Source organism: Castanea sativa, chromosome 9 (assembly GCF_040712315.1).
Source record: "Castanea sativa cultivar Marrone di Chiusa Pesio chromosome 9, ASM4071231v1".
Classification (NCBI taxonomy): Eukaryota; Viridiplantae; Streptophyta; class Magnoliopsida; order Fagales; family Fagaceae; genus Castanea; species Castanea sativa.
This window is the reverse complement of record NC_134021.1, coordinates 38,964,367-39,026,034: the sequence shown is the minus strand read 5'-3', so window position 1 is coordinate 39,026,034 and position 61,668 is coordinate 38,964,367. Positions and strand designations below refer to the sequence as shown.

The 61,668-nt window shown below is 37.0% G+C and overlaps 6 protein-coding genes across 9 annotated transcripts; 5 read left to right on the top strand and 1 right to left on the bottom strand.

Moving 5' to 3' along the window:
• The first annotated feature begins 12,471 nt into the window (after nucleotides 1–12,471).
• On the top strand, nucleotides 12,472–14,063 carry LOC142610064 (F-box/kelch-repeat protein At3g06240-like). The gene has a single exon (XM_075781775.1). The coding sequence runs from the start codon at nucleotides 12,520–12,522 to the stop codon at nucleotides 13,690–13,692; it is 1,173 nt and encodes a 390-aa protein (XP_075637890.1). The 5' UTR covers nucleotides 12,472–12,519; the 3' UTR covers nucleotides 13,693–14,063.
• Nucleotides 14,064–20,372: 6,309 nt separating this feature from the next.
• On the top strand, nucleotides 20,373–28,994 carry LOC142611059 (uncharacterized). Of its 4 annotated transcripts, none has more exons than XM_075783081.1 (4): nucleotides 20,373–20,521; nucleotides 23,901–24,123; nucleotides 24,910–25,009; nucleotides 28,783–28,994. In XM_075783081.1, the coding sequence occupies exons 2-4, from the start codon at nucleotides 23,995–23,997 to the stop codon at nucleotides 28,890–28,892; spliced, it is 339 nt and encodes a 112-aa protein (XP_075639196.1). In that variant the 5' UTR covers nucleotides 20,373–20,521; nucleotides 23,901–23,994; the 3' UTR covers nucleotides 28,893–28,994. The 4 variants fall into 4 exon arrangements, with proteins under 4 accessions (XP_075639196.1, XP_075639195.1, XP_075639198.1 ...); XM_075783080.1 differs by having other exon boundaries at nucleotides 20,379–20,521; nucleotides 24,032–24,123; XM_075783083.1 differs by lacking the exon at nucleotides 28,783–28,994 and adding an exon at nucleotides 28,511–28,666 and having other exon boundaries at nucleotides 20,379–20,521; nucleotides 24,032–24,123.
• A 9,080-nt stretch (nucleotides 28,995–38,074) lies between these two features.
• Nucleotides 38,075–38,695, bottom strand: LOC142609194 (uncharacterized). The gene has a single exon (XM_075780806.1). The coding sequence runs from the start codon at nucleotides 38,693–38,695 to the stop codon at nucleotides 38,075–38,077; it is 621 nt and encodes a 206-aa protein (XP_075636921.1).
• An 8,198-nt stretch (nucleotides 38,696–46,893) lies between these two features.
• On the top strand, nucleotides 46,894–48,132 carry LOC142609193 (F-box/kelch-repeat protein At3g23880-like). The gene has a single exon (XM_075780805.1). It carries the CDS (start codon nucleotides 46,894–46,896, stop codon nucleotides 48,130–48,132), a length of 1,239 nt encoding a protein of 412 aa, XP_075636920.1.
• Nucleotides 48,133–52,382: 4,250 nt separating this feature from the next.
• Nucleotides 52,383–55,701, top strand: LOC142609192 (uncharacterized). Its single transcript, XM_075780804.1, has 3 exons — nucleotides 52,383–52,703; nucleotides 52,861–53,227; nucleotides 55,511–55,701. Exons 1-3 carry the CDS (start codon nucleotides 52,383–52,385, stop codon nucleotides 55,699–55,701), a joined length of 879 nt encoding a protein of 292 aa, XP_075636919.1.
• A 555-nt stretch (nucleotides 55,702–56,256) lies between these two features.
• LOC142609191 (uncharacterized) lies at nucleotides 56,257–58,328 on the top strand. The gene is made up of 3 exons (XM_075780803.1): nucleotides 56,257–56,668; nucleotides 57,095–57,735; nucleotides 57,840–58,328. The coding sequence occupies exons 1-3, from the start codon at nucleotides 56,257–56,259 to the stop codon at nucleotides 58,326–58,328; spliced, it is 1,542 nt and encodes a 513-aa protein (XP_075636918.1).
• The last annotated feature ends 3,340 nt before the right edge of the window (nucleotides 58,329–61,668 follow it).

Below are 61,668 nucleotides of genomic sequence, written 5' to 3'. Positions count from 1 at the left end.
TGGAACTAGTGAAATAATGTTTAAAAGTTAAATAGAGATAGTGTGCTAATTTTTAGTATTTTATCTCTACGTGAGAATTGACAAAAGTTTGAAAGGCTAAAACTTAGGAACTTTTTTAAAAATAGTAAATTACTCTTTTAATCAGTTTGCATTTTTAAATTTAACATTATTTAACTAAAAGATAGGGGTATTTTAGAGAGTTCAAAAATTCATGTAAGAATATTTTAGTACCCAAAATGATTAAATCCAAACAGAAAATCTTATTATTAATAGTATAGATAATAATCAAGAAATAAACAAAATTAGAAAGCCCAAATAATTTGGGCCAGTTTCAGTTTTGGGTTTGGAAAAGTAGTCTACATGAATTATAGGGTTTTGTTGTGCAAAATAACACAATTTGCTAACAATATTGTTAGTTAGCACAATTTTCAAACTATTTAGCAAAATAACATCTCGAGTCCAACATACTCGAGTTCACTGTCGCAACTCGAGTCTTGAAGACTCGAGTTCCATGGAATACCCAAGCAAACTAGCATCCAAAAACACAAAGCTTAAATGAAATCAACAAATGTAGAGGCAAAAATACCCAAGCAAATTTTAGAGACCCACAACAAAACAGCAAACCCATTTCAACTTCAACTTGCAAACCCAAATTGGATGGTGTTGAGAAGAAAACCTCTGCACAAATCCGCTTCATGCAATAGAAAGAAGAAGAAGAAGAAGAAGAAAATGAAAGAATTAGAGGAAATTGAAACTTTCGTCGTCACCACCGCCTAGGTTCAGCCCGAACCAAAAGGTTTGGATTAGGGAGATCTGGGTTCGTGGGGATTTAGGTTAGAGAGGCCAAGGGTTTTTGGTTAGGAAAATCTAGGTATCTTCTTTGTTTTCATTCTTCTTCTTCGTTGCTTTCTTTGGCCTTTTTCTTCATTTTCTTTAGTGCTCTGTCTTTCTTCTTCTTCGTTCTTCTTCATTGTTGCTCCCTTTAAGGAACTCGAGTCTTTTACACTCGAGTTGCTAGGTAAGATTGAGTCTAACAGATTTGAGAGGTTAATTTCCTAAATAGTTGGGAAACGGTGCTAACTAACAAAATTGTTAGCAAAATGGTGTTATTTTGCACCCAAAAAAAAAAATCCTAAATTATAGGTTTTACTAAACATGGCAAAACAGGTCAGAATTTTCTGACCAGACCCGACCCGAACTTGATTTTTTGACCCAAAGCAAAAACGGGTTGACCCAACCCGACCCGACCCGACCCGACCCGAACCATTTACATTTTTTTTTTGGGTAAAAAAATAATAAAATTAAGAAAATATTGGTTTAATTGTTTGTTGTGATTTTTAAGGAAACAATTAAGACATTTACATTGATGATGCAAAGAAAATCAGTAGGCTGGATGCTTCGGACTTAAAAGGACTACTTGCTCTCTCAACGGCCTGAAAAAAGAAAGAAAAGCGATCAAAGGTGACCGGGGCTGCCGGCCAAGAACCCTCCGATGGCAAAGTTAGTTTTCTCTCTATATTTTTGGAGTTCCAACTTTTTAGGAGCAATAACATACCTTTGCTTTGTCTGAATAAGCCTTTATATAGTATTCTAATAGACGGTTATCGCAATTATAACCTCCCCTGGATTCAAGGAGGCGTAAGTATTTAAAAATAACTTCCATAATCGTTTAGGAGTTATGTACTACAACGGATACCTGAAAGTTACGCGTAAAATAAGGAATTGTCACATTATATTTGGAGATTTTCCTAAGTATGATACCCTCGTCCTAGTATCCCCTTGTCGAGTGTGCTTAGCTCATGAATAGGGGTCGTTCCATCTACGGATGAATTTATTAAGGATGAGATCGCCGACACCCTGGACGAGCATCTCATTCCTTGGTCACGACGACCTCGTCCTAGTCTCTTCTTCTCCGGACGAGATGGTTATAGGTAAGGTTTTCTGGGGTGCTTGCAATACTGTTGGGTCACGGACGACCTTTATGAACGGCTTCAAGGTGAAAATCAGTACCCATCAGTTGCCCCTTCGTCCAAGGGTCGTCTAAGGCTTTTGGTTTTTAGACACGTCTCATTACGCCACCCCACGTGTCTCGATCTATACGGTGGGGTTCCAGTGACTCCAGATCACGCCACACGTCATCATTATATGGGTTAACCGTTGTGTCATTTTGAGTTTTTGAGGAAGTTGCCACGTGGTTCTTCCTGATTGAGTGCCTCATTTCAAGTTTCATTTTTCAACGCCTATAAATAGTGGATTTCCTCCCATACCCTCTCCACTTTTCCAAATTTTCTTGTTTGACATTTCTCGTCCATCGACTCGTCTAGAAGTATTCCAGCGTCCCTAGTTTTCCTTCGTCTAGAGCCAGGTATTTTCTCCACGATCGTCTTTAGGTTTCCCTTGAATTTCCACAATGTCAGAAGTTGTTTCTTTGTCTAGTAATAGTGTTGATAGGGAGATAAATGAATACCACAATTCAACTAGCTACAGTGGTTCTAGCAGTGATAGTAGTAGTAGTGGGGGTAATACCTCAGACAAGTATGTTTCTGGGGTTCCTGGGGTTCCCCTAGAAGCCTTCCAAGAGGAATTTAGGACGAGAGTGGCGTCTGGGTCTGGGGCTGGTCCCTCCGGTACGCCCCTCATCCACTCAAAAGGACGAGGTTGAGACCATATACAGCTGTGCTGTGGGGGTTCCTGCTAAGACAGACGAGAGGAAATTAGCTTCCCTTAGGAGTTGGTATCAAATTCCAGACGAGCTAAACCCTAGGTTGGCCGTCTGTGACGAGTGGTGTTGCCAACCTCATTTTGGCATTGGAGTTTATGAAGCCTATCTCCTAGGAGGTCTTGGGTTGCCTCTCAATGCCTTCGCTAGGGAATTGCTCACTAGATTGGGTTTAGCGCTGTGTCAGCTTAATCCCAATGCATGGAGATTAATCGTTTCTATGCAAATTTTGTGGAGAGAGGTTTTTGAAGGGGATTGTCCTCTTACCGTGGATGAATTCCTTTTCTGCTACAAACCCTCTGAAATTAGCCAATCCCGGGGCTTTTATCAGTTTACAGCCAGGAGAAGAGATTGTAGGATTATAAAGTCATTGGTTACATCGGATAGGAGTTGGAAGACGGAGTTTTTCTTCGTCTTAGGTTTTTGGGCAGGGCGCCCTGTTGAGGTGGGCAGGGATCCATTTGCCCCTTATACAGGAGAGTTAGGGAACCTTCATCCTAAAGGTATGCTTATCACCGTTGTAACATCTCCCTTATCACATGTCTTTTTACACTAACTAAGCTTCTCGTCCTTACTGCAGGTGTTAGAAGGCCGTCCTTGAACAAGTTTTATTTTGGACGTGTTCAAAAGGCTCGTCTCCACCCAGAGAGGGACTTCCATTCTTTGGTCACCCTTCAACGTCTTGCGACTTGGGGACTTGGCCCAAAACCTTCTCTAGAAGCCTTAGCTCACAAAATCACAATCCGTCGACGTAAGTTTTTGCCTTGGGATTTTTTTTTTTTTTTTTGTTGCCATCAACTTAATCATGCCGTCATAGGCACATTTTGTTGATTTATTCGTCTATTTTTTTGTAGGGATGGCTACCATGAAGGAGAACAAAGGCAAAGGAGTCGCAGACGAGCCTACTAGGCAAGACTCCGAAACTAGAGCTCGTCCTGCTGCTGGTGACAAGAGAAGCCTGTCGAAGGCCATTAATCTTGAAAATCTCCCCAGCCGGAGAGCGAAGCATAGGAGGTCGTCCAAGCCTAGAGTCGTCTCTCCTGCTGTCCCTGTTCCTCCTCCATCTCAATCGCCGTCCATCCAGATTCTTGACGTGGAGCCGCCTGAGCCTACTCACCCTCCTCCGCCTAAAACTAGTGTTCCTACCTCGTCCCAGCCTCCTGTTGAAGTCGCGTCAAACCTCCTTGACAGTGAGGACTTGGCCTGGGAGAGGTTTGAAAAAGCAGTTTCTGGCAAGGACGTGGTTGCATGCTATAACATGTCCTTGAAAGACTTTGAACACTCAGGTATCCACGATCTTTTCAAGGTAATTGATATAAATTTCTTCTCATTTTTTTATTTTTTTATTTTTATGTTTTCCTTGTCATTAAGCTTATTTGCTTTGCTTAATACGAAAATTCGTAATTGCTTGTGCAGGCCATGTCAAAGTTCATAGCTGCGTCCAGGCAAGCCACTCAGCTGGATAAGACGAGGCTTTTATTGGAGACGAGGATACAGGAAGTCAGGGACGACTGCAAAGGCTGGGCTGAAACAGCGGCTAAGGCTAAGGACGAGGCCAAGGGTTTGCTGGACCTCGTCGAGGAGCTAAGAGCTGACATAGTGGAGAAAGACACTCGTCTTGACCACTTTCAGAGGAAGGCTAACGAGTTAAGCAACTCCCTTGAGAAGGCTAAAGACGATGCTGTGGAGGAATTCAAGGCTTCGAAGCAATTAACTGACCTTCTGGACGCCAACTACGCGGTTGGATTTGAAGATTTTCGCATAAAGGCGAAGGAGAGATTTCCAGAGGTTGATTTCAGCCCTATCGTCCTTCAATTAGGGTGCTGCTAGTTCTTTTCTTCAGACTAGCTCTGAAGATGTCAATATTGAAGACGATGCCTCTACCAAGCCTGCCCAGGACGACCCCGATGCCTAATGCCCTTGCTATCCGAAGATTTTATTATTATTTCCTTTCAAAGTGTTTTCTTCTCTTCTTCTCTCTCCCTTTTTTTTTTAATTTAAAATGTATTCAAGTACAATTACCTCGTCTAGAGTGTTTTGGACGAGTTTATTAACAATTGTTTTTTAATGCTTATTTTATAAGGGTTTTTGGACGGTGGTCGTCTACCCTTTGATCTTTAATGAATGTTTATTTTCATTTGTTTCTGTCGTTTCATAGACGAGTTTATGCATTACTTTTATCATTTATGCTTTTGTTCCAAGTGTCGAATGATCATCTATGTGATTTCCCCGTAGACGACCCACTTAGGACGATAATAATGACTGCATTGCTTTTGCTTGTCCCTTAGGCAATTATTTCTCATCTTTCCACAAGGATTTTATGTTTTACTCGTCTCAAAATATTGAGGCGTCTTAACTAGCTTCTCGTCTCTGTTATGCCATAACGCCCGCCCCCTTTTTTCTTTAGACAAGTGGGACTTGGCTTTCTCTCTTTGCTTTATCCTGATTTAGAGGAAAGCATTTTTGCTTTATCCTTATTTAAGGAAAAGCTTGGACGAGTATGCCTTGGCTTATTTCTCTTTGCTTTATCCTTATTTAAAGGAAAGCCTTGGACGAGTATGTCTTGGCTTATTTCTCTTTGCTTTATCCTTATTTAACGGAAAGCCTTGGACGAGTTTTTCTGCGTCCAAAGATTTCTATTCGTCCTAGGCTTTTGCCTCTTCTGTGGGCATTATTATGGAAACTAGATCTATGTATCAAATACATAAGAAATCCAAACCATATTATGACATGAAAATTGTTCATAAACGTGGCACATGCTTATAAGCTAGTGCCTTATTAAAATACTTAAGAAAAATACATAACCTCGCCTTTCATAAGCTGGTCTGTAAGCGGTGCAAAAGTTTAAGAACTAGTGCACTTTTTATTCATAACACACCATAATAGTAGTAAGAACACAACAGTAAGTATAAGTGAACATAGGTTATAGCTGCAACTTTGCTAGTGATTTCCCTCGTCCTTGCTCGTTACTGATAGTACCTCCTTAGGTGTTCCACATTCTAGGGATGCTCTAACTTCCGTCCGTCCAGAGCTTCCAGGTAGTAAGACCCCTGCCTCTTGCAGTTAATTACCCTGTAGGGTCTTTCCCAATTAGGTCCTAACTTTCCATGAGCTGGGTTCCTGGTTGCCAAGGAGACTCTTTTGAGAACAAGGTCCCCAACACTGAACCGCCTGGGTTTTACCATGGCGTCATGCTGCCTGGCCATAAGATTCTTGTATCTTGCTGTCCTTTACTCTGCGTCCATTCTTACCTCGTCGATAAGATCGAGGTCAAGACGGAGTTGCTCCGCGTTCTCTCTTTCCTGATACTTCATCACTCGATGATTAGCCATATGGACTTCTGCCGGTATAACGGCTTCACTTCTATAGGCTAACTTAAAGGGGGTTTCTCCTGTTGGGGTTCGTACTGTCGTCCTGTAGGCCCAAAAAACGCCTGGTAGCTCGTCTGGCCAAATCCCTTTTGCCCCTTCGAGCCGAGTCTTGATGATTTTCAGCAGGGATCGGTTCGCTACTTCTGCTTGCCCATTTGCCTGTGGATGGGAGGGCGATGAATAGTGATTCTTGATTCCGAAATGATTGCAGAAGTCTTTGAAGGGTGCGTTGTCGAATTGACGTCCGTTATCCGATACTAAAACCCTGGGTACTCCGAACCTACATAGAATGTTCTTCCATACGAAATTTTTCACATTTTGCTGAGTGATTGCTGCGAGAGGTTCGGCTTCTACCCACTTGGTAAAGTAATCGATTCCTACCACCAGAAACTTCATTTGCTGGGTTTCCATGGGAAAGGGCCTAGGATATCCAGTCCCCACTGTGCAGAGGGCCATGGGGCCATCATTGGGGTCTGGTATTCTGACGGCTGCCTGGGTACATTGCTATAGTGCTGACACTGGTCACATATCTTGACATAGGCTTTAGCATCTGCCTGCATTGTAGGCCAGTAGTAGCCGGCACGGACGATCTTATGGACTAGCGACCTTGCTCCTGAATGATTTCCACATGCTTCTTCATGAACTTCCCTTAGAACATAGTTTGACTCGTCAGGAGCCAAGCACCTTAAGTAAGGTTGGGAAAAACCTTGCTTGTACAATACTTCATTTATGAGGACGTACTTGGCTGCCCTGACCCTCAACTTTCTCGCTTCATCCTTGTCCTCTGGAAGCCTTCCATCTTTGAGATAAATCATTATTGGACTCATCCAATCTTCTCCTCCTCCTACCTGCTGTATGTCAGGGATGTCTATGCTCGGCATGTATTGGATGTTGTCGTACTCGTCCGTCACCCCTGCCGAAGCTGCTTTTGCCAAGGCGTTCGCTTTTGTATTTTCCTCCCTCGGTAGTTAAACAAAACTTACAGCTGAAAATTTTCGTGCAAGTCATTTCACTTTGTTGAGGTATTTCTTCATTCGATCTTCCTTAGCATCACACATTCCATTTACTTGGTTAACGACCAGCTGAGAATCTCCTCTAATTGTTACCGACTCCGCCCCTAAGGACTTAGCCAACTCCAATCCCTTGAGTAGAGCCTCGTACTCAACCTCGTTGTTGGTAGTTTGATACTGCAGACGGGCTGCATACTCCAACCTGTCACCCTCAAGGGACTTCAGTATAACCCCAATTCCTCCTGCATACAGTGTGGACGACCCGTCGACATTGATCACCCATTTCTCAGCACTTTCGTCCTTGTCCAGCTCATCCTGACTGGGGGTGAACTCTGCGATGAAATCTGCCAATGCCTGCGCCTTTATTCACTCCTTGGGAGGTATCTGTTATCAAACTCGCTAAGCTCAACGGCTCACTGTACTAACCGTCCAGCAGCTTCCAACTTGTTCATTGCCTTCTTTATGGGATGGTCTGTTAAGACGTTGATGATGTGAGCCTGAAAATAATGCCTCAGCTTCCTGGAAGCCGTGATCAGTGCAAATGCTAGCTTCTCCATCATCGGGTATCGTCCTTATGCTCCTCTCATTGCACGGCTTGTATAATAAACCGGTTTCTGGACTCTCCCTTCTTCTCTGACTAACGCTGAACTTACTGCGTGTGGGGACACTGCCAAATACAAATACAACACTTCCCCAGGTGCAGATAGACTCAATAGCGGCGCTGTCATGAGATATGTCTTCAAGTCTTGGAAGGCCCTTTGACACTCGTCTGTCCATTCAAATGCCTTCCTAAGGACTTTAAAGAAAGGCAAACACTTATCAGTAGCTTTCGAGACAAACCTGTTAAGGGCGGCGACCCGTCCGGTAAGGGACTGGACTTCCTTGATATTTTTTAGTGGTTCCATGTTCAGTATCGCTTGGATTTTGTCCGGATTTGCTTCAATTCCTTTGTGCGACACCATGAACCCCAAAAATTTTCCTGACGAAACTCCGAAAGCGCACTTGCTTGGATTTAATTTCATGTTGTACCACCGTAATGTATCAAAAGTCTCTTAAACGTCGTCCAGATGTTTATCCTCGTCCTGGCTCTTTACCAGCATGTCGTCTACATAAACCTCCACATTTCGCTCGATTTGAGGATGGAACATATGGTTAACCAGCCTTTGGTAAGTCGCCCCTGCGTTCTTCAAACCAAAGGGCATTACCTTGTAGCAATACAACCCTTGGCTCATAATGAATGAGGTCTTCTCCTGATCCGCTTCATCCATCTGTATCTGGTTGTATCCTGAGAAAGCGTCAATGAAGCTAAGCACTCTGTGACCTGCCGTCGAGTCCACCAACTGGTCAATGCGTGGCAATGGGTAACTATCCTTGGGGAAAGCTTTGTTTAAATCAATGAAGTCCACGCACATTCACCATTTGCCGTTAGCTTTCTTGACCATGACCACGTTTGCCAACCAATCTGGATAATAAACTTCTCGGATGAACTCCGCGACGACCAACTTCTGTACTTCTTCCTTAATGGCATTGTCTCGCTCAGGAGCGAAAATCCTTTTCTTCTAATGCACAGGTTTTGAATGGAGGCACACATTCAGGCTATGAGTAATGACACTCGGGTCAATGCCAGGCATGTCCTCATGACTCCATGCAAAGACATCGAGGCTTTTCTTGAGAAACTGAACCAAAGCGTGCTTCGCCCCTCCTTCCATGCTCGCCCCAACTCTTGTAAACTTCTCAGGCTGGTTCTCGTCCAAAGGGACGTCTTCTAATGCTTCAGTGGGCTCTGCCGCAATCCTTCTCCCTTCTATTCTCATTGCCTGTATGTGCTCATCCATCACCAACATAGCTAAGTAGCATTCTCTGGCGGCCAACTAATCTCCTTGTACTTGGCTTACTCCGTGCTCGGTTGGAAATTTGATGGACAAGTGGTAGGTAGAGGTTACCGCCTTCCAGCTATTCAGAGTTGGTCTTCCAATAATTGCATTATATGACTATGCACAATCGACAACAAGGAAATTTACCTCCTTGGTTATCTGTTGTGGATATGCTCCAACAACCACTAGTAGTGTGACGGTTCCCACCGGTTGCACCTTCATTCCTCCGAATCCTACCAACGGCGAATTCACTGGCCGAAGCTGATCTCATCTGAGACTCCTTGTAGGTGCATGGTCGTCTTGAAGGTCGCAATAGGATCGCAAAGGTCGCGATTTCCATCATACGAGTCCAGAGAAGGCATTTTGAATTTTGGAGGTAGGGGGTGACTGTTGATGGAAGCCGTGAAAGAGGAGTCCGTTCGGTGAACCATATCATCCACTGGGTTCGCCCGCCTCATGTTTTCCCTCATTTCATCCATGGATTTTCTCATCTGGTCCATCTCTTTTTCCAAGTGTGGCACTCTTCTTGAAGCAGTACCCCTTGTCTGATCTTCAGACTCGACATTTTCTCCTCCACCTTCCTGACTCGGTGCCCGTCCATCCACGTGCCCATCTTGGCACTGCCTCCTGAGGTTGATCTTCCTATTCAACTCCTGGTTCTGACGTGTCAGTTTTGCCATGGCAGTGGCCATGGATTGTATATGTTGAATGGAAGGCGGTTGCATGACAGGCGTTGACCTGCGATCGCGAAGGGGGTTACTAGAAGCATCCCTACTCTCCTGGTGGCCTGGGCAGGTAGCCCTTGATCTTGTTCGAACCATTCAGCCTTTTATTTGGGAAAGACTAATCCTTGACAACAAAAGCACAGTCGAATGAAAAGAACAGTGAACAGTGCTCGTTTGTTTTTCTTTTTCCCACAGACGGCGCCAACTGATGATGCAAAGAAAATCAGTAGGCTGGATGCTTCGGACTTGAAAGGACCACTTGCTCTCTCAACGGCCTGAAAAAATAAAGAAAAGCGATCAAAGGTGACCGGGGCTGCCGGCCAAGAACCCTCCAATGGCAAAGTTAGTTTTCTCTCTATATTTTTGGAGTTCCAACTTTTTAGGAGCAATAACATGCCTTTGCTTTGTCTGAATAAGCCTTTATATAGTGTTCTAATAGACGATTATCGCAATTATAACCTCCCTTGGATTCAAGGAGGCGTAAGTATTTAAAAATAACTTCCATAACCGTTTAGGAGTTATGTACTACAACGGATACCTGGAAGTTACGCGTAAAATAAGGAATTGTCACATTATACTCGGAGATTTTCCTATGTATGATACCCTCGTCCTAGTATCCCCTTGTCGAGTATGCTTAGCTCATGAATAGGGGTCGTTCCGTCTACGGATGAATTTATTAAGGATGAGATCGCCGACACCCTAGACGAGCGTCTCATTCCTTGGTCACGACGACCTCGTCCTAGTCTCTTCTTCTCTGGACGAGATGGTTATAGGTAAGGTTTTCTGGGGTGCTTGCAATACTGTTGGGTCACGGACGACTTCCATGGACGGCTTCAAGGTGAAAATCAGTACCCATCATACATAACTGCATACAAATTAATTGAAAAATGAATGGTTGAGCATTTTGTAATGAGTAAAGATTTTTAGTTATCAAATAGTAAAGTGCATGCCAAGATAATCTAGTTACAGTAGAGTAAAAAAATAGATTTAAAATTGTAGACATGTGTGAGAAACATTCACAGGTGTGAAAATAATGAAGCTAAAATATCAAATTAGCATAAATTATGAATGCTTAAACTTATTTTTTTAACAATTTATGTCCAAAAAAACAGTTTTTCAAAATAAATTATGATATTTCCTAAAGTGTGTGTGACTTAACAATAATATGATATTTATAAAAGAGACCATGTATAGATAAATAAACAATCAAACTTTAATATATATCTCAAATTGAAATAGAGTGTCAACCACAATTAATAATAGATTATAAATTTAATTTTCAAGATTGTAAATTTCTTAGAGATTGTAAATTTCTTATATGTTTTTATTCTTTGTCAAATGAGTTATCCAATAAGTCATTTGTAATTTTGTTTTATATTTTGGGATGTTGATATTGTATAGAAATAAAACTTGTGTATTTGTTTTACTTATCTTTGTGTTATTTTGTTTTAGATAACAATGTTAGGATTTGTATAATTTTAAAATTATTGAATAAGTATTAATAAGTTTAACTGAGTTCATAAGTGATGAATTCAAAGTAATGCATTTTACATTAAGTAATTTGTTACATGACTTTCCAAAAGGCAAATACATGTTGTTTTCTTTATATAAAAAAGGGTAAACTATATATTTAGTTCCTAGCCTTTACACCATATTTCAATTTGGTTATTAACCTTTTAATTGTATCAATTTGGTCCTTAACATTTTAGTGTCGTATCAATTTAGTCTTTGTCATTATATATTAGATGAAAATTGCTTACATAGCAAACAACCAAAATAAAATTTTAGTTTATTATCACATCAATAGAAGCTAATTTTTTATTTTGACCATTAGACACGTCATTAATTTTCATCCAAAATATAACTGTAGGTAGGGGTGTCCAACAAAATCATGACCCGACCCACTCGCCCAAACCCGTCCGATTTAGCCCTACAACCGGCTGACCCGACGCCAGTGGTGATCGGCGGCAGATCTCGGCCTCCTAAACCCGAAAACAGTGGGACAGCTGGTGAGTTTTCTCTCCAAAACCCGAAGAAACTCGACCAAACTGAGATCTCAAGATTTCCTAGCAAAGTTATTTAGATCCGGCGAGATCTCAGCTAGATCCATGGAATTTTCACCAGATTTGGTGAGATCTCACTAGATCTGGCGAGATCTTGCCAAATCTAATGAGATTTCAACAAATCTGAAGAAAATCCGGCGAAAATCCAGTGAAAATATCACCAAAATTTCGTCGTTAAATCGCCGAATTTTGGCCAATTTTCAGATCTCCAACTCCGACTAAACCAACCGCCGTCCGTTGAAGGTTCGATCCGCTCGATCCGATCAACCATGCCAGTAGGCAGCGGGTTGAATTTCTGACCATCCGATCTAGTCGGGCCGGTTCCGGGTTGGACACAAACCTGACCCGAACTAACCTGTAGATAGGCCTAACTGTAGGGATTAAGTTGATACGATACTGAAATGTTATGGATCAAATTAATACAATTAAAAGGTTATGGATCAAATTGAAATATAGTGTATAGGATAGGGACCAAATACGTAGTTTACCCTTTTTTTTTAAAAAAAATCCATGTAAAAAATATAGGACGACCCGACCCGCAACCCGATTGACCTGAATCCGTTTTTAACCCACTCAAAATGACCCATTTTTTACCTATAACATGTTTGACCCGTAACTCATTTGACCCGACCCGACCCGACACGACAGTCATTTTTGCCATGTCTAGGTTTTACGCTCTTCTACTTCCTCACTCTCAACATCCCATATTGATCAGAATTCAGAGAAACCACAAATAACAAAACAAAAAAAGACGAGGATGTCTCAGAACATAACAGAACGACAAAAATCTGAGTCGTCTTGGAAGAAGAAGAAGTCAATGCTTACATCCGACCGTCTACCGGACGATATCCTAATCGACATCCTGAGTCGACTGCCACCCAAATCCTTAATCCGATTCAGGTGCGTTTCCAAATCTTGGAGCTCCACAATCACCAACCCCTTTTTCATCACCACACATCTCAACCAAGCCAAATCTTTGTCCAATGGTTATTTGCTATATACACGGTTGCCTGTGGAGTTTTTGTGTGGCAAAGAATTGTGTGCTGTTGTTTACAATAGGGACCGAACGTTGACCCAGGTTTCTAAATATGAAATACCCTTTTCTGGTTCACGTATATTGGGCATTTGTAATGGCTTATTTTGCTTAGGTAGTCATAGAGTACTAAATTTGTGGAACCCATGTATTAGGAAGTTTAAGAAGGTACTTGATAGTACTCGTTTCACAAGGTTTTGCCGTCATATTGCTCTTGGACTTGCTTATTGTTCTCAAAATAATGACTACAAGATTGTGAGGATGTTGTGTTTTGAAGAGTTGAATGGAGAAGGAAAATTGATCCCAGCTTTAGCTGAGGTTTATACACTGAGTAGGGATTCGTGGAATTGGATTAGAATATCGGTGGACTCGTTAAATAGGTTTGAACCCAATGGATCTATTGATAGAATTGATGAATCCCCGTGTGTGTTTTTCAATGGAGCTTTGCATTCTATAGCATATATTGGGAACTATAAATTCATTTTGTCTTTTGATGTTAATGATGAGACATTCCGAGAGATAATGTTGCCGAATGATTACTTAAATGGAGTTCATCTACGATTTGAAAAACTTGTGGTGTTCAAGGGATCATTGTCTTTGATTGTTTTTGTTCAAGCTGAAGATGAAGAGGGTGATGTTTTGCACATTTGGGTGATGAGGGAGTATGGGGTTGTTAAGTCTTGGACTAAAAAAAGTGTACCAATGGAAAAGGTTGGGCAGTTCATTGGCTGCACTGACAATGGTGAACTTTTGATCAAGAAGATTGGCACTGGGCTGGTTTTGTTTGATCCTGAGAGTCGTAACGAGGAAAATCTTGGAATTAAAAATGCTACTTGGGCAGCTTATACTACTAATTTCTTGGAGAGCCTAGTATTGTTTGATGGTGTAAACGTGTAATCTGAAGTGAACTCGAAGATTAGTTACTATGAAATTCATGCAAGACCGCCTTCTTTTGGAAATTCACATTAGCAAGTCATTTTGTGAAGATGTTGGAAAGTTCTGTTTGGTATGCAATCTGTAAATAAAGAAGTTATGTTCTGTTTTCTTTCCTATTGTAGTAGACATGAAAGTAATGTGGTAATCCTGATTGATTTTTGTGGTCATTCTAGAACAATGTAATCTTATAGTGAAACATACATGTTTAGCCACCATAGCCTTGTGTCACTCATCCTAGCATAATGATTACTGGGATTGGGTATCAAGTTAACAATTGTAGTTAATTCTACAGATAATTTGTTAATATTGTTGGCACTTCGTGGTAACCTTGATTTTGATTTTTTGCAACGCACCTTGTTGGATGTCATGTTTGATCCCTAGGAAACAAAAGATATTTTCTATAAACTATGAATTTGTTGTGTTGGCTAAATTGATTGTTATTCTTTCCCCCCCACCCCCTTTATTTTGATGATGTGGAGCATTATCAAGATAGGGCCATTAGGACCCACCTTTGAGGAGTAAATCTCGAATACAGGACTCCACCTGTCAGAATCATATGTCAAGTAATCGAGGAAAACCACTAGTGGTGATTCAAGCCTAGAATGTCTTTGTCTACAGCTCATTTCAAGCCTCCCACCACTAGGCTCCAACCTAACGAGTTCCCCCCTATTTTGATAGCTTTTTTCTAATGTATTTATCGATTTATATTTTCTGTTCTACTTTTAAGTTGGCAAGAATCTATATATTTATATGAATAGGAGATAAACTATTGGAATTAGTCTCAAGTTTATTCTCAAAGTTTGTAATAATTAAATCGGCTGCATAAGCCTCATTTGACAATCCATATTGGACACTAGCCTAATTCATCAAGCTTTTTGGCTGAATCCTTTTCTTTTTAAATCAGAAATTTTCGTCCTTCTATTGTTTCCATTCTCTTTATGCTGTCACACTTCTAAATACTCTTCTTTCAAGTCTCAACATCTATGTGTGTTTACATGTTGCTTGCTAAGTTGCATATAAATTAACCTAACATATGTGTTCTAGACACTCTAGGTATATTGGTTCCAAGCATTCCTAGCATAGAGACAAGACTGAGAAGCTAGCTCTTGCAGGTATAAAACTCTTTCAAGTAATTTCTCCCAATAAGATTTCTTTATACATGAATAGAGTACACATATGAATGTGAACACATGTACAACTACACGCAGGGAAACATGCATGCTTTTTAAGCATAAGGTATGCTAAATCTTTCTAAATTGCTATTGCTACACTTTACAAATTCTATTTGGGACAACTTTCCAATTTCTTTGATGCAAATGAGGGGTTTGTGAGAGATTTCAGTGGTAGGAGAGTAGCTGTTGCTCAATACTTGGTGGCAGATTTAAATGTTCGAGGTGCATTTGGTGGTAGCAGAGTAGCTGCACAACTTGACTTTCTATTTTTTAGGGAAAGAGGTGCATTTTGAGCTGAAACTTACCATACAATATTCTAAAACATTTTATCATATGATAAATTCTAATAAGTTTTTAAATTAGTCAAATTAATTACATAAGAAAAAATGTTTTTTTTTTTTTGTTAGCAAAAGGTAAGTAAGAGAAAAATTGTTTTAGGGATAATGTTAAAGCAGAGGAATTTCATTTTCATTTGTCTAAAAGGAGGCAAATCTTAGCATAAGAAAAATGTTTTAGGGACAATCAATTTATTTATTTTGATAAGAGGAGAATCAATTTATTGTTTGTTTATGATTTACACCAAGATTAAGTTTTGATAACATATACCTTGGGATTAAATCATCTTCCATTTAAATCTCAAATTCCCTTCAATCTAACATACATGACATTTATTAGATTTAGTGTGTTGCTTAACAGTTAAATCCTTGAATTCCCTTCAATCTAACACACACGACATTTATTAGATTTAGCGTGTTGCTTAATATTTGAATAGTTGTTTCTTAGGTTAAGAATCGCTTTCAATTTTATAGTCATTCCCCAATGATAATAAAATCATATCAGACTACGAATTGTGTTGAAATTTCTCTCTTTTCTCTTAAGTTCAATGAGAGTAAGGATTGCAAATAAAATATTAACACAAAAAATTATTATATGGTTGTTACATATTCAATTCAATTAATATTAACAATTATTGGGAATAGACTTGAAAATTATGGAATTGTCATATCACAATTCAACCTAATATTAACAATTATCCGATGTCCATCTTTTGGCTACTACACTATGAGATAAAAATCAGTATCATATCACAATTCCTAACACATATTTTTATCAAAATAAATAAATAAATAAATAAAATCCTAACACATAGGATCATTATGTGTTTCCTATCACAACTCCTAAGAAATAGGTATATATCTAAGGCTTGTTTGAGATCTGTTTATTTTGTTGAAACTGAAAACTTTTTGCTGAAAGTATTGTAAATAAAGATAAAAATTAGCTAAATAGTACCAACAAGCGCAGTGAGATCCATGAATAATAGCAAAAATAAGCTAAATAGTTAAATAAGCTTGCTTTTCAATTTGGAGCCAAATGCACACCTAATCACCAAGAGTATTCAACAAGCAACTCACATCGTAGTGTAAATTGTTTGTTCACTCAAGTTGTGTGGCAGCAAATATCTAACTATGAGTTAAAAAACATTTCATATTCCCCACCTACCCAATAAATCATATGGAGGTAGATCTTCTTCTTCTTTAAAGGAAACACAAATGATTTTCAAATCATTAATTAATGTAAAGTAGGTTTATGTGATAAAATAAAGTTTGCATGTTTATGAATGATATATCGTTTGTAAAAAATATTTGTGGGGGTTCGAGGACCGAGGAGGACAAGGTGCGGTATGTCCTTCACCAATTCATTTGTAAAGCACCTTTGACCTGAAAAGTTGGTTTACCCGAGAAGAGAATGAGGAAGGTGCACAATGTCTCATAAGCACCCGAGTGGGAGAAGTAGCCTTCTAGGAGAGGGCCAAGGCAACTGGAAGAAGTTTCCTGTAAAAGTTTACCTATTACCTCTGCATTGAATGCATATCAACAACCTTATCAGCTGCATTAGTGAGAAAATGACAATTGAACAGTAGACAATTGAACAGTAGATTCACAGCTAAGCAGCCCCTTCTACCACCTTCAACAGAACTTTGATAGGACAAGTGTCTTAAGGAAAGCCTTATGTATACAAGTGGAGGGCTAAGATGCAAAGGAAAAAGAGTATATAAGGGAGGGGAACTTCCTAGTTAAAGGGACGGGTCCTATTTTTCTGGGAGATCATAGTTTAGAAGATAAGAACTGGAATAGTGGTGGAGGACCTAGATTAAGACTTGCATAAATTCTTGTATAAGAACTCATCATCGGACTGACCCGAGGATAACATTAATCTTAATTACTCTTCGAATCATTCTTCTCTATTCATATTTGGATCTTCGGCCACAAACCTGAACTTAATTTAATGTACACTAGAATCATTTTCCCGCTCTTTATAAAATTCTATTGTTTTGGACTTAATTTGAAGTAAAGGGCCTCACTATTCTCAGTGGGCTTGGGCCATCAATTTTCCAGCACTTAAAATATTAATATTTGTTACATTCTAAAATGAGTCTACATAAAAATAGGGCTAGTCTGCTCATTATTTGTTCATGTATTCTTTTCTCAATAAATTCAATTTAGGAAATTTTGTTTAAAATAATTAAAATAAAGTATTTGAGAGTATGCTATCATGTGTGACAAATAGGGCAGCTAATATATATATGTATATCTTCTTAACGGTAAGGTTTTAAGGGGTCAAACTCATGGGAATTGAAACTAATTTCTCTTTTTTCTTTTTTTTTAAAGCTATTGATAAGTGAAAAAAGCACCCAAATTTTTACCTACAGCCTCACTCTTCACCTAACACTAAAACGTATTGATAGGAATTGAACCTGAGCTACTCCTATGTGGAGATTCAAAAACACTACATTTTTCTTATAATCGAAAAAATGTGGGAGGGACGATAGAAGGTGGCATCCGTACTTAGGCATGACAATATTAGCTCCCTATCCGCTGGGGGCTCGGTAAGCAACAAAACCAGTTGAGTCATAACCTAATTCAACCCCAATGGTCAAGGCACTAGTAGACATTAGGGCATAGGCAAGGAAATAATTCCTAATACTTCCCATTTGAAGATTCAATGTCGAGACTTACCATCCACCAAACAAATGTGTGGGGTGGGGGTAAGCCCAATGCCATTAATCCACCACACTCGGTGGTAGCCAAAAATACTCCTTGAGTAAAGAGGCTCATGATAGGTAATGTTTGTTTCTTTGAGTATACTTTTTTAGTGTATCAAGTTTAAAATATTAAAACTTGAAGATTTTACATCTTTTTTTTTTTTTTAAACAAAGAAGAAGAATCTAAAGTATAAACTCACAAGAAAAGTACAATTCCTTGCCTAATTGCAAGCCACTTGATTAGCACCTTACCCAAAAATCAGCCTTATTTTCTTTGCATCTTCCGCCAATTGTAGAATTTTATCCACCCGAGGGGGGAATTGAAAGCTAGGAGCTTAAGCTAATCAAATTGTTATAAAAAAAAAATTTCCACAATGCACAAAAATAAAAAGGCCAAAAATAAAAAGTTACTAATAATAAAATAGTTGTCAATAGCCTTATATTCTATCTCACACCTTCTGCATTTTAATGTTTTCAACCAAGACGTTTAGAATTGAAATCTCTTTTTCCCATAATAATAATAATAATAATAATAGGATAGCCATGAGCTCCAAATAAATCTTTCGGGGAAAAAAAAAATCCCCTAAAGAAATTTTTTTTTTAATCAATTCCATCCTCTTTCTCATGACCCATATCCCATATGGTGCAATTTCATCGTAAGTGGCTGATAGAAGATTAAAATATGGAGGAGTGGGTCAAGTCCACCAAGTAATTGGGCCCTACCTTGAACTTGTAAAAATTATATAACACAAAACTCGTTCAGTCCCATCATTAAAAAATAGAGAGCCCAAAACATGATTTGTTTGGTCCAAAAAAACACGACCGAATGTAATTGTTATTATTTTTTTTTTGGGGGGGGGGGGGGGGTGGGTTAAAAGGGGTAAGATAATGCATTAGATAATAGAGTTAACCCGAACCATACGGGTGGTACAATGATTTTAGGTCTTTACCTCATATCTACTCCATTATGCACACATTTTTAATAATTATATTTTCTTTCCTTACAATAAGTGAGAGGCAATGAATTTGATTTTAGGTTTTCTTCATGAGAAAGATCAGGTAATGTCACTAAACTACAAATCTCTTGACAATAATTATAAAATTAATAATTTAATTATTGTGGATAATTTTTTAACAACAAAAATACTCTAAAATATTGATAAACATGTTTTTGGTGACAATAAAATCTCTTTTTTTTTTTCTTAAATTAATTCTATGTTTATACCTTTTTTTACCACTTATAAGTAGACTGGGGGATTTGAAACCAAATTTTCTTTATAAGAGAAGAGAATAATGATAATAAATCACATGACTCTTAGCTATGTAATTACTTTCAACATATGTTAGGATTATTGTTTTCTACCTAGAAGAAGGTGAAGTTTTTCATTATATAGGAGACTTTTTTTTTTTCTAAACCATTTTATAAGAGACTTGAAACATTAATAAGAATTAAAATTTATAATAATTTTGTACAACACATCACCCAATTCAAACCTAATAGTTATATAAGATTATTTCAACGATATTGGCAAACAGTTCAAAGAAAATTATTTCATACATTATCTTTGAAACACAAAGTACCTTTGTTCCACTTAGATTGATTTCTTACAACATTTTGATAGCATTTGAAACACTTCATCACATGAAAAACAAACGAAGAGGAAAAATAACAAGTATGACACTAAAGCTTGACATAAGCAAGGGTTATGATAGTTTTGTATGAGAATATTTGAAAAAGGTGATTGAGGCTCTAGGTTTTCATGATAGTTGGGTTAACTTAAGTATGGAGTGTATTACTTCTATGAGTTACTCTCTTTTGATAAATGATGACAACTGCAGCTATTTTTTATCCATTAGTGGTATTAGAAAAGGGAATCTTCTCTCCACTTAGCTATTTTTATTCTATATTAAGGACCTCATAGCCTTAATGAGACAAACTTCTCCGTTGAGGGCCTCACACCTTCATTGAGACAAGCTAAATCTAAAGATTTAATTACATGGGTGATTCTTAGCAAAAAAAGATTAAAGGGGTGATAGTATATAGAGGAGTCCCATAGGTTTCTCATATCCTATTTGCTAATGATACTCTTTTTTTCTTTTTTTTTGGTCAAGTAACCACTCAAGAGGACTGCAATTTACTTGTTCTCCTATTGCTTTATGAGTATGCCACAGGCTAAAAACTTAATGAGAACAAAACACAAGGCCACATTTAAAACCTAAAATCAACATGATAAAAAATTTATTCACAAACTCCATCCTCTCTCATGGTTGATTGTCCGTTGAAAGATTGAAATATGGAAGGAGTGAGCCGAGTCCACCAAGTAATTGGGCCATTCCTTGGGGCTTGGACTTGTAGCAATAAACAAAGCCCAAAATAAGTTTGGTTTGGTTCAAAAACCCGACTGAGTGTATTTAGGTCCTATTGTGATCTTATCTCACAAACAGCAAACACAAAAGACAAAACCTTAAACCCTAAACCCTAAACGTCGGTCGAATCAATCAGCTATGTCTCACAGAAAAACAAAAAACCTCCTCGTCCGAGCGTTTACCGGACGACGTCGTATTCGACATTCAGGTGCGTTTCAAAACCCTGGTACTCAATCATCACAAGCCCCTCTTTTCATTACCGCACAACTTAACCGATCAAAATCATAGTTACCCAATAATGTTAATAATGGTTATCTGCCATGTACTGTATATCCTCGCCATGAATTGAGTGTGTTTGTTTGCAATAGCTATTGCACATGTACCCAGATATCAGGCTTTGAAATCCCTTTTAGTTTTGACTCATTCGTTGGCTTCTGTAATGGCATATACTGCTTCTTTGAAATCCATTATAGAATATATTTGTGGAACCCAGTTATTAAAAAGTTTAAGATTCTCACTCCTACTCTCGTTTGTTGTGACAAATTTTATTGTCGCAGTGTCGCTCTTGGACTTGTATATCATTCTCAAATCAATGACTTTAAAATTCTCAGAATTGTGTTTGAGAAATAGCTGCCGCTGGCGGAGCTGTACACTTTGAGTACTGATTCGTGGAGGACTGTTGAGATATCTGTCGAGTCATTGTGAGGGTCTCCTATTGTTGATATACGTGGGAAGCCTTTGTATTTGTTCTAATATATACTAAGTACCACAAATTCATTTTGTGCTTTGATCTCAGCGATGGGAGAATAATGCTGCCGCAAAATTACTTAGATGAGTTTTCTAATAAATTTGAATTACCAGTGTTCAAGGGATTTTTGGCTTTGGTTATTTTTGGTGGATATGATATATGCCAAATATGGGCGATGATGGAATATAGTATGGTTGAGTCTTGGACTAAAATAACCGTACCATTTGATAGAGTTCTTGGGCTGCAGCGACTGTCATGAAGTTATGATTAAAAAACCTAAAACAAGCTATGTTGCCTCATTTGACATTGATAGTCTAGACAACAATCTTGGAATTGAGAGCTTGGTTTTACTTGATGGGTAAATGTGTGATTTAAATTCGAAGATTAGTGTTTGTAAAAGAGTAGTTTGTAAAAACTTAAAAAGAAAAAAGAAAAAAAGAGTAGTTTGTAAAAGTTTTTAGATAAGCACAATCTTTGTGAAGTTCATATTGACAAGTATTTTGTAGTATCATATGTACAATTTGAGTATTAAATGTTGCTCTTATTATGTTGTGCTACAGTATACATGTCTAGCCTTACAAGATTGGATATATTGGTTTTACCTGTAAATTGTTGGTACTTGGCTTGATTTTGATTTTTGTAACACACCTTGTTAGATGTCATGCTTTTATTTGTAGGCAACAAAAGAACATTTTCTATAAACTATGAATTTTCTCTGTTTGCTCAATTGATTATCAACCCCCCCCCCCCCCTCTTCATTGCTTTCTTACAAACTTATTTATCTATCTACACCTTCCATTCTCTTTTTAAGCTGGTAAACATCTGAAGATTTATATAAATAGGAGAATAAACTCTTAGGATTAGGTCTCATGTTTAATTATCAGTTGCATAAGCCTCATTAAAGACTCGTCTTGGACATTAGGCCAAATCATCAATCTTTTGGTAGGTCCTTTTCTTTTTTATTCTTGGTTTTTCTTCTTTCTATTGTTTCCTGTCTGATGCTGGCAGTGAGAAGTCAGTTTTATTTATTTTTAAATGTCAAGGGAAATATGTAATGATATGGACTGTATTTATAGTCATTTAGGTCTTATTTTGGATTTTATTCAAGTTTGGTTATTTATTTGGGTTTAGTAGTAAAAGCCCAAGGAGTCCAAGGTTTTAAGAAATCCAAGTTCTACTAGGAATAGGTATTAGTCTTCTATTTTAAGATTTGTAATCCTTTCTATTGAGAAGGATAATAATAAATTTTCAGATTTTTAGAGAAGCAATGAAACTTGTCAAAGGTTTGTGTGATGCAACCTTCTTCGAGATGTGATGCCAAGGAAACTGTAGGTATGATGCCCAGAAGTTTATCTTTTCTTTCACGTTCGTACATTCCGACAACTTAAACCCTTTCAAATTTGTCACTTATTAAACCACAAAATCCAAAGCTTCAAAACCCTAAGCCTATGGTCCTTACGATTTTGATTACGTCGGTGAAGACTAACCATCTCATCATAAAGCCTTTGTTTAAGTCTATTTTGAAAATTTGAAGAACCTTTTCTTTAAGATGCACCTGTAACTCTTCCCAATGCATAATCAAAGGCATGTATCACTACGAGAAAACATAGTGCAAAATCTTGCTCTGATACCAAAATTGGCGTAGGACATTTAAAACAAATAAACTGGCTTCTCACTGCCTGCGTCACTTTCTCTTTCTATTGCCCTACTGCTAAATGCTTTTTTTTCAACATCTATATATGCCTAAATGTTGATTGCTATGCTGTAGATTGTATATCAACCTAGCATTTATGTTTTAGAAACTCCAGGTGTATTGACATAGGACATTTAAAAATAAATAAAACAAACTAAAATTAGCTTCTCACTGCCTGCATCACTTTCTCTTTCTTTGTCCTACTGCCAAATGCTTTTGTTTCAAAATCTATGTATGCTTAATGTTGATTTCTAAGCTGCATATTGTACATCAACCTAGCATATATGTCCTAGATGCTCCAGGTGTTTGGTTACAATTATCCCTACCATAGAGACAAGACTGAAGCTACCTCACCCATTAAACTGCCTCACCCTTGAGCTAATTCAGATGCAACAAGGCAGCTAAATTCAGCCTAAGCTGGGTTGGGTAAGGGTTAAAAATTGTACACTTTGAGAGTTTATAAAACACCATTAAATATTTATTGCTTTCCACCATATATGCCTACCCACTAGAATTTTCTCTCTCCTTATTTATTGCTGAATAAGGTACAAATTAACCTTTTGAATCGTATTTTGAGTATTCCTATAAATTTATTGATGTATATCTTGTATGTGTGATGCTCTTTAATTTCATGGTCTAGTTTAATTACTAATTAGTAAAAATTATTTTTATTTTGGGAATTTATATTGGTCACACTCATTTACAATGGTAGATCTTACTTCAAAGTATGGTGCCTATTTTTCAATTTTAAAGTTTAGAAAATTATCTTTGGTGATTTCCTGTTTCTCTTTCTTAATGTATATCAGTCTTACCAAGAGCCTTGTAATTCAATTGACACTTCTTGTTGTTTCAAAGGGAGACATTTAGGGTTCAAATCCCCCCAACCCTAGCTATCAAATTGTTATTATTTTTTTTAAAAATAACTGGTCAGTCTTCTACAATGACTATTGGGTTCTTTATGATTATTGTTATATATATATATATATATAAAATACAATATAAAGTATATGTAGTAGCAGATTTTAAATTGTGTGTGAAACTTTGAAATGAGAAGGGGATGGTTTGATATTTTTTGATTAGGAGTTGCACTTTTCCCAAAAATTATTTTTATTTTTATGTTTTTGTGGTTGTTTGTTTTTGTTTTAGGCATTTTATGGTTTGCATTGTGGCAAGAAATAAGCCATCATAGATAGGAGATACTGAGGATGGTGAAAAGCCGTGGAAAACAGTTTTTGTAACCATGGGAACTACTTGTTTTCATGCTCTTGTTAAAGCAGTGGATACTTGGGAAGTTAAGCAAGAGTTGTCGGATAGAGGCTATACTGATCTTGTCATTCAGATGGGTTTTGAATCATACACGCCCACTAAGGTATTATTTTAATCTTTAACATTGGCTGTACTATCTTGTTATATCAGGTGTTATGGTTTCTAATAAAATTATAGTAATTCAATTTATTGTTAGAACATTGCTTCTTAATTTGAATTGAATGTTTTGTGCCACTTTGAGATAAATTCTAGGGGTTTGGGAAAGTTATAATGATGAATTTTCAAGTTGAAGTTTCTATGTATTTAAACCTAATAATTTCTGAAGCAAAGATGAAGAGCATGTCAGTGTTGAAGATTTTATCAGATTCTTTCATCTGTTATGCTCTGTCAAAAATTTTATAGAAAATTTGAAGAATTCTGTATAAATATCAGGATGGACAATCTTTACAATTTGTATCTACAACCTCATATTCTCTCTCTTCTTGGATTTGATCTGTTGAGATGCAAAAAAGGTGAGTAACACCAACAAATCACCAGAGGTGGAGAAAGGGCTACAAGTAATTATAAAAAGGAGTACTTGTGTGCTGAAAGGTGATTTAGCATTTAAGTATTAAATTTTGAATTCAACTTGAAATTTAAAAAAAAAAAGAAAAAGAAGAAGAAGAAACATATTAATTATAATTTGAAGTCGAGTTCTCCTCTTCTTGTAAGAACAAGGTGGAGGGTACAGTCATGGGTTCAAGAGCCTCCAACTGCACATGTAGTTGCTGAAAAAAAAAAAAAAAAACCATGCTTAGAGCCAAGTTCTGTCAAAATATTTACCAAAAGGTCGTTAAAAAATTCCACACACATTTGATATTAATGCTCTAAACCTTTTCTTTTTGTGCAGTCTAGAGGAGAAGATGGGTCCCTAGCTGTAGACTTCTTCACTTTCTCATCAAGCATTGCGGATTATCTGAGATCTGCATCTCTGCTGATCAGTCACACAGGTAAGCACTTAATAACTATGTTCTAATTTCTTGTCCTTAGTTGGAAATGGCCGGATTTTACTGATATGACACTTCTTGCCTATGCTTGATTTATTATCTAATGAATTGGGCTTCATTTGGAAGATTACTGGTTCAAATTTTTCATTAGACTGATACTAGTCATTTGGACGTTTGATCCTTCATGATAACATCATCAGGATGGTGTGTGGATATGTTATAATTTTGTTACCTTGGTAGTTTAGATTAATTTCAGTCCCCAATTTGGTTGCTTATATCAAAATTTTAGCCTTAAGGCAAACATATTAGGCTTGAAGATTAATCATACAAGTTATTGGGAGTAGAACATAAGTCCTTGTGGACTTTCCTAAGGATGAAAAAGATAAAATATTAACAAAAACCAAGCCCTTGTGAAAACTTAAACAGGTGCATTCGCTTAAAAAAATTTTGTGTGTTAGATTGATACCAACTCATCATTTCTTTCAACTTCTATGTATATGACTTCCCTTCAATTCTCATTCCTATAGTTGTCATTGGGAAATCTCCTGGAATGTTATTATTGGACTGGATATGCATAGTTTTCCACGGAAATGTTTACTTGATCATTGAATATAGCTGCCACACATCAGATGAACTTCTGAAATAGTAATAATCAAATTTGAGTCGGGCATTATTGTAGGATTTGTCCCATCTTCAGGAACAAAATAATTTGTACTTATGTACATCAGTACATGAAAGGAAAAGTTATCTGCAGGCCAACCTTATCTACCCTTCCTTAATGAGGATGGTATTAGTCACCAAAATTCCATGAAGCAAATAAATTGTAGAGCCAATACAACTAACGACAAGGCAAATTGTACCCAAGTCCATGCCACTTGTATTAATTTTGAAGCAGCAAAGATAATTTTTGCTGTCCAAGAACTTTAAGCTGCCTGCAGTTTGGCATGTTGGGGTTGGATACAGTGCAGAGGTGGGCTTAGAAGCTGCCTCAGAATATATCAGAGTCAACCCTCACCAACCCCCCAACCCCCAACTTTTTCTGTCTTTTCTCTTCCAGCGGGGAAAAAGGAAAATATTAAACATCAGGATTTTAGTCCAACTTGCACCCTGTTACATGGTAACTCTATTCCAAACTTATGGATCTCTCTCTCTCTCTCTCTCTCTCTCTCTCACACACACACACACACACACACACAAAGATGCACAATTAAAGTTCTTTGAGCTGTATGTCTAAGTTTTGGATTGTTAGAGGATTCATATTCGCTGTACCAATTTTTAATTATCTGTGACTGATTTTTACCATGGTGCTGGGTGAGGAAACATAATTGAGACTTTGTGACTAGTTAAGCCTTTAATTGTGGTGGTGATTGAGGATTTGATGGACAATCTTCGAAGTAAGTTGGCAGAAGAACTAGAGGAGAGGAAGCATTTGTCCTGTGCCTGCCCTCAAACACTCTTTAGAGGCTATATAAGAATGTGTGGTCAAGTGTGTGGTGCAACTTTATTATAACACACAAGTAGCTGATCCGTTTGAAGATTGCAATATGGAGGAGTGGGTGGAGTCCACCCAAGTCGTTAGACAATGACAGAATAGACTGGGTTATTTCCAATAATCTGGACCCTCTGCCAGATGATGGGTTAAAAGGCTTCACTTCAAGTCTTGAATATTTGGATAGGTTAGAGAACGCGATAGCTTTGTGACTCATAGTGGATGAGGAGGGTACCGCCTGACCCAGACCAAAGGGCTTTGTGGGGGATAGGTGGATGTTTGGGTCGGGTTCAAACTTGTGCTCAGGCCTTTTTGGATTGGTCTCGGGTTTAACCCGACCTGCCTGATCCTGAAATTTCCTTTATTTATTTATTTATTTATTTTTCTTCTTTTGAGTTTTTAAACTTTGGGCGGGTTTGATGTTATATTCCCTAATATAGGATTCTCAAACCCAAAAAATATTGTCTTTTTAAAATTATATATTTTTATTTCTAATTATAAATAGAGTAATACTACATGCACAAACTATTTTACAACTTTTTACAAATTATTGATGCGGTAAATTCTTACTAGTTTTAATTTAGGCCATCACTAACATCACATTTTTGCTTACTAATAATTATTTGGAAAATTCTTAAGCCACATCAATAATTTGTAAAAATATTGTAAAATAGTTTGTGCCTACAGTATTACTCTATAAAAAATAATAATCTTGACTTAGATTACCCTTGTATTTCCTTTTACAATTTAAAACCTTAACTAAATCTCATCATTTAAGAGGGTAATTCTACAGTACATCCCAAAAAAAGGGGGTACGTTACCCACTAGTAGGTAACTTGCTATACTAGGTTACTTTTTTCTCACATTTGATGGCTTCATCCTCATATTGTACAGTTTCAAAATTCCATATGACAGTTCTTTTCTCACATTTAGTGGTTCCTTTACTTTTTTTCTCACATTTGACGGTTCTATCATCACATTGTATAGTTTCAACATCACATGTGACAGTTCTTGTCATATTTTGTGGTTCTCTTACTTTTTTCTCACTTTTTTCTCACATTGGACGGTTCTATCCTCACATTGTGCAGCTTCAACATCACATGTGATAGTTCTTTTGTCACATTCGGTGGTTTCCTTATTTATTTATTTTTCTTCACATTTGACAGTTTCATCGTCACATTGTATAATTCTAACATCACATGTGACAATTCTTTTGTCACATTTGGTGGTTCTTTTACTTTTTTCTCACATTTAACGGTTCCATCTTCACACTGTGTAGTTCTAGCGTCACATGTGACAGTTCTTTTGTCACATTTGGTGGTTCCCTTACTTTTTTATTACATTTGACAGTTCCATTTTCACATTGTGCAGTTTTAAAGTCACATGCGACAATTTTTTTCTTCACATTTGGTGGTTCTTTTTTTTTTTTCTCACATTTGACGGTTCCATCCTCACATTGTGCAGTTTAAAAATCATATTTGGTAGTTCTTTTGTTACATTCGGTGGTTCTTTTATTTTTTTCTCATATTTGGCAGTTCCATTATTACATTGTGTAGTTTCAATATTACATTTGACAGTTCTTTTGTCACATATAGTGGTTCCTTTATTTTTTTTTTCTCAAATTTGATTATTTCATTGTCACTTTAAGCAGTGCTAACATCGCCTTTGACTCTACTTTTGTCACATGTGACAATTCTTTTGTCATATTGGGTGGTTCTCTTATTTTTTTTCTTACATTTGACGGTTGACGGTTCCATCCTCACATTGTGTAGTTTCAATATCATATGTTTATCATTTTCTAATTAACATTAATGTGGGAGATTAATATCGATATATTAATTAGTTAATTAATTATTTAGTTATACATATTTATATATTTTATAAGTTAAGCTTTGTAACAACTTCGTGCATCAGCATGGTGGTAATTTGGTTATGTTTTTGCCTAGCACTCTAGTTCGAATCCTAGCTCTTCATGCCTCCAATTTTAATTTTTTGAATTTTTAATTTTCATCAAGGTCCATAAGCAGAGAAGCCCACAAGAAATATGCCCAAGAGAAAACCCTAGTTCATCCCAAATCTTCTTTCCTTCAATATTGGTGATAACGGCCACCATTTTTCCTCTCTTTCTTTGCCCTTTTGTTCGAGATCTTCACCGTTTCTCATCACTAAAATCTCAGTACATTTCATCCTTATTCTTTAGTTTTCCATCTAGGTTTTTTAACTATTGCCGTTTGGCTTTTGTATTGCTGAATTGTTATGTTTTTTTTTTTTTTCTTCTTCTTCGCAGGGTTGCTAGGAACAAAACTCAGAAGCTTCTATTTTTTCTATTATCCTTTTTGGTTCCTAGCAGGTGAGAGAATAGTTAATTTGTATATACTTGAACTATTAAGCTTTTAATTTTATTTATACTACTGATTTCAATTTGGTTTCCTTTTCTTTATTTTTTCTAGCTGGATTTTTTATGTATTGCCGTTTGGTTTTTTCATGATCCATCATTTTTAATTTTGTTTTCTTGTTGGTTTCCTTTTGTATAGTAGTATAGAATATTGTTGATTTATACTTTCTGTACTTACTATGGTTATGTATTAATTTTTTAGGAATAATATATTGGTCTACATGGATCGATACAGAGATGATTACAATAGATCATGATATAGGAATAATATATTGGTCCCCTTTATTTATTTTTTTATTGAAAAGTGTACATCTTTGTTTAGGAATATTATATTGGTCCACAAAGATTACAATATAGAGAACGAAGGGAAGGTTATTTTCATTGATGTGGAAAAACATTGGAGCATTGTCCTCGAAAAAAGAATAGATTAATTGACTGATGCCCAAATAACTGGTTTGAAATTCAGTTCCCTAGATGATGGTGGAGAATTTTATAACACATATGCAAAGTTGGTTAGCTATAGTATTCGTAAAGATGAGATAAAGTGTAATAAAGATAACATTGTGACCTCTAGAAGGTGGATTTGTGCAAAGGAAGAATTGTGAATTATGAAAAATGAGGCCAATTTAAATTGCATGCGTGAGAGACTAATAACAAGAAGTGGTTGCAAGGCTGCTTTTTGTATTAGGTTTGAACGAAAGTCAGGCGAATGAGTGGTAAGAGAGTTTAAAAGGGAGCATGATCACGACTTAGTTATGCAATTCGAAACTCAATTTCTCCGTTCGCACAGGACTATTAAGGATTCTGATAGGTTCAAATTATAGCACTGCATAATGTTGGGGTCAAATCATATCAAATCACGAACCATTTGATCCAACAATTAAGCTGGAGGATATGAGAATATGGAGTTCATTCCAAAAGACCTCTACAACCATATAGCAGCAAATCGCAACAACAGTATGTGGGATGGTGATGCTGAATGTGCTTTGGCATATTTACAAGTAAAAGTAGATATGGACTCCTCATTTTTTTTTAATACACTATTGATGAAGAAAGCCGTTTGGCTAATTTGTTTTGGACAGATTCTCAAAGTCGCTTAAATTATGCATGTTTTGGAGATGTAGTCGCATTTGATACAACATATAAGACGAATGTATACAAAAAACCGCTTGTTATATCGGTAGGAGTCAACCATCGCCGGCAGACTATAGCATTTGGTTTTGGACTATTGGTTGATGAGACCATCGAAACATGTACTTGGGTATTGCAAAAAATGCTTGTAGCAATAAACAATAAGACTCCTATTTCAGTCGTGATAGATGGGGACAAAGGAATGAGTAAAACTATTAAAATGGTTTTTCCAGAGTCTCGACATCGTTTATGTGTGTGGCATCTTGAAAGGAATGCTTTTTAAAATCTACATGATAAGGAAGTTTATGAAAGTTTAATTAGGAGTCTTATTGTTTATTGCTACAAGCATAATTTGCAATACCTAAGTATATGTTTCGACGGTCTCATTAACCAATAGTCCAAAACCAAATACTATAGTCTATCAATGGTGGTTGACTCCTACTAATATAACAAGGGGTTTTTTGTATACATTCATTTTATATGTTGTATCAAATGCGACTACATATCCAAAACATGCACAATCTAAGCGACTTTGAGAATTTGTCCAAAATAGATTGGCCAAACGGCTTTCTTCATCAACAGTGTATTGAAAAAAAATGAGGAGTCCATATTTGCTTTTGCTTGTAAATATGCCAAAGCACATTCAGCATCACCATCCTGCATACTGTTGTTGCGATTTGCCGCTATATGGTTGTAGAGGTCATTTGGAGTGAACCCTATATTCTCGTATCCTCCAGCTTGTTGGATCAAATGGTCCATGATTTGATTTGACCCCAACATTATGCAATGTTATAATCTGAGCCTTATCGGAATCCTTAATAGTCTTATGTGAACGGAGAAATTGAGTCTCGAATTGCATAACTAAGTAGTGATTATGCTCCCTTTTAGACTCTCCTACCACCCATTCACCTGACTTTCGTTCAAACCTAATACGAAAAGCGGCCTTGCAACCACTTCTTGTTATTGGTCTCTTACGCATGCAATTAAATTGGCCTCATTTTTCCTAATTTGCAATTTTTCCTTTGCACAAACCCATCTTCTAGAGATCACAATGTTATCTTTATTACGCTTTATCTCATCTTTGCAAATACTAAAGCCAACCAACTTTGCTTATGTGTTATAAAATTCTCCACCATCATCTAGAGAACTAAATTTCAAACCAGTTATTTGAGCATCAGTCAATTGATCTATTCCTTTTTCAAGGACAGTGCTCCAATGTTTTTCCACATCAAAGAAAACAACCTTCCCTTGGTTCTCTGTATTGTGATCCATGTGGACCAATATATTATTCCTAAACAAAGAAGATGTACACTTTTCCATAAAAAAGAAAAGAAAAGAAATAAAGGTGACCAATATATTATTCCTGTATCACGATCCACTGTAAACATCTCTATATCGATCCATATGGACCAATATATTATTCCTAAAAAATTAATACATAACCATAGAAAGTATAAATCAACACTATTTTATACTACTATACAAAAGGAAACCAACAACAAAACAAAATTAAAAACAATGGTTCATGAAAAAACCAAACGACAATACCAAAAAAAAAAAAAATCCAATAGGAAAAAATAAAGAAAAGGAAACCAAATTGAAATCAGTAGTATAAATAAAATTAAAAGCTTAATAGTTCAAGTGTACAAATTATCTATTCTCTCACCTGCTAGGAACCAAAAGGAATAATAGAAAAAAATAGAAGCTTCTGGGTTTTGTTCCTAGCAACCCTGCAAAACCGAAAGGAAAACAAAAATAAAACAAAATTAATAACAATTCAGCAATACAAAAGCCAAACGGTAACAGTTAAAAAACCCATCTGAAGAACTATAAAATAAGGACGAGAAATTGTGGAGACTTCGAACAAAAGGGAAGAGAAAGAGAGGAAAAACGGTGGCCATTATCATCAACATTGAAGGAAAGAAGATTTGGGATGAACTAGGGGTTTTGTTCCTAGCAACCCTGCAAAACCGAAAGGAAAACAAAAATAAAACAAAATTAATAACAATTCAGCAATACAAAAGCCAAACGGTAACAGTTAAAAAACCCATCTGAAGAACTATAAAATAAGGACGAGAAACTGTGGAGACTTCGAACAAAAGGGTAGAGAAAGAGAGGAAAAACGGTGGCCATTATCATCAACATTGAAGGAAAGAAGATTTGGGATGAACTAGGGTTTTTTCTTGGGCGTATTTCTTGTGGGCTTTTCTGCTTATGGACCTTGAGGAAAATTAAAAATTAAAAAAATTAAAATTAGAGGTGTGCAAAGCTAGGATTCAAACTAGAATGCTAGGCAAAAACATAATCGAATTACCACCATGCTGATGCACTACGTTGTTACAAAACTTAACTTATAAAATATATAAATATGTCTAACTAAATAAATAATTAATTAACTAATTAATATATCGATATCAATCTCACACGTTAATATTAATTAGAAAATGATAAACATCAATAAAGTGACCTCAATTATGTCGTTTTAGAAGGAGGTATGTCTTGACCATTACAAGATGGTTGGTTTGGTAACACACTTGGATTCTTTTTTTACTTATCAAAAAAAAAAAAAAAAATCCAAGTGTTACCAAACCAACCATTTTGAGTCTTTTAAAGTTATCACACTATCATATGTCGGAATCCTTAGGGTTTATAAAACAACCTCATCAAGAAATACAAGAGGTAGAGAGTATCGAAATTGATATTACACGGTAAAATCAGTAGATTGAATGCTTCGAGCTTCAATGATGAGAAAAACGCTTGGAAAACCTGAAAGGAAGAACACACAATCAAAGGTGATCGAGGAGGACTGGCCAAGAACCCTCCGATGATTAAGGCAGTATTTCTCTTAGTTTCTGGAATTCCAATCTTTTAGGAAAATGTTCAAAGAGACTCCCTTTACTTTAATGTAGATGAATGCTTTATATAACACTTGAAGCAGTTACTTGCTTAATAACTTCCCCTATTATTAGGGAGGTCGAAAAGTTCGGAGTTAACTTCCATAGCGACCATGAAAGTTAAATTGTTTGGCCTTATTTTCCATAACTGTCATCGGGAGTGGTTTTGTAGTAAAGAACCTTGATTTTTACTTATGCTCCGAAATAGGCACGTGGAGTTTGTCTTGGGTATGTTCAGAGAAACTCGCTTGGAACGTATGAAGGTCGTCCAAGCATCTTCCTACACGGATGAGCTTGTCATGGACGAGCGTTTTTCAATGTTCGCTTTCCCGTCCTTGGCCTGGACGACCGTCATAGACGATCTTGGAGTTGGTGTATTTTATCATACCCCATCAGTTGCCCCCTTGTTTATGGGTCGTCTAGGGAAACGTATAAGCTAATGTCGTCCTTTGGACGTGTGCATTTATGTTAGTGGTTAGGTGTGCCACGTGTCATGATCCAATCGGTGATTGGTCACGTCGATTCATTTTTTGAGGAACATGCCACGTGTCACCTTTTGGCTGGTCGTGTCGCTTCGGATACTAGAGTTTGCTGCCTATAAATAGTGGAATTCCTCCACTACTCTTCATATTTCTGAAATTTTCTTCTTTGACATCTCTCGTCTTAGCGCCTCGTCTAGAAGTTTCCCGCATCTATAGTCTCCCTTCGTCTAGATCTAGGTATTTTCTTCATCCTCGTCCTCAGGTTTTAAGTTTTCTTAAAGAATGTCTGAGGTTGTCCTTTCTTCGTCTAGCAATAGCGTTGATAAGGCCATAAATGAGTATCATGATCCCAGCAGTTTTAACGGTTCTAGTGATAGTAGTAGCAGTGGTTGCAATAGCAGCAGTGAGGGAAACACCACAGACTAGTATACGTCTGGTGTCCCTAGGGTTCCCTTAGAGGTCCTTTAGGAAGAACTTAGGACGAGGGCTAAGTCCGGGTTTAGGGTTGGTACAAGTACTCCCTCGTCCACTATTCAAGTCAAGGCTGAGATAGTTTACAGATGTGCCATTGGGATCGCCTTTAAGACAGACAAGAAAAAAATAGGCGTCCTTAAGACTTGGTACCAAATTCCTGAAGACTTGAATCCCAGGTTACCTGTGCGTGGGGAGTGGTGTTGTCAACCTCGTTTTGGCGTTGGCATTTATGAGGCTTATTTCTTGGGGGGTTTGAGGTTGCCCCTTAATGCCTTCGCTAGGAAGGTGCTTACTAGGTTAGGTTTAGGTATATGTCAATTCAATCCCAACGCATGGAGGCTAATTGTCGCTATGCAAGTTTTGTGGAGGGAGATGTTTGAGGGGGATCATCCTCTTACTGTGGATGAGTTCCTCTTCTGCTACAAACCCTCCGAGATTAACTAATCCCTTGGCTTTTATCAGTTCACAGCCAGAGAGAAACATTATAGGCTAATAAAGTCCTTAGTCACCTCAGATAGGAACTGGAAGACGGAGTTCTTCTTCATCTCTGGTTTTTGGGCTGGACGCCCTATTAAGGTTGATAGGGATCCATTCCTTCCCTACACTGGAGAGTTAGGGAACCTTCGTCCTGAAGGTACGTTTGTGGCTGTCATTTTATTATTTGTTGGATTTATTCTTGATTGTAGTCGTCTAAATTTTTTTTTTATAGGTGTTAGATGACTTCATTTGAGCAGGTTCTATCTTGAACGAGTCCAAAAGGCGCGTCTATATACTGATAGGACTTTCCATTCTTTGGTAAGTCTTCAACGTCTTGCCACTTGGGGTTTAGGTCTAGAGCCGTCCGCTGAAGCTATTGCCCACGAGCTTACTGTTCGTAGACGTAAGTTCTCCTTTTCTCTCTCATTTTTTAAAAAAAATTATTTTCGTGACTAACATCTTTCTTCTTAGGAATGACGACGATGAAGGAGAATAAGGGCAAAGAAGTGGTAGACGAGGCAGCTGGGCAAGGGGTGCAGTCCCAACCTCGTCTATCAGCTGGTGATAAAAGAAAAAGCTTGTCATAAGGAGTTGACTTGGGGAACCTCCCAAGCAGGCGTAAAGAGAAAAAAGCTAAGCATAGGTCGTCCAAGTCTCAGGACGCCCAACCCAATCCTTTCCTCCTCATCCAAGGTCACCCTGTCCAGATTCTAGATGTTGATTCAGAGCCCAAGGATCCTCCATCTGTGCAAATCCCGTCCACGGTCAATGCGCCTACTTTGTCTCAACCTTCTCAACAGATGCCTCAAAACCTTCTCGAAAATGAGGACTTGGCTTGAGAAAAGTTCGAGAAGGTTGTGACAGGCGAGGACGTGATGGCATGTTATGACATGTCTTTGAAGGACTTTGAGCACTCTGATGTTCATGACCTTTTTAAGGTATGTACTCTTTATAAATGTATACCTCGTCCTATCAACAATACACATGTATATATTGTAATAAAATTTTAATTTATGCAGGCAATGTCTAAGTTCATCGCCGCGTCCAGGCAGGCAACTAAGCTAGACAAGATGAGGATTCTACTGGAGAAGAGGGTCCAAGAGGTGAAGGACGAGTTTAAAAGGTGGACTGAGGTGGCTGCCAAGGCCAAGGACGAGGCAAAGGAGCTGCAAAACCACGTCGAGGAGTTGAAGACTGATGTCATAGAGAAGGATACTCCTCTTGACCACCTCTAGAAGAGGAACGACGAGTTAAGTACCCTTCTCGAAAAAGCTAAGGGAGACGCAATTGCAGAGTTTAAGGCGTCCAAACAATTCACCGATTTAATAGATACTAACTATGCAGCTGGGTTTGAAGATTTTAGGACGGACTCCATGGATAACTTCCCTGAGATTGACTTTAGTTCTATCAAACTCAACCTTGGTGGGGTTGCTACAAGCTCCTTCCTCTAGACGAGTTCAGAAGACATCAATGTAGAGGATGATGCCACTACACAGCTACCTCAGGATGACCCCAATGCTGACGCCCCTCATGCCTTAAGACGAGACTTTAATATTTTGCTTATTCAAGTATTTTTTTCTTTTTCTTTTTATTTTTGTTTGGTCCATTGTTTTGGACCTTTTAATGTAACTCAAGTACATTTACTTCGTCCACAGTTTTAATAAGAGCTTTCAAACAATTTAGCTTTACCCTTTTCTTTTTAAGGGTTTTTGGGCGTAGGTCGTCCAGCCTATAATTGATGAATGAATGCTCATTTCCTTTACTTACTAAAACATGCTATATGGACGAATGTTTTTGGTATCCAAGATTTTGATTAGCCTTGGCTCGTCCATAATAAAGGTTTATACATGTTTAGCATTTCTTCACCATTCTTTAAATTTTCGCGAGTGTAACTCGTCTTTGTGAATGGTAATGGTTCAGCTTTATTCGTCCTTAGACTTAGTAGCCGATTTTGTATTATCCATGTAGTTTTAAGGCCCAACTTTTTACTCGTCCATAGACTGGATTGTTCTAGCTGGTGTCCTTAGCCAATGGATTGTTCTAGCTGGTGTCCTTAGCCATGAGTGGGACTAACACGTTTAAGGCTAAACCTCGTCCATCGTTTGGACGAACATACCTTGTCAAGAAAAGATTATAGACGTTATGTCTTGGTGTCCAGAGAATTCACATGTCTTTGGCCTTTGCCTTCTTATCGGTCATTTTAAATAATAAAAACAACATGAAAGCTAGAAATTCAAACATTATGTTCATAACATAAATACTGTTCATAGACGGGGCATATGCTTAGAAGCCAATGCCTTAGAGAACTTTGGTAAATACAAACAAACACCACAAATCCATAACTTAGTCCATACACCACATAGCTTAGAGACTAATATAATTTTAAGGAGTAAAAACAATATATTTCATACTATATATCGTACTAACAATACATAGATAAAACAAACTCCAGGCTCGTCCATGGTGATACTCATTTATGCTGTTGTTTCACTAATAATACCTCCTCAGGTGTTCAACATTCCAAGGATGCTCCAACTTCCTCCCGTTCAGGGTCTCCAAGTAATAGGATCCTTGCCTTTTGCAATTGATAACCTTGTAGGGCCCTTCCCAATTAGATCCCAATTTCCTATGGGCTGGGTTCTTGGTTGTTGAGGAAACACTCTTCAAGACGAGGTCCCCTATATTGAAACGCCTGAGTTTTACCCTTGCATTATATTGCCTAGCTATGAGGTTTTTGTACCTCGTTGTCCTCTGTTCCGCATCCATCCTCACCCCGTCTATTAGATCGAGGTTTAAGCGATGTTGCTCCCTATTTTCCTCGTCTTGATACTTCATCACCCTATGATTGGCTATATGTACTTCTGCAGGTACGACTGCTTCACTTCAATAGGCGAGCTTGAAAGGAGTTTCCCCTATAGGGGTTCTCACTGTCGTCCTATAAGCCCGCAGAACACCTGGTAGCTCGTTTGGCCATACTCCCTTTGCCCCCTCAAGTTGAGTCTTGATAATTTTTAACAAGGATCGGTTTGCCACTTCTGCTTGACCGTTTACTTGAGAGTGGGTGGGTGAGAAGTAATGATTCTTGCAGAAGTCCCTAAAAAGTGCATTATCAAATTGTCGTCCGTTGTCTGATATCAATACCATGGGCACCCTAAACATGCACATAATATTCTTCCAGACGAACTTCTTGACATTCTGTTGGGTGATTTTTGCTAGGGGTTCTGCTTCCACCCACTTACTTAGTGAAATAATCAATACCAACCACCAAATACTTCATCTGCTTGGTTCTAAGTGGAAAGGGACCTAAGATATCTAATCCCCATTATGCGAAAGGCCATAGGGCCATCATCGCGGTGAGATACTCTAACGGCTATCTAGGAATATTACTGAATCGTTGGCATTGATCACAAACTTTAGCATATGCCTTGACATCTGCTTAGAGAGTTGGCCAGTAGTACCCTGCGCGGACGACCTTATGGACAAGTGATCTAGCCCTTGAATGGTTGCTACATGCTCCTTCATGAACCTCCTTCAACACATAATTTGCCTCGTATGGGGCTAAAAACCTAGGATAAGGCTGAGAAAACCCTCTTTTGTATACTACCTCATCCATGAGGACGTACCTGGCTGATCTGACCCTGAGCTTTCTGGCCTCGTCTTTCTTCTCTGAAAGTCTTCCGTCCTTCAGATATAACACTATTAGGGTCATCCAATTCTCTTCGTCTTCTATCTGCTGTATTCTGGAAAATCTATGCTTGACATGTATTGAAATTCATCAAACTCATCCATTGCTTCGTTCGCTAATGCTTCCTTTGCTAAGGTATCTGCTTCCTTGTTCTCTTCCATTAGGATTTGAACAAAATCAGCTTCCTTAAATTTCTTCACAAGGCTTATAACCCTATTAAGATACTTTCTCATTCGTTCTTCCTTGGCTTCATATGTCCCATTTACTTGGCCCATGACCAACTGAGAGTCTCCCAGGACAAGTATTGATTCAGCTTCCATAGACCTAGCCAACTCCAACCGTTTAAGAAGAGCTTCATACTCAACTTTGTTGTTAGTTGTTTGATATTGTAGATGGACCTTATGCTTCAATTTATCTCCTTTCAAGGATCGTAAAACAACTCCTATTCCTCCTGTATGTCGTGTAGATGATCCATCCACATGAACAACCCATTTCTTACTCTCCTCCATCCCGTCTGATTCATCATAACTCGAGGTAAATTCCGCAATGAAATCTTCCAGGGCTTGAGCCTTTATTGCAGTTCTTGGATAGTACCTGATGTCAAACTCACTAAGCTCGACAGCCCCTTGGATCAGTCGTCCTGCGGCTTCTAACTTGTTCATTGCCTTCTTGAGCGGATGGTCCGTGATAACATTGATGATGTGAGCTTGGAAGAAATGTCTCAATTTTTTGGAGGCTATTATTAGTGCAAAAGCCAACTTCTCTGTTAGTGGATATCGTCCTTCCGCTCCCCTAAGCGCTCAACTCGTATAGTACATAGGCTTCTGCACCTTCCCTTCTTCCCTGATCAAAGCTGAACTTACAGCATGTGAAGTCATTGTCAGGTACAAATACAATTCTTCTCCTAGCATAGATGGACTTAGCAATGGAGTTGCGGTAAGATAGTCTTTAAGATCCTGGAAGGTCTTTTGACACTCGTCCGTCCATTCGAACGCCTTTTTAAGAACCTTGAAAAATGGTAAACATTTGTCGGTAGCTTTGGAGACAAACCTGTTAAGAGCAGCAACTCGTCTAGTAAGAGACTAGACTTCTTTGATATTTTGTGGAGGCTTCATATCCAGTATTGCTTGAATTTTATCAGGATTTGCCTCAATCCCTCTGTGTGAAACCATAAATCTGAGGAATTTTCCTAATGACACTCCAAAAGCGCATTTGCTAGGGTTCAACTTCATGTTGTATCGCCTGAGTGTGTCATAGGTTTCTTGCAGGTCGTCCAAGTGCTTCCCCTTGTCCAAACTCTTCACCAGTATATCATCTACTTAAACTTCCACATTCCGTCCAATCTGTAGATGAAACATATGGTTGACCTACCTTTGGTATGTCACGCCTGCGTTCTTCAGACCAAATGGCATCACTTTGTAACAAAACAAGTCTTGACTGGTGACAAAGGAAGTCTTCTCTTGGTCTGTCTCGTCCATCCTTATCTGATTGTATCCAAAGAAAGCATCCATAAAACTCAGCAACTTATAACCTGCCGTAGAATCCACCAATTGGTTAATACGCGGCAATGGATAGTTATCTTTGAGGTAGGCTTTGTTCAGATCGATGAAGTCCACACACATTCTCCATTTGCCATTAGCCTTTTTGACCATTACTATATTGGCCAACCAGTCTGGGTAATAGACTTCTCGAATAAACTTTGCCGTAGTAAACTTTTGAACCTCTTCTTTAATGGTATTGTCTCTCTTAGAAGCAAACACTCTTTTCTTCTATCGTACAGGCTTAGAGGAAGGATATACATTTAGACGGTGGGTAATGACACTAGGGTCTATACTCTGCATATCCTCATGACTCCAAGCAAACACATCAATACTTTTCTTTAAGAACTGGACGAGATCTTGTTTTGTCTTCTTTTCCAAATCCGCTCCAACCCTGGTATACCTCTCAGGGTTATTTTCATCCAAGGGAACGTTTTCCAATACTTCAGTGGTCTCTGCCACAACTTTCCTTTCCTCAATGTTCATCATTTGAACCTATTTGTCCATGGCCAACATGGCTAAGTAGCATTCTCTTGCTGCTAGTTGATCTCCCTGCACTTGTCCTACCCTATGCTCCATAGGAAACTTGATTGACAGGTGGTAAGTAGACGTGATTGCCTTCCAACTATTTAAAGTTGGTCTTCCGATTATGGCATTATAGGAGGATGAACAATCTACCACAAGGAAATTCACGTCCTTGGTTACTTGTTGTGGGTACGTCCCTACCACCACAGGTAATGTAACAGTGCCCACATGTTGTACTTTCATTCCTCCGAAACTTACCAAAGGCGAATTCACTAGACGAAGTTGATCTCGTCCAAGCCTCATTTGCTAAAGAGCAGGGTAATACAAAATGTCTGCCTAACTTCCATTGTCCACCAACACCCTCCTAGTTGTATAGTCAGCAATAAGCAAAGTGATAACAATGGTGTCGTCATGAGGGTGGTGAACTCTTTCAGCAACCTCGTCCGTGAACGTGATGGCTTGTTCGTCCGTGTCCTTCGTCCTTAGCGATCGTCCAGAGAGTTGAACGTTCTGCACTACCTTCAGGTATGTTTTCCTTGACTTGGATGGTTGCCCCATTGAACCTCCTATGATAACTATTATTTCTTCGAGCGGGGGTTGTGATAACTCTTCGACCTTTGCTTTCAACTTCTCGTCCTTGTGGTCTCATCCAAGAAAGTTTCTCAACTTTTCTTGCCTGATGAGATTTTCTATCTACTGCTTCAAATCGAAACACTCGTCCATGTCATGCCCATGGTCTCTGTGGAAGCGGCAATACTTGTTCCTATTACGCTTATTAGGGTCTCCTTTCATTTTCTCCGGCCATTTCAAGGATGGGTCATCCTTGATCTGCATAAGCACTTGCTCAAGTGGCATGTTCAAGGGGGTATATTGCTGATTCCTCGCTGAAGAACTTGCCTTCTTGCTATCTCTATCTTTGTTCTTTCCTGCCCGAGCCTTCTTTGGACGAGGACCTTGCTTAGGACGACGGGGGAGATTTGCTTCCATTCTTTTAGCTATTTTCCTCTTCTTGGCTATAATAGAGTCTTCTGCATTCATGAAATTTTGGGCCGAATGAACGAGTTCGGCCATGGTTTGAGGCTCTTGCTTGTAAAGCTTGTGGATGAATAAGTCAAAGTTCACTCTATTATGGAAGGCGGCCAATAACAACTTGTCATCTATCTCGTCCATTGACAAGGCTTCCCTGTTTAAACGAGTAATGAAAGACCGCAAGCTCTCATTCTCTCCTTGTTCGATGGTCAGCAGACTAGAAGAGGAACGTTTGTGCCTTTATCCTCTGATAAAATTATTGACAAATAACTTACTCAACTCTTCAAAAGAACTCACTATGTTCGGAGGTATTTTGCTGAACCACACTTGCGCTGGTCCTTTGAGGGTGGTAGGGAAGGCTTTACACATAATCTCGTCTTGAAAGTAGCAATATGATCGAAAGGGTCACGTGTTCCATCATACGAATACAAGGAAGACATCTTAAACTTCGGAGGCAAAGGATGATCATTGATGGAAGTCGTGAAAGGGGAGTCTGTACGATGAACTAAATCCTCTACAAGATTTGCCCTTCTCATGTTCTCTTTCATCTTGTCCATGGCCTTTCTCATCTGATCCATCTCCTTCTCCAAGTGTGGCACCCTTTGCGACGTGATGCCCCGCGACTGGCTTTCGGGCACCGTATGCTCAACATTTCCTCTATCTTCCTGGCTTTGAGCCTGCCCTTCTGCATATCTTTCACGGTGTTGTCTTCTTAAGCCAATCTCCCTAGACAACTCTTGGTTTTGACGAGTTAACTCTACCATGGCGGATGCCATAGATTGTATGTATTGAACGAATGGTGGTTGCATGACAGGTGCTGACTGGCGATTGTGGTGGGGATTACTAGAGGCATCCCTACTTTCCTGATGACCTAGGCTGGTGGCCCTTAATCTTGTCTGAACCATGCTGCCTTTTTGTTGAAAGACTAATTGTAAAAAACAAATCAATCTCCCCACAGACGGCGCCAACTGATGTTACACGGTAAAATCAATAAACTGAATGCTTCGAGCTTCAATGATGAGAAAAACGCTTGGAAAACCTGAAAGGAAGAACACATAATCAAAAGTGACTGGGGAGGACCGGCCAAAAACCCTCCGATGATTAAGTCAGTATTTCTCTTAGTTTCTGGAATTCCAATCTTTTAGGAAAATGTTCAAAAAGACTCCCCTTACTTTGGTGTGAATGAACGCTTTATATAACACTTGAAGCGGTTACTTGCTTAATAACTTCCCCTATTATTGGGGAGGTTGAAAAGTTCGGAGTTAACTTCCATAACTGCCATAAAAGTTAAATTGTTTGGCCTTATTTTCCATAACTGTCATCGGGAGTAGTTTTGTAGTAATGAACCTTCATTTTTACTTATGCTCCAAAATAGGCACGTGGACTTCGTCTTGGATCTATACAGAGAAACTCGCTTGGAACGTATGGAGGTTGTCCAAGCATATTCTTGCATGGACGAGCTTGTCACGGATGAGCGTTTTACAACATTCGCTTTCCCGTCCTTGGCCTGAACGACCATCATGGACAATCTTGGAGTTGGTGTATTTTATCATATATATATATATATATATATATATATATATAGAGAGAGAGAGAGAGAGAGAGAGAGAGAGAGAGAGAGAGAGAAAAGCAACTAGGCTCTCTCAGACTTAGCTAGTGGAGGCTCTGCTGACTCCAATGAGGCTCACACTTATCATTATGGTCAAAATGCTAAACTCTCAAGGACAAAATTATTTTTATAAATTTTTTTACAAGGGTTGGGTTGTTCGTTGTTTTGGTAAAATTGGTCAATTGTGCTTAATTGTATTGATCTTTTCTTTTGGTAATTTTTGTTATTATGGAAATTTTTTGGGATGTTTATTTTGTTTTAGATGGGTCTAAATGTAATAATAATTTTATGAAACAAAATTGCATAGACACTTTAGTTGGGGTGAGTATACCCGGGTCGAACACAGCCATTTGAGACACTTCTACACACGTGGATCTAATGAAAATGCCTAAAAAAACATAAAACCTTGTATAGTAGCCTTGATTGATGACTATTTCATACTGGATCTATAATTTCAATTCAAGTGTTTATTGAAAATTTTAAAATTGTCAACAATTTTTTAATTGGATTTTTGCATAACTTGCTAATTGTGTAGTCACCCTATTTCCAACCTTAGACACCACAATAAAAACACAACTATGATTAAGTTGTAGATGTTACATAAGAACAATTAGAGAGCACATAAGGTTATACATCTTCAGTTTAATAGTATATAGAAATAATAAAAATATAAACATCAAGAAAGTGACCTCAACTATGTTATTTTACAGGGAGGTATGCTCCTGAATGTGATGGGAGCTACCAAGGGAGATATGTAGGAAGTTAATTGGTGATGGGGAACTAAAAAATTGAACCATTTCCAATTCGTGCACAGGAGTCGCCCAAAGCCAATAGCCAGCCCAACACAAGAAGGTCGTCCATAAGCGGAAGGTCGTCCGTGAACATAAGGGTCGTCCATCAAATAAGCGCCTGGACGATCTCCCAACACTTGGGAAATTTTCAGAAATTGATTTATCTATATAAGCTTGAAATTCAAACCACGTGGTACTATTTTAAAACATGAACAAGATCCTTATTCATTGCTTTAACTTTTTATAAGTACTTAACTTCCAATGACAGTTGTAAAAGATAAGATTGAACTTTCTAACTTCTATAGCGATTGTGGAAGTTAAGTTTGAATTTTCTAACTTCCACAAATATAAGGGAAGTTACTAAACAAGTAACCGCTCCGAAGCTAATTATATAAGGACTTATCTACATCAAATCGAAGTAAGTTTTCACTACTCCAAAAAAGTTGGAATTCTTGAGTTCTAGAGAAAAAACTAACTTAAGTATTGAAGGGTTCTTGGCCGGTTTAACCCGGTCTCCTTTGATCTTATGTCTTTTTCGTTTCAGGCCTTCCAAGCGATCATTAGCCCATTGAAGCTTGGAGCATTCAGCCTACTGATTTTCTGTGTATCATCAATTGATATATTCATATATTTGTGGAAGAAACCAAGATAATTCCATCTGATTTCTTTTGTGGAAAAAAAGTAATTATTGTGGTTGGGATAATTTCTTAGGATTTTTTTTATTTTAGATTTTAGATTGAAATTTTTTAATAACTTTTTTAAAAATTACTATTGTGATAAGCGGTTATTAGTAAGTAAAAAAGAGACTTCAGTGGTGGGCCCAAATGTAAAATTATGGTCAGATGTGATATTGGTACCGCCCACTATGACAATTGAACTGTTAATTGTAAGAAAAAAAAAATAGGGTACCATTGAATGTGACAAAAATACAGTTAGAAGTGATGTTGGTATTGCCCAATGTAATAATGAAACTGTCAAATTTGAGAATAAAAAACAGGGTGCCATTGAATGTGACAAAAGTAGAGTCATATGTGATGTTGGTACTGCTTAATGTGACAATGGAACCATCAAATTTGAGGAAAAAAAAAAGGAATCATTATATGTGACAGAAGAACTGTCAAATGTGATATTGGAACTGCACAATGTGATAATAGAACAATCAAATTTGATAAACAAATAAAAGAACTACATAATGTGACAAAAGAACTGTCAAATGTGATGTTGGAACTGCACAATGTGAGGAAAAATTAAGGAAATCGTCAAATATGAGAAAAAATTAAGGAAACCACCAAATGTGAGAAAAGAACTGTCACATGTGATGTTAGAATTGCACATTGTGACGATGAAAACCGTCAAATGTGAGAAAAAAAAAGGGAACGACAAAATGTGACAAAGGAATTGTCACGTAATGTTGGAACTGCATAATGTGAAAATGAAACCGTCAAATGTGAGGAAAAAAAATAAGGGAACTACTGAATGTGACAAAAAAATTGTCACATGTGATGTTGGAATTATACAATGTGAGGATAAAATCGTTAAATGTGAGAAAAAAAAAAAAAGGGAACCACCGAATATAACAAAAGAACTGTCAGATATGATATTGGAACTACACAATGCGAGGATGGAACCGTCAAATGTGAGAAAAAAGCAAGGGAACCGCCCAATATGACAAAAGAACTGTCACATGTGACAAAAGTAGAGTCAGATGTGATGTTGGTATTGCTTAATGTAATAATGGAACTATTAAATTTAAGAAGAAAAAAAGAACCACTATATGTGACAAAAGAACTATCAAATGTGATATTGAAACTGTACAATGTGATATTGGAACTGCACAATGTGAGAAAAAAATAAGAGATCCACTGAATGTGACAAAAGAACTGTCAAATGTGATGTTGGAACTGCACAATGTGAGGATGAAACCGTCAAATATGAGAAAAAAAGTAAGGGAACTACCAAATGTGACAAAAGAATTATCACATGTGATGTTGGAACTGCATAATGTGAATATGAAACCGTCAAATGTGAGAAAAAAGTAAGGAAACCACCAAATGTGACAAAAGAACTGTCACATGTGATGTTGAAACTGCATAATGTGACGATAGAACTGTCAATTGTGAGAAAAAAAAAGGAACTACCAAATGTGACAAAAGAACTGTCATATGTGATGTTAGAACTACACAATGTGAGGATGAAATCATCAAACGTGAGAAAAAAGTAAGGAAACGACCAAATGTGACAAAAGAACTGTCATATGTGATGTTGAAACTACACAATGTGAGGATGAAACCGCCAAATGTGAGAAAAAAGTAAGACAACTATCAAATGTGAGAAAAAAGTAAAGGAGCTACCAAATGTGAGAAAAGAACTATCACATGTGATGTTGGAATTGCACAATATGAGGATGGAACCGTCAAATATGAGAAAAAAGTAGGGTAACTACCAAACGTGACAAAAGAACTGTCACATATGATGTTGGAACTGCACAATGTGATGATGAAATCGTCACATGTGAGAAAAAAAATAACCTAGTATAGTAGGTTACCTACTAGTAGGTACCGTACCCCCCTTTTTTTGGAGGGGCACGGTAGAATTACCCTATTTAAGAACCAAACATCTTTTATACTTTCCATGTTTTATTTCCCATTCAAATTTGAATTAAACCTTAAAAAACAAAATCTCTTAGCATTAATGACCCAAATTATTTTAGAAAAGATTCAATCACTTATTAAAAACTTTCCCAATAGAAATGTCAACTTAAATTTGAATTTAAGGCATTCATTTCAATCAACTGCACACTCTTGGTGCAATGGTCACTCCACAAGTATAAGTGCTTGTGGGGTGTAGGGGGCAAGAGCCGAGGTTCAAGTCTCTAAGAGAGAGTTTCATATATATACACTTAAATTATACTAAAGTAGAATTTCTATCTTATATAAAAAAAGATATTTGTTCCAATGGAAAGATCTTATTCTTAGTCACCTCATTAAAGCCTTTACATTTTCCAAATTGATTTTTAGGATTCAAATTTAAAACTCAAACATTGATTAACTCCATTAAAATGATTTCAAATGAAGATATATCATAAAATGTACCACCAACAACAACAACCAAAAAGAAGGAAATAAGATAAATGCCTTAAAAAAAAAATAAACCATAATTTCCTCCCAATGTTAAATACCAGATCTACCAATAATACTAATCCTTAACTCTCTCCCGATTATTACTCTCAGTTTCTTAATTCTCCCCTAATTACTTATTTCTCCCTCTTATCAGTTATTTTCTCCAATGAGTCATACTTTCCCTTTTTTGACCTAGCCTCCTTAAACCTTAGCCATTTCCAGTTTGAAGTTGAAGAAGATCTTCATCTAATGTCTCAGTCTCATCGCATGAGAAAGCCGACATTGTCGTCCGAGCGTGTCCCTGACGAAGTAGTATTCGACATCCTAACTCATCTGCCAGTGAAATCTATCATCCGATTCAGGTGCGTTTCCAAATCTTGGAACTCGACTATCACCACCCCCATTTTCATGACCACACACCTTAACCATAACCGAGCAAAATCATCATTACCCAATAATGATTATCTTCTATATACCTCACGAGCCATGCATCCTTCGACTCACCAACAATTATGTGTAGTTGTTCGCAATAGCGACCACACTTTAACTGAGTTATCAAGGTGTAGATCACCCTTTTGTGGTTCCAATGTGATTGGTTTTTGTAATGGCATATACTGCTTCTTTGAGAATAATAATTATACAATATCTTTATGGAATCCAAGTATTAAAAAGCTTAAGATTCTCACTCCTGTTCGCATACCTAGGTATGATGGTATGGTCACTCATGGACTAGTGTATAATTCTCTAAATAATGACTTCAAGATTCTCAGAATTGTGTTTGATGGAGAGGTTTCTGGATATAAAGTGCCGCTACCACTTGAGGCTGGGGTGTACACTTGGAGTACTGATTCATGGAGATATATTGATATATATATGGAGTCATTGAGTGGGTCTGGACTCAATGCTTCTATTGTTGATATACAAGAGAAACCCTTTATATTTGTCAATGGAGCTCTGCACTCTATGATACATACTAGGGGCCACAATTTCATATTGTGCTTTGATGTCAATGATGAGACATTCCAAGCGATAATGCTGCCTGAAAATTACTTAGATGGGTTATCTCCAGATTTTGATCAATTTGAACAACTTGTGGTTTTCAAGGGATCGTTGGCTTTAGTTGCTTTTGGTAGAGATTTATATGAAGAGCATGATTTATGTTTCATATGGGTGATGATGGAATATGGTGTGTTTGATTCTTGGACTAAAAGAACTGTTGCAGTAGATTTGGTTGAGAGGTTCTTTGGCTGCACCAGAAGGGGTGAACTTCTAATTGAAACACTTGACACCGGGCTTGTTTCATTTGACCCTGATAGTCTAGATCAGAAAAATCTTGAAATTCAGCGTTCTCCCATTTGGTTAGGTTACTCTACTGATTTTATGGAGAGCTTGGTTTTGCTTGATGGTGTAAACCTCTCATCTGAGAGCTTGGTTTTACTTGATGGGGTAAATGTCTCATCTGATGTCTCATCTGAATACGAAGATTAGTCTTTATCAAAGATTAGTTTGTTAAATTTTCTAATGAAGTAGCAATCTTTTTGAAGGTCATATTGACAAGTATTTTGTAGTTTCATGTATGCAATTTGAGTATTAAATGTTGCTTCTCTTATTATGTTGTGCACATGCACATCCTCAAAGATGGTAATTTCATGGTGTTGTGTACATGTTTAGCCAACATAATCTTATCTCATTTTATTGCCCTAGTGACAGCATGTATAATTTGGTGACCTTAGTTTCCTAGGCTTTAGTCCAAAGAAACATATATGGTTCAATATCTGAAATTGTACGCCTTTGTGATATTTGCTCACATATATATTTAATTGCTTAATTGATTTTTATATTTATTTTGATTCCTTGAAAATGTTGGGATTTGCTTTTTTGGTGGTTTTGTAAGAAATTGAAATAGAGAAAATATATTTACATAGTCTAGTAATGTGTGCCCAATGATAGGATTTGCTGATCATGAAATAATTGAAATTTAGAATGTCGTATGATATAATCTGGCTGGGTAGTGAAAAATTGTTGATAAACAGGCTTAGTGACATTGACATTTGACAATATATATCTTTTAAAGTCTTTAATTTTTGTATTAAGCAGATCAAATCTTGTCCTAAATACTTTAAATTTTCAATGCAGATATTCTTTTTAAATTCTCTCAAGAGGTCTATGAATTTAATGTAATTATATGCTTTGTTTAGTTTGCTTACTACCCAATGATTGTTGTGGGTCTGTGTAGAGATAATATGCAGCACTTAATAACTATGTATAACTTCCTAGTCATTCGATTAGTAGTTTTGATTTGCAATCCATTAATAACTATGATGTATTCAAATGCTTGTGATTGAATCACTGTTTTCTGCCTATGTTTTTATAATTAAGATAATAATAACTGTCTATAACTTACTAGTCTGATGCACCCTCTTCTTTGTAACACCTTTAGCAAGACTAATCTGGTTTGCTTCTCCTCTCACTGTACAAACAGAATCCATACAATTTACCACCATTGATGAATGGAGTTAGAAATGGATCACAACTCACAAGGACACAAAGGGGAATGGATCCTCGTGTGCACTTTCTGGTCATTAATTACGGCTTCATAGAAATAACATTTGCTTTGAAGAAGACAAATCAAAACCCCTCTCCTCATACTCCTCATACCTATTTTTATTCTGTATTGAGAACCTAACAGCTAACTGCTTTAATGAGACAAGGTAAATCTAAAGATTATACTAGAGGGGTGATGGTGTTTAGATGAGTCCCACGGGTTTCTCATATCCTATTTGCTAATGATAGCTTTTTGTCAAGCAACCACTCAAGAGGAGGACGGTGTACTCGCTCTCCTAAAGCTTTATGAGTAGGCCTCAGGCCGAAAACTTACTGAAAACAAAACACAAGGCCACATTCAAATCCTGCTAGGCATAGAACATTCTGAGAAGTTTTGGCCCTATTAAAAACATACAAGCAATGGAGGAGCCAAGGGCAGAAGGGCTATATGTTGAATTATTGATGCTTTAGTATATTTAAAGTTTGGGTAAATTGCAAAGCACACCCTTAAAATTTAGGGTTGTTTGGATTATAGACTCTGAAGTTTGAGAAATTGAATCTTATATCTTAAAGTTTGGTTCCGACTTTGTTAGTAAAACCCCACCCTCCGTTAGTTTTGGCTCTCTGTTTTAAGTGAAATGACGTTGTTTTGGGAGGCTGATTTGGGGAAAAAAAAAATACAGCATGTCATTGTCTCACTTAACATCAAAACATTTTTACGATTTTGCTAATAAAACCAAACTTCAGGTCTAAAATCCAATTTTTTTTAAACTTCAAGGTCTAAAACCCAAACAATTCCAGATTTTAGGGACGCATTTTGTAATTTAGTCTTAAAGTTTTGAACCATTGATAAGTCAATTTACTTTCCATAAAATAACCACACATTTCTTCGTTCTCCTAAACAAAAGATGGTGACCTCCCACGTAAAAATAATTTTTAGAAAATAATTTTGCTTGTTTTTCCTTCTTCTCAGGTAGGCAAGGATTGGTTGGTGGTTCCACAAAATAATTTAAAAGTATACTGTGTCTTTGTATACCAGCACCAGATACCAATGGTGAGAACAGCTTAGTTCATAGCAAATTTCACAATTGATAAAGTAGTTGATTAGTAATTATCAATTTTGGTTGGAAAAGAAGAAGTACCCACATGCGGTAAAGTAGTTGATTAGTTATTTATTAGGGTCTAAAATTTTAGAATTTCCGCTGTTTTTTTCCTTCCTGCATCTCTTTGACTTTCCTATGGTTTCGAATGCTGAGTTTTTGTATGAAACCAAATTTCAATTATTTAGAAAAATAACCCAAAATATAACTAATTTTTGGAATAATAAAAGAAGAAAGATGACTTCAATACAATTTTTGCAGGTACATTGCTGTACTCTTTGATAATGATAATGAATTGATTAACTAATTACGTATTTTATTAGTAATGAATTGATTATTTTTTGTTTTTTTTAATTTTTATTTTAATGACATGAGACATATATTTGTAGTTTATTAAGATTATGGGTAGAAATCCTTTCAAGATTGCAATATGGAGTGGGTGGACTCCACCCAACATTGCAATATGCTTCAACTTTGAAGTTGACCTAATGGGTTAAAGCTTTGATTAATAAAGTCGCTGTAATTCAGAAACCCCAAATCTTACATTGTAAAAAATAAAAATAAAAACCTTAAATTTCCGCGTAGAACCTAGAAGATCTCCATTCGAATCACCGATGTTGAACTTCTGTTCGAGAAGTTTGGCACTAGTTCATTTGATCCTTAGAGTCAAAGCAAGCAAAACCTTGGCATTAAAAATCCTACAAGGGTGGCTGACACAGCTAATTTCTTTAAGAGCTTAATTTTACTCGATGTTGGAAAGTTTTGTTTTCTATGTAATCTGTGGAAAGATTAAGGCAACATTGTGTTTTGTACTTTTGTTTTCTTTCCTATTGTTGCAGACTTAAAAGTAATGTTTTGATGTACCAGGCTAAATTTTATTAAACAGAAAAGGATCCTTTCAGTCGTTATGGCTATTATTTATCAACCAATTTTTTGTGGACTTTATAGCAAATGGTATATTCATAGCCTTATTTCACTTGTAATGATTACAGGATTTGGCATCAAGTTAACAATTGAAATTGGTTTTACTTATAAATTTAGTACCCTTGATTTTGATTTTGTCTACACACCTTGTTGGATATCATGCTTTGATTCTGTGGCAACAAAGGAATATTTTCTATAGACTTTACATTTTCTGTGTTGGCTCAATTGATTCCCCGCCACACCCCCCCCCCCCCCCCCACCCTAATTTTTATTTTTATTTTTGCTAATTTATTTGTCTGTCTCTTAAGCTGGCAAGCATATGTAGAGTTATATGAATAGGATAATAAACTCTTGGAATTATGCCTGTGACAACATGAACAATTTGGTGAGCTTAGTTTCCTAGGCTTTAGTCCAAAGAAACAAGGGAAAAAAACTTTTGCAATGTGTACTCAATGCATAAAGCCAAATCATATACTTCAATATCTAAAATAGCACGCTTTTGATATTTGCTCACATATTTAATTGCTTAATTGATTTTTATATTTATTTCGATTCCTTGAAAATGTTGGGATTTGCTTTTTTGGTGGTGATGTAAGCAACTGAAAATAGAGAAAATAAATTTACAGAGCTCTGGTAATGTGTGCCCAAAGTTAGGATTTGTCGATAATGAAACTATTGAAATTTAGAATGCTGTATGATATAATACGGCTGGGGTAGTGAAATTGTTGATAAGCGAGCTTAGTGACATTGACAATATATATCTCCTTGGAAGTATTTAATTTTTGTATACAGCAGATCAAATTGTGTCCTAAATACTTTGAATTTTCAATGCAGATATTCCTTTTAATTCTCTCAAGAAGTCTATTAGTGTAATGTAATTATATACGCTTTGTTTAGTTTGCTTACTACTCAATGATTGTGGTGGGTCTGTGTTGAGAAAATATGCAGCACTTCAAATAACGATTTAGAACTTATAGTCGTTTGATTAGTATTTTTGATATATATGATATATTCAAATGCTAGTGATTGAATCACTGTTATCTGCTACATACCCTATCAACCTGGGATCTTTGGTCTCACAAAGAATTGAGAGTGTCTGCTGTTTGCAATAGAGACCACACATTAATGGAGATATTTAGGTGTGAAATCTCATTTTTTTGTGCCAAAACCATGGTTGGATTCTGTAATGGCTTATACTGCTTCTATCACTATCGAAATTATATTATATATTTGTGGAACCCAAGTATAGAAAAGTTTGAGATCCTCATTGCTACTCCCTTTATTCCTATCTGTTCTTTTGGTGTTGCTCTTGGATTTGCGAATTGTTCTGCAAACAATGACTTCAAGATTCTCAGAATTGTGTTTCAAAATTCGCTTCCTGATAAACAAGCCTCTCCTCCTGAGGCCGAAGTGTACACGTTAAGTACTGATTCGTGGAGAAGTGTTGCAATATCAGGGGATTCATTTGGAGGATCCAGACCCAATGGATCTGTTCGTGCTCTACGACTACGAGAGAAACCCTTTATTTTACAAGAGAAACCCTTTATATTTTTTCAATGGAGCTCTGCACTCTATAGCGTATACTAAGGGCCGCAATTTCATTTTGTGCTTTGATATCAATGATGAGATATTCTGAGAGATAATGCAGCCGGAAAAATATTTAGATGGATTATCTCCAAATATTAACAACTTGCAACATCTTGCGGTGTTCAAGGGATTGTTGGCTTTGGTTGCTTTTGGTAAAGATTTAGATGAAGGGAGAAATATATGTTTCATATGGACGATGAGGGAATATGGTGTGGTTGAGTCTTGGACTAAAAGAACTATACCAGTTGGTTTTGTTGAATTTGAGAGCGTCTTTGGCTGCACTAGCAACGGTGAACTTCTAATTGAAACAGATGACTCTTGGGTTGTTTCATTTGACCCTGATGGTCTAAAAGTGAACAATCTTGGACTCAAAAGTCATAAATGCTTGGGTTACACAAGTGACTTTATGGAGAGCTTGGTTTTACTTGGTAGGTAAACGTGTCATCTAAATATGAAGATTTGTCTTTGTCATAGATTTCTAGCAAAGCAACAATCTTTGTGAAATTCACATTAACAAGTATTTTGTAATGTCATATATGCAATTTGAGTATTAAATGTTGCTCTTATTATGTTGTGCTCATCTTCAAAAATGGTATATTTATGGTGCAGGATACACAACACGAACTATTTGGTATAAATGTTAGAAGGCTTTTGATAGAAGGCTCTTGATGCAGTATACACAACATGAACAATTATTACTCTAAAATAATAGGCTTTTGATATTTGCTTGCATTTTTAATTGCTTATAAAGCAGTTTTTAGAGTAAAAATGTTAGAATTTGCTGAAAAAAATGAAAATTTTGAAACATACAATGTTGTATGATAGATTCTGGATGTGTAGTAAGTTATTTACTTGTTTTATAATTAAGCAGGCTTAGTGACATAAATAATATATATGCTTGAAATGTGTTTAATGTCGTTTACAGCAGATCAACATATATCTTGAATACTATGATTTTTCAATGCAGATATTCTTTTGATATTCCTTTCCTGCTAAGCATTAGAATGTTGTAGAGCCAAGATTTCATTATTTTACTATATTTATAGCTAAAAAAAAAAAAAAAATAGCAGCTTGGTTTTCTTTGTGTGTAAAGGAAGGTTGAGCCGGGTTTGTCAGAGAGAGCAAGAAGAGTTACGTTTTGCTTCTCTCATTCTGACAAGTACACCTTTATCAATTGAGAGAGAGAGAGAGAGAGGAAGAAGAATTTAAGAAGCGAGGAGAGACCAACAGCGGAGATCTTTACCAACTCATTGCCACAAATTGATCATTAGTCCAACAACTCTTCAGTTTTTTTCCTGTTTTGTTTCTCTTCTCCCCTCTATTATTTTATTAAACGAATTTTGATTTTGAGTCCGCTATCCTCCAGCCGCCTCCTTTTATATGTTTTTATTCTTTGTCAAATGAGTTATCCAATAAGTCATTTGTAATTTTGTTTTATATTTTGGGATGTTGATATTGTGTAGAAATAAAATTTGTGTATTTGTTTTACTTATCCTTGTGTTATTATGTTTTAGATAGTAATGCTATGATTTGTATAATTTTAAAATTATTGAATAAGTATTAATAAGTTTAATTGAGTTCATTCATGATATAAGTGGTGAATTCAAAGTAATGCATTTTACATCAAGTAATTTGTTGCATGACTTTCCAAATGTCAAATACATGTTGTTTTCTTTATAAAGAAAAAAAAAATCATGTGAAAAATACGAGTCAACCCGACCCGCAACTCGATTGACCCGAATCCATTTTTAACCTGCTTAAAATGACCTGTTTTGACCCGCAACCCGATTGATCTAACCCGACCCACTCATTTTTCCATGTCTAAGAAGAATGAGAGAGAATAAAAAAGGGTAAATAAAGAATAAAAAAAAATATTTAAATGAACTGGTTAGAGACTGGGTTGTTGGGTGTATTATAAAGTGAGTTAGTATATTAGATGAAGTAACTTTCTAGATGGACAAATAGCAACCAGTATGCATCCCTGGATGACCATCTAAAATATGATATTTATTTTGATACTCATCGTTTCGATATTTTTAGAATTAAAATCTTTTCAATACATTTTATAAATACATTAAAATTTTCCAAATAATATAAAAAATTGTATATAAAAATGTTGGATTTTTTTTGCTAATTCATATATCATTTATAAAATATTAAGTAATAATACATTTTACGTTTTTGTTTGGCCTCAAAATATGTTAAGTTGACCCTAGACTATGCTCAATTTTTGAAAAGAATCTGTTTGAAATTGAATTGAGATATTCAATGAACCTGTCACCATTTAGAATTTAGGAGTTTTTAAAACTTTTTATTTTATTTTTAAAATACTCTCCACGTATGAAAAATCTTCATAGTAATGTGGCTGTATTTTGCATGAAATGCGTTTAACATGCCAATAATATAATTAATGTTTCATATTTTTAGTATGATCATAGTGCTATTAGTACAAAGAAACCAATTCAATAGATGCTAAATTTATTAATATACATTTGCATTTGCCCACAAATTGATAACTTTGTAAAGTAGTGTTCAACTAGTACCATTGTTGCGGTATTGGAAGAAACTTAAGCCTAAACCAAGCGCTGTTATTTTTCCAGAGCCTGATGGATTTGTTTAACTAAAACCCAATTATCTCTTCTTCTCTTCCAAGCATTAATATTAGCATTCATAATTATTTAAAGCTTAAATTTATCCAATCTAAATGCTAGGGAAATTCAAAATTAGCTTAGTGAAAGAGTCAAATCAAATAAGGAACATGAAGCAACCAAATGCACATATAATGAACATGAAGCAACCAAAGGGAGGAATAAGGATCAAAAGGAGCAAGTCACAGGCAAAAGGTCTTGAAATAAGAGACACTAATAACATTGATGCCATTAGGTCTGATGATGGCTCTTAGGTCACCAACTTGAAGGATATTAGAATCCAATTCTTCAATTCCTTCAAGTGGCAATTCACAGAAGAAGAAGTATATTTCCCGGATAATTTGGACAACGTTATCTCTCCCTGCATCATCAAGGAAGATAATGCATTACTTAGGAAGATCCCAACCCCTGATGAGATTAAGGCAACTCTATTCCAAATGCAGGATTTAAAAGCCCCTGGACTTAATGGTTTTCCAGTCCAATTTTACAAAGAATTTGCAGTGACACAAGTAGTCATTTCCTTCTTCATGGTTGGTAGCATGCCCAAAGAGGTAAACAATGCTCTCATTGTTCTCAAATATAAGACCTCAAATCCCTCCTCAGTCAATAACTTTTAACCAATAAGTTTGTGCAACGTAGTGTATAAGATCATTTCCAAACTCCTGGTTGCAAAGATTTGTCCCATCCTCCACAAGCTCGTCTTGCCTTGCCAATCTATGTTCATCCCTGGCAGATGGATTGTAGAAAACTAGGTAGTCATCCACGAACTTCTTCATAGCTTCAAAGTTAGAAAAGTTAAATTCGGTTTCATGGCAGTAAAGCTAGTTCTCCAAAAGGCTTATGACAGGGTCAATTGGAGCTTCATCCAAACCGTACTCACCAACTTCAGCTTTGATAGTGGGTTCATCAGATGGATTTCAGCTTGTTTATCTTTAGTGTCCTTTGAAGTACTTGTGAATGGAGGCAAGTCGGATCAGTTTAAACCTAGTAGAGGATTGAGGCAAGGAGACCCCCTTTCGCCATATCTATTCATATTGGGGCAAGAGGTGCTATCAAGATTGCTAGACAAAAAACTCAGTTCGGGCAATCTTAGCGAAGTAAAAGCAAGCACTAAAGGACTTGCCTTGACACATGTGATGTACGCAGATGATATTGTCCTCTTTTCAAAGGCTACAAGACACGATGCAGAAATCCTAGCAAGTTGCCTAGACAAAGTGATTGGTCAGGTCAAAGCATAAATAAAAATAAGTCAGGTATTTGTTTTTCCAAACACACCAGTCCTCCCATTAGAAGAGCCATCAAACAGTTGCTCCAAATGAAAAAACTCAAAAAAGAAGCTGTTTATTTAGGAGCACCCTTGTTCCTAACCAGATCCCCTTCAAGGGACTTCAATTTTCTCCAAGAGAAATTAGAAGCCAAGCAGTCAAGATGGAGAAGCACATGTCTTTCATGGGCTGGAAGGTGCACCCTCATTAACTCAGTCGCCCAAGCCATACCAAATTACACCCTGTCCTTTTAACATCCCAGCCAAGACTTGTGACAAATTGGACTCCTTAACTAGGAGGTTTTGGTGGAAGCCAAAAGAAAAGGAAGGAAGATTCTTAGCCTGGAAGGCATGGGATAAACTATGCTGCCCCAAAAGTGCAGGTGGTCTGGGATTTAAGAAATCTAAAGAGGTAAACTCAGCCTTACTAGCAAAACTAGCTTGGATGGTAATTTCTGAAAAAGAGAGTATTTGCATGGATTTGCTTCATGCTAAGTCCAAAGTTAGTAGTGATTGGCTAAGGGCAGAACCACCTAAAATTGCTTCCACCACTTGGAGAGCTATTGAGGGTGCTAAGACGCTTGTAGCAAAAGGAGCTTGCTATCTTCTGGGAGATGGAAGGTCAATGGATATATGGGTAGACCCTTGGGTCCCATGGCTAGAAGGCTTCAAATTTCAACCTAGAGTGAGCACAGACACTCAAAAACATCTCAAGGCATATGAATTGATTGACCTTCCAACTAAAACTTGGAAATTTGCTATGGTGACTGAGTTATTCTCTGATGAATTAGCTAAAGCAATCTTAGCTATTCCTATTCCTTACTGTCCTAGGCAAGATAAGCTCATATGGGTGCTAGGCCCTAAGGGAATCTTCTCTGTCAAATCTGTCCACAATGTCTCATTTAGATCCCCTATCAGTGCTAATCTCCAAAATAGCCTCTGGAAGAAGCTTTGGAAGGCAAAGCTACCTGAAAGATTAAGAATGCTGTTGTGGAGAATTGGAGCTGGTGCACTCCCTACAAAGGTGAATTTGAACCGAAGATTTGACCACATTAATCCTACATGCATACTCTGTAATAATGCAGAAGAATCTCCTATCCACCTCTTTTTTGGCTGTCCTTTTGCCAGAGCATTATGGGATTCTGCTTGCTGGGGTCTACGAATAGAAACCTCCTCCTTGTCACTAATGAGGATTTTATCAAGCTGATCATAACTCCTCCAAATTCTCCTCTCCCATCACATGATCAGTGGACCATCTCCCTTAATATGGCGCTGATCGTTGATGAGATTTGGAGGACAAGAAACCTAATTAAGTTTCAAGAGCGTATAGTTGATATTCATCTGTCTAAGAAGAATGTACAAACAAGGTTCTTGGAGTATTCCAGAGTTTCATTAGTCACAAAAGCATTAACAACAGTACAGCCTACACCTGTGTGGACCCCTCCCCCTCATGGATGGATCAAACTTAATGTGGATGCTGCGCTGAATAGCTCCAAATCTGCACTGGCAGTGGTTGCTAGAGATCATCGAGGTGAAGTCCTATATATTTGGGGTTCTCGACACCATTCATGCTCACCATCTCAAGTAGAAGCTGCCTCCATTCTTTGGGTTGTATAGCTTGCGATTCAGGAACATTGGAAGTCTGTCATTATAGAGGGTGACCCACAGGTCTGCTTCAATGCATTGTCATCGCAGGAACATATACCATAATGGAACATTTGCACTCTTATTAACAACATCCGTAGCTTAAGTTTTAGTTTCATTTCTTGTAAGTTTCGCTAGATTAGGAGAAATAGAAACTCAGCTGCGCATTCAACTGTTAGAATTGCGTTGAACTCCTGCTAGCAATTTTGTTTCAGTAAGAGTAATCTTCCTCCCCCACTTATGTCGGTTTGTAAGGAAGATTCCTCATCGTGTTCTTTTGTTAGTGTTTAATGAAATTGAAGTTTAGCACCAAAAAAAAAAAAAAAAAAAAAAAAAGAGACAACTTCGAATAAAAATAGAGAACTATTGTGGGAAGTAGGTAGTGTCACCAATCTCAATTCTATAGAGTGAATTGTGATCGAACTATAATCATGGAATAGAGTGCCATTTGAGTTTTGATACTTCAATTCAATGAGAGTTAGCAAAAAACTAAAGGAAAAACCGAACACAATAAGAAATTGCCTGAAGAAATGGAGTTTTTACTCAGATTTAGTTGAACATTAAAATGCCTCAAATTATATTCAAAATATAGTTTTTTTTTGTAAAATAATGTGCATAATTTTGATAAAGAGTACAATAAGAATTAAATGAATATTTGTCAATTCCATTTGATTTTTGGGCTAAGTTGCTAACACATGTACAACATGGCATGTTTTAATATGTATTACATAGTGAAATGTTTTGGTATATATAATAAGGTGAAGATAGCATCAAATCAATTTTTATCTAAAGTTATACAATCTTCTCAAAAAAAAACCTAAAGTTGTACAAAGATTGTGAAAACTTTATCCCATGTTCAAAGATGTTAACTACATAGTGTGTGTGTGTGTATATATATATATATATATCTTCTTTTTTTTTTTGTGTGGAGGAAATGAACTCTTTTAATGTTGTGCCAAAAGTCTAAACTAACACTTAGCTTAATGAATCCCACTTTCTTAAAAAATTGGGACATTTTTTACAAACCATCATGACCTGCATATTTCAATTGCTTCTCAATGTGGGAAGAAAAGTTTTTTTTTTTTGAGAATCATGTGGGAAGAAAAGTTAAATGAGAGACATGAAAGCAACAAATTTGTGGAAATATGCTCAAAGAGTTTCGATTTATGCATAAGGAAAACTCATTGCATTGTATAAAAATATTAGTACAAAACCATGGAACTTTAAGTCTTGCACTACTAGAATTCATGGCCAAACAGAGAAATGTAGAACCAAAACTAAAGCAAAGAACTTTGTACTAACCTTTCAAAATGAAGATTGCCCAAATTGTTGCGGTCCATCCTGAATTGAGCAAGGAATTCGGGTATGTTGGGAGATGGAGAGGAGAGTGGGAATGATTTGTCAGCTCTGTGTTCTGGTCTTTTGTGCTTTCGTCCTTTGCAATTGAAAGAGTGGGTATTTATATTGCTTCTTGGTCATGGTGGACCATCCCAAAGAAAAGCATTAGAAAATTCCTTTTGAGTGGGCATAGCCACATAGTCGTGGACCGGTGGCAAATGGTGGGGATGTGTGTGTGTGTGTGTTTTTTTTTTTAATTTTCTTTTGGTAACTGACAACTGGTGGTAGTGGGTGGCCAGTCGTTGATGACACCGACAATCTCTTCTGGTGGCGTCAGCAAAGGTTAATGGTGGAAATGGTTGGTGGGGATGGTTTAGAATTTTTTTTAAAAACAAATTGAAGTATATTTTTTTGAATAGGATTTATTCATGTTGTTCCCTTTTCCTTTTTTTTTTTTTTTCATATCTTGAATAATAGCACTTATTTATGCAAAGTGTGCATAGAATTATGTATCCGTTCGAAATATTAATTAATATTTTTTTCCAACAATTTTTTCATAAAACCATACATTGCAAGAAACTAATAGTAAAGTGTCATTCTAACAATATTATAAATCAAAAGTCATTTACTTTTTTTTTTCCCTCTTAGTTGGGATATTATTTATTTATTTTTGGTTGAGTGGTGTGTTTTTATTTTGTTATTACAAGGAGATTTTTGTTATTGTTTTGGGAAAAGACCACAAACCACATAAATAATAAACTAGCTGACCATTTTATTTTTTGGGTTCTTTGGACAATTTTCAAATTTTAGAGGGCCAATTTTCAATATTGAGGACGATGCAAAAAATTCATTGTACCCAAAATTTTAAATCTTCATTTAAAAGAAATTAATATATACTATGGGGTATATTTGAACCAAGCCCAAAAAGAATTGGACTAGAGTCTCAACAATTGGGAATCTCAAAGGCATTAGTCTAACTATTTGCTAACAAAGATAGATGAAGTTGAGAAGAATGAAAAAACTTCTAGCCCATAATTTGTGAGCGTTTGTTAACCAATTAAAAGTTATTTTTTTACATACATTTTGGCATATACTTTGTGGCAACCTACTTAAGTATCAACTGATAATTGGATTACTTTATTTACACTTGAGTTCACCACTTAAAGCACTCCAATCATCAATTGACACTTAAACAAGTTGTGACAAAGTGACTTTGCTTGTAAGGTTTGGGCAGAGCAACATGGGTTTGGGCTTGGTTTCTTTTAGCTTATTTGGGCAGGGTGTCTTTTAGATTCAGAACCAATTTTGCAGTTTGAGTAGACACATTTTTTCTGTGTTTTGCATTAAGTCCCATAAAGCCCAGTTTAAATAAATTTTGATTTGAAGCCAAACGCTGACTTCTTCTTTTTTTTTTCTTGTTTTAATTTAGGCCCAATTATCTCTTTTAGGGTTAGCATCCGAATGGGTGGAGACGAATGTGCTCTCCTATAACTGGGCCCATATCTTCAAACCAAAACCACTCACATTCTTTTGAAGCACATTGCATGCGTTACAATTACAAATTTGATCAATAATCTTTTGAAAATTATTGCGCTTGAGGATTGACTCATAAAAACTAACACCATATTTCATATAACTTTGCTACAAACACAATTTATATCATAACTTATTTTACAACTTGTTGAGACAACAAATTGTGAATTGTAAAATGTTACTTTCATATGGACCTAACACTAATGTCATATTCTTTTTCCCGTTCACTCACAACTTACCACTTTAACGTGTAGAAAAAAAAAAGTTACTAAACTTATTGTATTCCAAAACAATGCATAATAAGAACACAATCTCCCTCCATTTGTTGTGCTTAACCTTCTGTCAAGCATTCTTCCAATTCAGTTGCTTGTTTCTCTGTCACACTGGGAGTAAGCATGAAAGATCCATTGCTTGCTTGAGAAGAAGATTGGGAAATTGATTG

Excerpts from the sequence above, each read along its gene's own strand:
- LOC142610064 (XM_075781775.1), top strand. The coding sequence starts at position 12,520 with ATGTCTCAGAACATAACAGAACGACAAAAATCTGAGTCGTCTTGGAAG.
- LOC142611059 (XM_075783080.1), top strand. The coding sequence starts at position 20,452 with ATGTCTCACAGAAAAACAAAAAACCTCCTCGTCCGAGCGTTTACCGGA. Across the intron at positions 20,522-24,031 it reads ACGTCGTATTCGACATTCAG|TGGATACTTGGGAAGTTAAG; the intron begins GTGCGTTTCAAA and ends TTGTTAAAGCAG. Across the intron at positions 24,124-24,909 it reads AATCATACACGCCCACTAAG|TCTAGAGGAGAAGATGGGTC; the intron begins GTATTATTTTAA and ends CTTTTTGTGCAG.
- LOC142609194 (XM_075780806.1), bottom strand. The coding sequence starts at position 38,695 with ATGAACAAGTTAGAAGCCGCAGGACGACTGATCCAAGGGGCTGTCGAG.
- LOC142609193 (XM_075780805.1), top strand. The coding sequence starts at position 46,894 with ATGTCTCAGTCTCATCGCATGAGAAAGCCGACATTGTCGTCCGAGCGT.
- LOC142609192 (XM_075780804.1), top strand. The coding sequence starts at position 52,383 with ATGGTTGGATTCTGTAATGGCTTATACTGCTTCTATCACTATCGAAAT. Across the intron at positions 52,704-52,860 it reads GATCCAGACCCAATGGATCT|CCGGAAAAATATTTAGATGG; the intron begins GTTCGTGCTCTA and ends GAGATAATGCAG. Across the intron at positions 53,228-55,510 it reads GGAGAGCTTGGTTTTACTTG|GGAAATTCAAAATTAGCTTA; the intron begins GTAGGTAAACGT and ends TCTAAATGCTAG.
- LOC142609191 (XM_075780803.1), top strand. The coding sequence starts at position 56,257 with ATGGCAGTAAAGCTAGTTCTCCAAAAGGCTTATGACAGGGTCAATTGG. Across the intron at positions 56,669-57,094 it reads TTGCCTAGACAAAGTGATTG|GTGGTCTGGGATTTAAGAAA; the intron begins GTCAGGTCAAAG and ends CCAAAAGTGCAG. Across the intron at positions 57,736-57,839 it reads CTGGTGCACTCCCTACAAAG|AGCATTATGGGATTCTGCTT; the intron begins GTGAATTTGAAC and ends TCCTTTTGCCAG.